The sequence below is a fragment of the Scomber scombrus genome, chromosome 17 (assembly GCF_963691925.1).
Source record: "Scomber scombrus chromosome 17, fScoSco1.1, whole genome shotgun sequence".
NCBI classification, from domain to species: domain Eukaryota; kingdom Metazoa; phylum Chordata; class Actinopteri; order Scombriformes; family Scombridae; genus Scomber; species Scomber scombrus.
Window position 1 is genome coordinate 4,241,574 of NC_084986.1, and position 72,089 is coordinate 4,313,662.

General features: G+C 37.0%; 2 protein-coding genes and 1 long non-coding RNA gene across 5 annotated transcripts; all 3 read left to right on the top strand.

Moving 5' to 3' along the window:
- Positions 1-2,059: 2,059 nt before the first annotated feature.
- Positions 2,060-5,006, top strand: LOC133997758 (protein CEBPZOS-like). Of its 3 annotated transcripts, XM_062437465.1 has the most exons (4): positions 2,060-2,165; positions 3,097-3,214; positions 3,837-3,881; positions 4,222-5,006. In XM_062437465.1, exons 2-4 carry the CDS (start codon positions 3,097-3,099, stop codon positions 4,359-4,361), a joined length of 303 nt encoding a protein of 100 aa, XP_062293449.1. In that variant the 5' UTR covers positions 2,060-2,165; the 3' UTR covers positions 4,362-5,006. The 3 variants fall into 3 exon arrangements, 2 of the variants coding, with proteins under 2 accessions (XP_062293449.1, XP_062293450.1); XR_009927310.1 differs by lacking the exon at positions 4,222-5,006 and having other exon boundaries at positions 3,837-4,205; XM_062437466.1 differs by lacking the exon at positions 2,060-2,165 and having other exon boundaries at positions 2,952-3,214; positions 4,279-5,006.
- Positions 5,007-9,378: 4,372 nt separating this feature from the next.
- LOC133997788 (hepatocyte nuclear factor 3-beta-like) lies at positions 9,379-13,082 on the top strand. Its single transcript, XM_062437496.1, has 2 exons — positions 9,379-9,664; positions 11,196-13,082. Exons 1-2 carry the CDS (start codon positions 9,596-9,598, stop codon positions 12,327-12,329), a joined length of 1,203 nt encoding a protein of 400 aa, XP_062293480.1. The 5' UTR covers positions 9,379-9,595; the 3' UTR covers positions 12,330-13,082.
- A 34,089-nt stretch (positions 13,083-47,171) lies between these two features.
- On the top strand, positions 47,172-47,919 carry LOC133997326 (uncharacterized). The gene is made up of 3 exons (XR_009927292.1): positions 47,172-47,253; positions 47,728-47,814; positions 47,903-47,919. It is a non-coding gene; the product is annotated as an uncharacterized LOC133997326 (long non-coding RNA).
- Positions 47,920-72,089: the final 24,170 nt, after the last annotated feature.

Below are 72,089 nucleotides of genomic sequence, written 5' to 3' on the forward strand. Positions count from 1 at the left end.
AGCTGCCTTTGCGCTGCTTTGAATTGTTGATTTAGTCGTTATTGGTGTGGCCTTCACACCTGGACAAATGAATAAAGCCCAGAAATTGTACACTGAGAAAATACTTCATGTTTATCATTTGCAGCATCTCAACCAGAAAGTATTTCATATTAAAACTTCAAATCTATAAAATACACAAATATTTTGGTTAAATCTTTACATCAGTCTGTAGTAATTTTAACATTTAAAAGTTTTGAGTTGTTGTTTAAAATTGTCCACTGAGTCAGCAGGTTTAATATTTAACAGCAGAGTCGTCCATCGTTTTAGGAAGTTTTGGCTAAAAGCAGCATCCACAAAGGTTTTAATGGTGATATTGAGAAGAGTTTAAAGAGCAGCTGTAGAGGATCTTAGTGGATCTGGAGTGTTGAGACATCTTCTTCCTGTAATTTTTGTGTGTCACTTCCTCTTTCTTACTCTTACTCATTAGGTATTTGGACAGTCACACATTTTTTGTTTGTCAGGCTCTATGCTTCAGCACATTCAGTTTGAAATAAAATAATGGATACTGTATTAAAGCGTTTCATCTTAAATTTGAGCAGCAACTGTAAATGTTTAAATACGTACCGACTGGACTGTATGTAGGCAGTGATCAGCTGTTTGTCTCTGAATTTCTTGCAGCCAAAAACGGGTTTAAGTTAAGGTATTCACTTCTGACAGTGTATTTCTCCCTCATCCACTGTGACTGACAGATACATTTATTGATCAGTAATGTGACGGGCAACCAGAACTTAAGAGGTCAGATGTCAGAGGTCACAGCTGTCTGACAAAGATACTTAGAAACTGGGATGTTCTGTCTCCTCAGTAAACTGAAGCCCCAGAATCAGAAATAAAGACATTTTAATCCATCTGAGTTCAACCATTGTGCTTGTCTGTCTTTCTCTCTACTTCTCACACTCTTAACTCTCAAAATGCAGAAATACACTATCTACTTCCTATAATCAGCAATGTGTCTCCTTCTCCCATTTTTCTCAATTGTTGATTACCAAACTTGTGGCATATTCGGTTCCCTTTTCTTTATAGGCCTATTCAAATGTTTTTGCTTTTTACAAGTAAGCATCTGTGGACAAAGAATTAACCAGTCACCGGCCAAATAAAAGAAACTAAATCTCCATATAGACGGCATAATTAATTGGAGCAAGCCAAGGGGCTTCATCAGTTCTTGCGTGTCTGACTGGCACAGACTGGTCAGACATGTATGAAGCCCAGGGGATATCAGGCGTACCGTCTTCATAGACCTATAAAAAGTCCAGAACATTCACAGACTAACAGCTAGAGGAAAATATTCACATCAGAGAGACGGCATGATGTGCACCCCTCTCCACAAACCAGCAGTGGACCGTTTCGTGACACTGTGGCATACAGAGAAAGTGTAGTACACATCACAGAGAGTCCACCTCTGTTTGAGACCAACTATGACTTGCCTATGACTATGCCTCCTAAATTTGACCAGGAACTTCCTTAGTGGAAACGGGGATAATCACATTATAACGTAATTCATGAATGTTATGTTACCCCACATTTCCTGTTTTTAAAAAAAAAAGAGCTTTCTATATTTTTTGACTCATTGAAAGATATCAAATCTAAAAAGGCACAGTGTCTGTACGAGCATTTGTCTGTTTTTTTCTTCCTCTTAATCAGACCCCAGAAAATTGTAACTGATTGTTTGTTTGTTTTTTCTCCTATGGCTTTGCAGTTTTTGTTTTTGTTTTTTCTGGTGTTATACTGTATACTTTATTGTTTTTGCTCAGTCACAAAGTGCATTTGTGCTGGAAATTGTTCTGCTTGTTAGATTTGTCTTCACTATAAAGTTAAAAACTAAACTAAACAAACAACAACAAAAAAACAACCGAGCTTCCTGAAAGCTGGGATGTGGTATGAGTAGTTAAATCCACTAGATGGCAGTAAGTGCAACATATTGGATGCAAGCTGCCTTTAAACATCAGAGAAGAAGAAGAAGAAGAACAGCGCTTCCGTATAGAGGAAGGAGCTGCATGTTTTCTTTTAGTTCCGGTATTACAACACAAGGACGCTCTGACACAAGATTTCACCTTTAATTTGAGCAACGTCAAGTGTTTGTATTTGTTTATAAGAGACATTAAGTTGTTTTATCTACCGAGAATCTAAAGGTAAGTTTATCTTAAAGGAGGAGTACGTAAAGAGAAGTTATCATTTTATTATTGAAGGATAAAACTGCTGTAGTTCATGTTTATAACGTCTCAAAATGAAGATGCTGCTATGTTAATGGATTTAATTAATATTTAACATTACTTTACTCCAGTGGTGGAAGAAGCAATGTAAAAATACTCCATTGAAAGTCATGCATGAAAAATCCTACTACAGTTAAAGTACGGGCTTGATGTAGTATACAGTATTACAGTAAAAGTACTGCAGTATTATGAGTGATGTAGTATACAGTATTACAGTAAAAGTACTGCAGTATTATGAGCGATGTAGTATGCAGTATTACAGTAAAAGTACTGCAGTATTATGAGTGATGTAGTATGCAGTATTACAGTAAAAGTACTGCAGTATTACGAGTGATGTAGTATGCAGTATTACAGTAAAAGTACTGCAGTATTATGAGTGATGTAGTATGCAGTATTACAGTAAAAGTACTGCAGTATTATGAGTGATGTAGTATGCAGTATTACAGTAAAAGTAGTGGTTTGGTCCTCTGACTGATATATTATTATATATGACATCATTAGATTATTAATACTGAAGCTCACTCTCTTTCTTAAAGCCCAAGATGACATCTTGAAATGTCTTTTTTTTTTGTCCACAACCCAACAATATTCAGTTTACTGTAATAGAGGACTAAAGAAACAGAAAATATTCAGATTTGAGAAGCTGGAACCACATTGTTATTATTAAAAGTGACTCAAAATGATGATTCAGTTATAGATGATAGTTCAGTCTCTGAGCTGCGGTGTTATGCAGTGATGACACTTTCTCAAACAAGTTCAAGCTTCAAGTTGCAAAATTAAATAAGAGGCTATGTGGAAGGAAGGAAAATGTGTATAAAGTTGTGTTTGTATGTGTTGATCTCTCTTACAGATGCCTCCCAAACCTCTGGAGCCTCTGGCCAAGAAACTCATGAAAGGAGTGATCGCATTGGAGCTGCTGGGCGTCTTCGGGGCCTACGCTCTTTTTCACAAGATGAACAACAGTCAAGGTATCGGTTACATTCTGTGAACGAATCATCGGTGTTAAGACTCACGCTGAAGAGCCATCGAATAGTGAATATCATTTACCTTAACTGCAGAGAGTACCGGGGTTTATTTAATTGAAACAGGTGTATATTAGATTACTAATTTCCCTTCTTGCTGGTCCCAGAAATGCTGCTTATATGAATTAAACCCTTTTTGGGCCATTTGGGATCAAAAGAAACAATCAGTCGCTTATTTCCACATCCAGCAGTTACTGATCAACATTATTATTCATTTGGAGTCGTGTTTCTGTCCACCTGCTGAATGTAAGTCCAATATTCACTCTCTTTTAGCTTTGTTTTTGATCTCTACCAACTCCTGAGGGAAATATCTGGCTCTTTAAGCTGCTAAATGTTCCACTATGTTCACCAGCTAGTCTACAGATAACTGTGTCTGTTTGCTGTTTGGGGTTGAGCAGGTAGTGTACAATGACTTTTTACAGCTCTTTTCTTAAAACGACGCTATGAGAGCGCTAAGAGTGAACCAAAACAGTAAAGTTGGAGGAAAGTGAAAAAATGAGCTGAAACTCACTTATATATTTGAGAGAATTTACTCTAAAAAGTCGTATTTCATTTCCTGCTCCTGCAGATTTCAGGAGCACAATGAACAGGAGGCTTCCATCAGTCCTTGAAGGTAAGAGCAGCAGATGAAGATATTCATACTCTATCATAAATATACCAAATCTCTGTCTTTGTGTCGAGATCAGACTGACAGAAGTTAAGAGGAAAAGGTTTCATTAGAGGCGACAATCCAACATGACACTGATTGAACTGAAGATTCACTTGTGCATATTTATATAACCTTCAAAATTTGAAACAGCTCTGCTCTTCACATCAATGATAAAAAATTGAGGGTTAAGTGCAGTTTAAACAGATCTTATTAATATTGATAAATGTGACAGGAAATAAATGATTGGCTCAATACATAATGTACCAAATTGGACTGTGATCTTTGACAAAAAACTTAAATATAGCTTCTCTTCAGATCATGTCAGGGTCTGAAAACGAGTTTCTGCTCTGTTTCCTCCCAGTTTACTACCAGTCCAACGAGTGGGCCGGCGTCTACGGCATCCGAGAGAGAGACCACGAAGCCTGGGCGGCCAAACAGGACTGAAGGTGTCCGTCATTTTACAGTCCACACAAAAACGCACAGCGGCTACTTCTTCTTCTTCTTCCCGAACATCTTGCTCCCAGTCCTGGCCGAACGTCTTCTTGTTAAACGTGGCCTTCTTCTGTCGCAGCCTTGGATCCAGTTGTCACGTTGAGACTCCCACTAGAGCTGCTTCAGGCCTGAAAGGGGACATCATACACTACCTCTGGTCTCAGGAACCGGATACAACATTGTAATCAAAGTCATTTAAAGCTGTTTTAACACCATTTTTATGTGGATGTGTATGTTTAAGGAGTCGCTGTAGTCGTTCCCTTCTCAGCTCAACAACACTGTAAAAGGACGACAAAATCCACAAAAATGTAATTTAATTTAACAAAGAATGTTGTTTAAAGTTGGAATTTTACACATGAAGAGTCTCCTGATGTGATACAGATCAGAAGGCAGTTCATAACTTTAAACACCAGTTTGATCATATAATAAGTAATATTTGTCATATTAAGGATAATATCAGTATTGTGTGTAATTTGAGTCCATCTCTCAGCCCTAATTTATTCATGTAGTGAGTGTTTGAAGCAGATTTTGTCTCTGTGGAGAAGTTATTAAATGTTGCTGGTATCCAGCAAACTCAATAAAAACATTTCTCTCATACATGTATTTTTCTTTTTTTAATGTGATGATCGAGCTTGATGTTGGTTCATGTGTACTCTAGTCACAGCTACAGTAAAATATATAAAATCTAATTCAACCATATTAAAGTCTGTTCATCTACAAGCTGAACATGTAACTAACAGGACAGGACTTAAAAAGATAAAGATGAGTTGATTTTCCTGCTGTAAAGGACTGATCAGCTGATTTTAAGTGAAGCCCCTCTCGGACACACTTCCCTTTATGTTAATCTGAATGTCTCAATAACACAAGTAATACTTGTTCAAATAATAGCATATAGTATTTTTAAATATCATTATTATATATATAATATAAACATTTTTTAAATCTGCTATTTACCCATATTGTATGTGTTAATGGGGTTTTTATTTCAAATCTATTTTTAATGTTGGAAAATATACAGGAAAAAAAAAAACATCTTCAAACTGGTGTATCATTTGTTTTTATAGTAAAACGGATACAGATCCAAGAGTTCTCCAGCTACACACACCTTTACTATGTTGTTTGTATTAACTCAGCTGTAGTTGCAGGATTTCGCCAGCAGGTGTCAGTGTTGTCACAATGCAGCAAAATATAATCAACTCTTGATATCGGGTGAGCAGAGATCATGCAGGAAAAGGAATCAGATTTACCTGAGAAATGTCTTCAGGTAAAAGACAAAGAGTTGAAATAATAATGAGAAGACAGCAAAGATTTTCAATGCACTATTAAATTAATAACTTAAAAAATACATATTATATTAAATATTAAATATTCACAATTATTCATTAAACATCCAGGTAAAAAAAACAAAAACAAGATGGTTTTTTTGTTATTTCTTTTTCACAGAAAAACTTCCATCTCTCCTCTTTTTCATCTCTTCCTCATTTGTGGGTTTGTGGAGATGAATTTTCCATCATGTGGACTCAGTTATTCCCGCAAGTGAGTTAACACCTGCTGTAGGTTCGATTAAACGGAGGGTCTGAGGCCTGCAGGTCTGTTCTGCTCCCTCAGGACTGACAACAGACTTCCAGCTGTGCTTGACTCAAATAGGAGATGCTATTTGCTCAGCTGAGCCACAAACACATCAGGATACAGCAGCAGGAGTAATCTGAGTGAATTTGTGAGAGATAACATCAGTTTTTAACACAAATTTAGCTCAATCCTATATGGACTTATGATTTATGCCTCAAGTTTGTGATAGAACATTTTGAGATTACATACAATCATTCATATGCACATGAGTTAGATCCTTCCATGCATTTATATATTTTAACACCAAGTATCCTGTATATAATGTTGTATTTGTGCTCTTTTTTTGCACTTTTGTTTCATCCTTTATTTTAGTACCTTTTTATATGAGCTACTCTTTCATTACTTGTATAGATTTTAGCACTTTTACTCAAATAGTTGTGTTCTTTCTTCTGCCTGACGGTCTTACTTGACTCATTGAGCAACATTGGACTGCAAAAAAAAAGGGGAAAAAAAGGAAAAGAGGGAAATATTTGAGGTTGTTTGACGTTCACAAAGGGAGGACAAGTTGTGTGTGTGCAGAGAGCATGGTGGTCCCACTCCTCTCGTCCCCTCTACCTCGGCTGTGTGTACCATCCGTCCTGTCGTCCTTTCAGATTCAGCAGCAGGTAAACACACACTGTCAGACCACAAATAGTAACAAGGAAGACCCTGGACAGCCTCCATTCTGCTGGTCTCTATAAGGATTTACCAGCATGCATTTCTTGTTCGCTTATGCACTGGTGTCTATATGAACACTGAAAGAGGTTTCACTTGCTATAATCTTTCCCCCTGATCATTAAAGGATAATTCTGGTTTTCTGTATTTTCTATATTTTTCTTCTTGTCAATAAATCTCATGTTTGGATCCAAACCAGCAATATGAGTGTATCCAAAGCCTGATATATTGTATTCCTCCGTGCCTTATACCTCTGCTGTTGTCCAAAAACAATTAAAGACACATCAATAAGTCACACCTCTGCACTGGGTGACATGTTCCTTCATTATGATGAGTTTGGTCTCTAGAAACGTCTCCGAAGACTAATAACAGTGATCATGTTTTCAGTCTCTGGAGAGTAGTTCTATGTAAAGTGGTTTGCAGCTCCATTTCACGACCTCTTGACTGAAGCTCGTTGAGAAATTTACAATGTAGTACAAAGTCAAGAGGTTTTGATATGTAGCACAAGATGCTAATGAAGCTGTAACTGAACAATGGTCCTGGACATGCTCAGTGGTTACAGAGATCTACTCTCTAGAGACTGAAAACATGATTACTGTTAATAGTCTCTGGAGTCGTCTTTAAACAGACTAACATGACCAACTCAGGGGTGGCCCATGGCATGCTGTGTAGCTGTACTGGTCACCAAATGAGAGGGATATGTTTGTTTGTTTTGTCATTTACTTTTCCCTTTTCCCCTCTGACTTCTGTAGTTTTTTATTTAGTTTGACAGCCACCAAACTAAATGTACCTCAGACACTGCCATTGAATGGTGCTTTGACCCCAACATGCCGTTTTGTCTGGAGGACTAGGAGGACTTTATCTGGCTGGAGGTACTATTGTTGCATTTTTTTTGGAGGGCTGCAATCTAAAATGTTACATATAGAGCACTAACATAGTCAGAGCTGGCCCTTCCCAAACATGTCACCCAGTGCAGCAGTGTGGCTCATTGATGTGTTTTTAACAATATTGCAAACACAGGTCTGTTAGTTCAATTTTGGTTTGTATCTGAATGAGATTCATTGACAAAAGGAGGAGTTTCCAACACACTGTGATGTGGGACAAAGTCCACAGTCCTCATTTTGTGGACATCGCCTCTGTACTGGTCTCTCGTCATTGGTTTCAAATCAGACACAGAGTTGATTTTAAGATTATTGTATTATGAGAATTAGTACCAGTTTATCTTTCTGAACTCCTCATCCTCTCAGATCTGCTGACCAATCACCGCTCTTCATTCTTCCTGTTATAAAATCCAGAGGTGATCAGGCTTTTTATATTATGTATTATTTATTATTACATTATTTCACCTTATGCTATGATTTGTATATTTCTTTATTGTTCATCTTATTGTTATTGGTCTCTTCTTTACTGTTATTGTTTCATCTGTATCTACATTAATTTATCTGTACTATCTGGTTCTAATAAGCCTGCATGTTATTTAAATGATAGTTTTTTATAATGTCTGTGATTGTTTCATTGAATGTGTGTGTGAGCATATATAGTAGCTGTTGTGTGACTGTGACTGAGAACAAAGAACAGTTTTATTGTGGTCCTCCTGTGTTTGTTATCTGTTCTCAGGTTCTTGATCTCAGTGAGATTTCCTGAGTAAATAAAGCTTCACTAAACCAACTAAACCAACTGCTTATTGTCTGCAATGACAATAAAGTTGAGTCTAAATGAATCTGGAGGCTATAAAGAGTAGGAATTTAAAAAACTTTAGAAACAGAGTTACAGAATGCTTTATAGGGGACAAAGAAATGATTTAATGGTTTAATTACTGTGGTTTTATTTTTAGACTGTGTGCTTTTAGATTTTTGCACACAGAGTATTTTTATTATTATTCATATATATATATACATATATTTGTTCAATTTAGTACAACTTTTGGGTGATTTTAGTATTAAGATTTTTTTGTGTTTCTATCTATCTATCTATCTATCTATCTATCTATCTATCTATCTATCTATCTATCTATCTATCTATCTATCTATCTATCTATCTATCTATCTATCTATCTATCTATCCATCCATCCATCCATCTATCTATCTATCTATCTATCTATCTATCTATCTATCTATCTATCTATCTATCTATCTATTAAAATGAAATCCAACAATGTGTGGTGTAGAGAGTAAAATTTAATAAAATATCAAAATTTGACTAAAATAAGATAAAATCTGTAAAAAGAATAACATAAAACATAGTAGAAACATGGTGAGCTATGATTAATTAAAGTTTTTTATAAGGTAAGTTTTAAGTTAAGTAATAATTTAGTAAGAAAAGTATTATTATTATTCTTATAAGCAGGGTGAATGGGATACTATTACTACTAAAACAACAACAACAACAACAACAACAACAACAACAACAACAACAACAACAACAACAACAACAACAACAATAATAATAATATTTCAAACACACACAAAAAATAAACCTTTGGTGTAACGTGAGGTATGAAGTCACCTGAGTGACGTCACGCTGGACAGGTAAAGCCATCGTTCACTGTCACGGTTTCGCGGGTCAGACGGCGGTAGGCCACAGGGCGGGAGTGTCGTGGTGATGTCAGAATATTCAAATCAAGATGTGAGCTCGAGGAGGGTCTGAGGGACGAACCGGATTGGCTACTGGCCCTTCAGTAGCGCGAGCGCAGGTGTCAGCGTCACTCAGTGAGCAGGAACCGTCCCCGCGGTCACAGTCGCTGCTCGCTGCCCGGCAGCTGTGCGCCTGTCCCGGGTCAGAAGCTGTAGGATACACCGGACGGAGACAAGCTGCCAGCTGAGGACCGGCGGGTGTGTGTGTGTGTTTGTTTTTTCCGCGTCGCGTGAAGCTGCTGGACGGTTGTTGAGCTGGAGCGTGCACGATGCTGAGCGCAGTTAAAATGGAGGGACACGAGCATCCAGACTGGAGCAGCTACTACGGAGAGACCGAGGTCCGTGCACGTTACACCGGGAAAAACATCTGCGTGAACTCCGCTGAGTATCAGACAGATTATTAACTCAGTGATTAATGATCGATTAGAGGCAGATAGTTTCTCTGAGTCAGAGAAGATAAACTCTGATAAGAAGCATACATTTACATTTAAGGGTTTTAACATAATGTATTTTTTCTTACAGGCCTAACAGTATTTCACTCATATCCTTCCACGTGTTAAAGAGTTAAATACGTTAAACTAAATATCTCAAGTACCTGAAAAGATTTTTGGATCTATTATTTTACAATTATAATATTAATTGTCGTTAGGCTTTTCGTTTTTTATGATCAGTTTGCATAATTAAAATCGACTGTGGTTAATTTGTAACTTTTGCCCACGTTTCATTTCTGTAGTGAGATTAAAATATATTAGAGGTTCGTTGAGAATAATTTTCGATGTGAATTTTACAGCAACAACGAAAATATCCACAATGAACTCTGAACAAAATTCACCCAATCTGTTTTTTTATTGAAAACTTTCGTTAAAATAAATCTTCAGCTTAAGTTCATTCATTCAATTTTAATTTAAAATAGGCTGTCAATACATATTATTACTCTTTAAATACCGTAGCCTATTTTTTTCGTATTTAATAGTTCAAAATTGACATGAAAACACGCTGAAACTGATGACACCGTATTTAAAATGTAAATTAAAAAAAAAAAATTGTGAAAAAAAAGAAGAAAAAAAAGACTCGGTTTTAATTAACTGCTTTTCTCGAAACAAGTTAGCCTCCATAAAAATGAAATTTCACCATTTTATGTTTGTAAGATTAAATTATTCGACTTTAGTAGACGACAGTGTGTTTTAATGGGCGTCAAATGACTCATAACTGCACGCATTATGCATTTTATTATCATTAGTTAACAATAAAGATATAGGCTATAAGAAGCATCAGTGTTGATCACATCTCCATAATATTACATCATGAATAATAATAATAATAACCCTATTTAATTATAAGATAGGGCCTTATCATTAATCACACTGAAGTCCATTTACATTTCAGGATTTGAAGAAACCCGGACGGATTTTTCTACATCTTTTTTAAAAATTATCCATTATTTTTCAGCAGGATTCAATATTTTCTTTGCCTGGCTTTAAAACAACATTTACAATTATGTATGAAATTATGAGACTACATCTCCTGGAAGTAATTATAATGAAAACTCAAGAAAGTTTAGTTCTGTTGAGTCTTAAATAAATTGTTATTTTTCCATTGAACGAAACGCTCAATTTAGATGAACCTACAAAACCTGTTTAGCCTAAATAACTATAGAATTTAAATTATTCAGCTATTATAGACTAAAGAAGTCATTCATGCTTTCTATGTTGCTTTAGTCCGTATATTCTTACAATCATGACGATCCTGCTTGAATCACCTGTAATCAACTCTAATTATTAATTGTGTTGTTTATAAAACTCTTATTAGTGTTATATAATGTAATATATCTGCATTCATTAACACTTGTTCTGTCTCTCTGTGTCTCAGTGTTACACCGCAGCAGCAAACATGAACTCCGGTCTGACCATGAACTCCGTGAGCAGCTACATGAGCGCGCCTGGCATAACCAGCACCGGCCACATGAACGCACATTCCTATATGAACCCAGTTGGAGTGAGCCAGTCCTCCATGTCCACCGGGGTTTCTCAGAGCCCCGGGGCCGTGCAGGCTGGAGGCGGGATGACTGGCCTGAGCATGAGCCCGATCAGCCAGCCGCCGTACGGGAACGTGCCGGTGATGAGCCCGGTGTACGGACAGGCCTGCAGCATCAGATCCAGAGATCCAAAACCGTACCGGCGGAGCTACACGCACGCCAAGCCGCCGTACTCCTACATCTCCCTGATCACCATGGCCATCCAGCAGTCCGGCTGCAAGATGCTGACGTTAAACGAGATCTACCAGTGGATCATGGACCTGTTCCCGTTTTACCGGCAGAACCAGCAGCGGTGGCAGAACTCCATCAGACACTCGCTGTCTTTTAACGACTGCTTCATCAAGGTTCCCCGATCCGCGGACAAACCGGGGAAAGGCTCCTTCTGGGCCCTGCACCCGGACTCCGGGAACATGTTTGAGAACGGCTGCTACCTCCGGCGGCAGAAGCGCTTCAAGAGCGAGAAGAGTTCCGGTTCAGGTGACAAGGAACCGGGGGCAAAACCGGGCTCGGAGGGCGGCTCGGTCCCCAGCAGTGGATCAGACTCCCCTCACTCCTCTTCCTCCTCAACTTCCCCTCCGACCTCCAGTGCGGATGTAAAAGGAGTCGACTTAAAACCTTGCCGCGCCAGCCCCGTGCGTGTGCCCTCCCCGCTCGCGCACACACAACACCTGTTCTCCCATCATCATCATCATCATCACCCGCTGCTGCTGCACGAGGCCGCCCACCTAAAACCACCGGACCACTACCACCCTCACCCTCACCCTCACCCTCACCACTACTCCTTCAACCACCCGTTCTCCATCAACAACCTGATGTCCGAGCCGCAGCACCACAAGCTGGACCCGGGGGTGCAGTACGGAGGCTACGGCTGCCCGGTGTCCGGTGCGCTGGTGGCGGCCAAAACCGGCCTGGATCCCATGCACACCGACACCAACTACTACCACGGCGTGTACACAAGAGGCCCGTAATGAACTCCTCCTGAAATATACATCTGACTTTTGTACATTTGTAAATGTGAGAAAGTGTTTTGTTGAAGGCCTGAAGGATTTGTCATTAGTGTGTTTGTATACGTGCAACAGATAAACATCTTTATATGAAAAAACTTGATGTTTTTATTTAATTTATTCCAGTTTTTCCTTCCAATTTACCTCACAAAGGTGTGGTTAGCCTTTTAAATACAGATGCATTATTTGGGCAGTAAAAAGTGGTGGAAGAGGTATTGAGATCTTGAATAAAAGTAGAAATAATACATTAACCCTTACATAGGCTATTGTTAATACTCTATAATATCTAGTTACTAACTCTCTAAATTTCTGAAATGTAATTTTCCCTCGTCAAATATCTCATCAGTCATCAATAAATGGGTGATAAATGGTTAATGAAGCTTTCAGAGAGCAGACTGTATTATTTAGGCATTAGAGTTTATTAAAAGCCTATTAAGCATTTCATGGTCTAATAACAGGAGGCCATTAGAGCCATAGTAATTTAAATTTTTGAATGTAGATTTTTGAACATTTTAAATAAATACGGGTCAAATTTAACCTGAAACACTCTGTTTGTACAAAAATGTGTATTGTTGACCATAAAAGTGCATAAAAATGTATTCTTAAAAAATATTTTCTGATTCATAAAATTTCAGCCCCAAAAATGTTTAGGGTGTTTTTATTGCTCTAAAATGTAAAAATGGGTCAGATTTGGGTGGCTGTAAGGGTTACGTAACAGTACAAAAATATTAGCTGAAAATTTTACTTAAATCATTAAAAGTATGTATGCAAATGTACCCAATCTGTTTATTATATACAGTGCATATGAAAAATATTCACTTTTCCAATTTTTCATGTTGTACTGTTTTACAAAAACAGATTTCTAATGAATGACAAACAAGTGAAACCAGATCTCTAAAGTAATCTAAAATCAGTACAAATATGCAAGTAATAGCTAAAAACATGTAGTAGTTATTACTGCAGTGTAGTAATAAGACCAATGCAAAAGTAGCAATAGTACACTAAATAGTCCTTTAACAAGTAAACATGATGCATTCATAGTCATGCTTATGTGAAAATACATAAATATTAATTGCAAAATTACAAATATCAAATACATTCATCTGTTTTACTTCTGGTATCTACATCGGGGGGAAAATAGTGTAGTAGTGGAGTAGAAAATACAACATTTAGCTCTGAAATGTAGTAGAGTGGAAGTATAAGGTATCTTCAAATGAAAAGAATCAAGTCAAGTACAACAAAATAGTAATCAAGTACAGTATTTGAGTAAATAAACTTAGTCATGTTCCACCAGTAAGAAACAAAACACACTGACAGAGAAATGACCCGCCCCAGCATGCACACACAGACCTGCTAATAACATTAGATCCAGTCTTTCAGTAAAGAGGTGACATCAGCACTAAAAGGTTTGATTATCACCTGCAGAGACAGATAAAGCTGTCAGCAGATAACAACAAGAACAATAGACACTGGAAAGGTGAAATGTTCTCCTTTTGCAGCTCATTAACGCCAGACAGAAGTGATGTTCGACAGCAGCAGATAAGACTTCTCAGGTCAGCTGGTCAAGGCCTTTAATACGGGAAGATTTTAGATCCATTACGTTGTGTACAGGTGATGTTAGCTTTAGGGAGTTACAAACAGACTTTACAGCTATGGTGTGAAGCTGCAGCATGGCTTTGAGCTAATGTCAGTACACTAAGACGATGTTTAGCAATTATTAGAGGGCCTGAATTAAGAGATTGAGACTCTTTAAGGCTTTCTGAATGGGAGTCAATTAGCAGCCATAGATGACACTTTAAGGTGCTTGTGCATTGGTTTCAGCCTCAAGATGTTACAGGTGCTGCTTGGTATGTTAAGTATGTTCACTATTTTCAGTTTAGCATGTTAACATTCACCAATTAGCACTAAACAAAAGTACAGTCTAGGCTTTGCTTGTCATTAGTTTTGCAGGTATTTGGTCATAAAACATCAAAATTTAACTCGATGCTGGAGCTAGAGGGACGACCAAAGTTATCACCGTTCATCCTGAAGGGGACATGAATGTCTGCACTAAGTGTAACGGCAATCCACCCAATAGTTGATGAGGCGTTTCACTCAAAACCACAAATTCCAACTTGAGGGTGGCGCTAGAGGAACAGTCAGAGGTTCACCAAAGTTTTTAGGATTAATCCTCTGGGGAACAAGAATGTTTGCACCAAATATTGTGCCGATCAATCCAGCAGATGTTGAGATATTTCACAGGATAACTCCAACTGACCACCTGGGGGGCGCTAAAATCATGAAAGTTCAGCTTCTGGGCACCGTGAACGTTTGTACCATATTTCATGGCTAACCCATCAAATAGTTGTTGAGATATTTCACTAAAAGACAAAAATGTTTGCCTCATGGTGGCGCTACAGGAAAAGACAGAGGATCACCAGAGTTTTGAGGATTCATCTTCCTCGGATGATGACCGGCTGTGCCGAATTTCACAACAACTATTCAATAGCTGATGAGATATTCCAGTGTTGGACATTACCATTTGTGCTGCTACCAAAAAACAATATCTGACGTCTATAATGGGATGAAAACACTTTGGGAACTGGGAAGCTGTATTATTGTCTCCTTTTACCTTAATGTTTCAATCATAGCTTCCGAATTGTGATCTGCAAAGATGATGATGATTTTTGAAAAGATCCACCATTAAATATACAAAAACATAATGTTATTTGTAAAATAGGTGCAGTCTATCGGATAAATAAAGGAAAGATATCATGGGCAACATCCAACTTTTCATTAAAATCACTGTGAGGAGTTAAAGAGGACTTGTAGTGTAGGCCTAACATCAAATACTAAATTAAAAATCTGTTAATAATTTTTGTCTTGGTAAGTAAAAAAACTGATATTTATCTAAAAACCTAAAAATCTTGACAAAATGTTTTAAACATTTGATATATGAAAGGATTGACTCCACTGAATTAAAATATTCACTCCTCAAATCCTCAAATAAATGGATTTAAATATATATATATATTTTTCTAAATGTTATGAAAACATAACAGTTGTGGTTAAATAAGCTTTACTCCTTCAGATGTTGTCCACCCATTTTAATTTCAGACTTCTGTTTATACATGTTGATAATTTAGAGGAAATTTATTTTAATTGACTCTAAAAAAAAAGCTGAAGTAAACTGTGTGCTTCAGTGATCGTCAATCCACCCATAACCAAACACTTGATCCATGACGTGATGTTTATCTGCACTGACAGACCAGCCTGTCCCCACAAGAAAAATGACAGTGTGGGTTTAAAATTCAACTGTAGTTACATTTACGTTTGTGTGTCATAGGTCTGCAAGACTGTAGATAGACCCTTCTTTATTTGAGGAGGAGGAGGTGGGATGAGTGGATGATAGATACGTAGATAGATTGATGGCAAAGACTGGAGCTGTTCCCGTTTAGCTACAGGAGGCCGCAGTTTACTGCTTGTTAAACCGCAATGTGGGACATTTTTCTGTCATGGTGTATACAGTTGCCCTAACCCTAACCCTAACCCTAACCCTAACCCTAAACCCTAACCCTAACCCTAACCCAAAGGTTGTGTAACTTTAAAGAAGTAGGAAAGTGATCAATTTAACCAAAACCAAGATCTTACCCTAAACCTAACCAAGTGTTTTTTGGGCCTAAACCTAACCAGACCTTAACCGCAGCGTCGTCACATTATGAAACACCATTATTCTGTAACAGTGATTTGGAAATCAGCATATTATTGCTCATTCTGGCGTGCAGGTACAATCGACCTAGGTGGGTGTTTAAATATGATGATTTGTTGGACAGATAACAAACTGTCACTGACTGTGGAAGAGATTTACCATTTAAAGGCCGTTCTCTACTAAATTAAGTCATGTATTCAAACCTAAAATGCTCAGTTATAAAAAGGTTGTGAGAGGCCTGTGAGGTACTTATGAATATAGTTATGTGTTTTATGGATGGATGGATAGACTAAGTAGCAGTAGTAATAGTAGCAGTAGTAGGAACAGTAGTCTCTAGAGCTGAACATCTGAACACGAATCAATTGGTAAAAAAATAAAATATAGTGACAATTTTTATAACAGGTTTTTTTTTTTAACAGAGATTCAAATAGGTATATTTTCTTGCTTTTCCACCTTTTCATGACAGTAAATGCAACATCTTTGTTTTTTAAATGAAATGTTTGTTTTCTACTGCCGCCCCAACTACCCAACTAGCAAGGCTATTGACACTAGCACTATATACAGCAGTGTCCAGCTGGTTTAGGAAAAAACTGAACTGTTTAAAGGATTTTTCTTCATATTTGTGACTCAATTTAATAAGAAGCAGTGGGCTGAGGGTTGAAAGCTGCTGACAGGTTGTTTACTCAAACTAAAATCTGGTATGGTTGCACTACTCATGCTATTTTTGAACTAACATGTCACAATTTGTTAGTGATTGTGTAATCTCTGTGACAATTTCAAAGTGAAACATAAGCTTGTTGTATCTAAAAGTGGCTAAAAAATAATAACATTAAAAAAAAATCCCCCAACAATAATAGCACTTACACTTTTTTCTCCATTAAAGGGTTTTTTGGGGGGATTTTCCCTTATCTGAATCAAGGCTCTAAAGACAGGGGATGTTGTACTGCTGTACAAATTGTAAATCCCCCTGAGTCTAATGTGTGATTTGTGATAATGGGCAATACAAATAAAAATGGACTTGACTTGACTATACTGGGTCAAATCAATCCATTAATACTGGGCAAAGATAACCCAGTATACTGCAGCTGTGGTTGTGTTTGTTTTTGTAAACAGTTATTTTCAGTATGTTAAATTCACAGCTGTAGTCAGTTGTTTTGCAATATATAAAACATGTAGTTTATAAAATTGTGCACTGCAACTAATTAAGTAACCCAGAAAACCATACTGCTGTTAACTGTATTTTGAATGCAGGACTTGTACTTGTAATGCTGTATTTTTCCATGACACATCAATCATTTTACTGCAGTAAAGAAGTAATTCCTCCATTGCTGCTAACAGCTTTTTTTTGGTTCAGCAGCCTGAAAGAGAATTTGGTTTTTGCAGGAATTGAAGTTGACCTGTAGAGTCGAGGTCAACCCCACAGCCGCTCAGTCAGACTCCAATCATAAAACATTTTCCTGTTATGAAATATAACTGATGATCGTGATGTTGGAAGAAAGCTGCAGACGGAGAGGCAGCAGTGAAATGACCCCCGGACGGGTTTTCATGAGCTGTCTGAGAGCTTTCAGAGAAAAGAGCGTCTGCAGACATGGCAGGTTGTTCATTAACTTTACACACAGGATCAATGCATGACGTTCAAACAGACACCGGCTCATGTTGAATATTAAACACTTCAACAGAGGTTCAGCTAGAAAAACCTCACTTATATCCAGTCAGGTTTCATTCTTCACAGCAAAGAATTAAAGGCAAACACCAAAACCACACCCAAACATCAACGGAGAACACCAGTGTTCCTTTGAAGTTTAACACATTTAGTTGGACATTCATGCAGCACTGATATAAAAACAGAACATAAGAATCAAACAGAAATTTTCTCGTGTTGTGTTTTCTCTGATGGATTACTCACTGAACATAAATGAGTGGGAGCAAATAGTTTCCTTTGGATTTTTCCTTTTTTATTGTCTACTAGAGTGGAAAATTGCCTTTGGCTCACCAAAACATAAAAGTGGCACAAGAACATGTAAAAAATCGAAAAATGTGGTAACAAGATACCACTGAAATTAAAAACCCTTATAATTTATATTCTGGGGATCCAATATGTATCTTATACTGGCTCTTTATTGCAGCCCTTCAGCTCAGCCTCTGTCTGAAACCGGCTGTTTTGGTCCGTGCAGGCTACGTAAACAAACTATAAAGGCAAGATTTCACTTATTTTTCTTATTCTTTACTTCAAAACTTCTCAAATACATCTGTACATGTTTGGAGCTGAAATCTGATGCGAAAAAGAACAACCTCAGCAACAAAGCCTACAAGACGGACTGTTGTTTGTGGCCATTTGCAAACAGGCTGACATCATTACGAGGAGGAAGTGGAGGTAACTTTGCAAACGAAGAGTTCAGACCAGATTGAAGCCCTGAATTTTGACTTGCAGGTAGCATTTTTTACGTATGTTCACCTCAAGTTTTGGAACAGCAGTATAAAATAACAATAAGAAAATCACAAAAAAGCATAATATCTCACTTTTAAGTATATAATACACTTCAGTACAGAAGTAAAAAGAAAAGAAACAAAATGAAATACCTAAAACTACACATATCTTATCCTGACAGTATACAGGTCAGTCAGCTTCATTTGGGGCTTCCTATTTATTTTGCTGGTAATGCAAACTATTCTTGTCAGATTACTCATAATTAACTGGAGATCTCTGGATATAACCCTTGTCACCTCCAAAATTAACTTAAAATGTTATAATTCTCACGTGAATGCGACATTCAAATCGCAAGAGACAGAGAGACAACTGCTCACCTCATATTCTTACTTCTGGATAAAATAGGAGGAAGCTAATAATTCGTGATGCTACAGTAGCAGCTTTGTGAGGCTGATATTAATGTTAGCAGGTATTATCTTTACCATGTTCACTATCCTAGTTTAGTAGGTCAGGATGCTAACAATTGGCAATTAGAATTAAACAAATGATATAGAGCTAAGGTTGAAGGTTTTGCAGTTACTAGCTCATAAACAAAAGTAGTGGACAAGTTACATTTGTTAACCAGATGTAAGATGAAAAGTCAAAGGATCTTTAAAGTTATTTACTGTTCTTCTACCCGTCTCTTTTGAGACCCCCAACTTTACAGAAGTGCATTGCTGAGTTGTTTTGAGTATGAAAAATGAATTCCATATGAAATCAATTCTTACAAGATTTGAACCAGAGAAGGAGAAAACTATAGGATCTTATGTTTAGGAAGGCTTTTCAGATCCTCCAACACTTTGAAATGCAGTATCACACAACAACAACACGACTTAAATCAAATAAATAAAACTATCATCATCTGCAAGTCTGATTTTCATACGCTGTCATGTAAATAACATGATTTGTAAATGTGCTCCGCCATACTGAGATATTGGTTTTATGGTCCTTTGCCAGCTATACTGGGTTTTCTTGTGTACCTGCTTCTCTCTCTGGAGGAAAGTCACAACTAAAATAATCTTTAGACATAATCCTTAAAAACTGTTCACTTAGAGCGAGCAAAACATCCACGATTTTTCTTTTCTTTTTTGTTTGAAGTTACTCAAAACCATAAATAAAAGGCTGAAAACAGCATTGGACTCTTTCTACGGCCCAATATTTGTACACCTTGTGTAACGAGAAAGCTTTAATAATCTCCGAAAAAACATTTTGTGGAGCATTTGGAGACGGCGGGCCCGCCCCTTTGGCTTAAAGCAATTAATTCAGCTTTCTGACATCAAACTCCTGGCTCAGCTCGACAGCTTGGAGCTCAAATAAAAAAATAAAAAAGGCAAGTTCTCCTGGGAACAGAGTAAAGATGGCAGGCTCCTTTCTCCACTGTTTGCTCAGTGGCTCTGAGAGCAATCTCCCCCACCAGCCTGAATGAAATGCGAGGGCACAAACAATGTGCTGAAGGAGAGAAAGGGCCGGCGGGGAATGAACAGTTTGGAGTATTTGCTCAGTGGAGGAGCCGCCACAAAGGCAGAGCCACTGCGTTCCCATGAATCAAGGCGCCGTCTCTGCCGCCTTTTTGTTGAGGCGGGTCTGCGTCGCCAGCTATTAGACAACACTACATATAACTGGTTTCATGTCATTTAAAGCCTTTTCTCTGTAAAACTGTACTGTCAGGTGACCTGCTCTGGCTTGTTTTATTTGGCTGGATGGCGTGGGCCTACAGACGGTTGGCAGAGTTTAGTGCTGCACGTGGCGCTGCAGTTCATCTTTAAAAAAAGCTAAATATTCAGCCTGATATTCAGCACTCAAAGAGCATGTCTGCACTTCAAATGTGGGAGAATGAAGATGCTATTTAGGCCAATAACTCTGACGTTTAGCCATAGTTGACCGTTGCCCCGCCAATTTTTATCCCCACCCTAAACCCTCAGATCCAGAGCTCTCTGGGTGGCCGGTCTGGAGGTCTGAAAGGCACCAGATTGACGCTTAAGCTCTTTTTCACCTTAAGAAAGCGTCATTGTGAATCTCCATGAATGGCAAACTGCTGTTTATCTAACATGGACCCGTTTTTTCTTTTAAATATCTGTGGTTCAAAGACGTCCCACCACTGTGAGACCACAAATTCCCTGTTTGTTCTCATCACTTCAACATTGGAGCAGGAAACTATTTTTTACACTGAGATCAAAGATGAGAAACACTCATTTAAATCTGCACTTGAAAATATTCTAATATTAAAGTCCAGTGATAATGATTTCAAAGTAACTACAAGAGTGACTCTTGATATGGGTTTAATGTTGAACTGAAATTAAAATTAATTGTTGATAATAAATCAATAAACTTGAAGATTATATTGAATATTTAGTCTCCTGCTAATCTATAATATCTATAAACTCTTAAAATCATCTGGTAGTCGTCTAATAATTGTTCTCAGAGTCCAAACTAAACATATCAAACCAGTATTTAATTACAGGTATCACAGAGCTGGAACAAACTTCAACAGAAGTACTGACTTTAATTACTTTTAAAGCTGCACGAATCAACATGTCTGTATTAATAATGGATCAACTGTGTATAATGTGAAAGTTGTTGCCTGTAGAGAGAGGCCCAGAAATATTTATCACCAGACTGATTGTCGTTCCCTTCAGCTCTGAACTTTCTAGTATCTTTCAGCTCATTGATTTGGATTTTACACTGCACAACTTTCACTTTTTTGGTTCAGTCTCGTCAGCCTTGTTTCCAGAAGCAGCTGTTTTCAGTTAACTAGTTCTCATAATCTCACTGTAGCCTACAGTACCTGGCCTACACTAAACAGCAGAAAAACAGAGTTAGCGACTAGTTGGTGAAACATTTAGCAGCTAAAGATCCAAATATTTCCTCAGGAGTTTGTGAAGGCCAAACGAGCATTAAATAAAGAGTATATATAGAAAATTATAATTATGATTTATATATGGCAGGTGGACACAAATAAATGCTAATGAGTCTGCTGAATAGACTGTTTTAACCCTAACCCTAACACATTAGCCATAACGACTTTATGAAGTGTTTACAACTTGTTCCACTGCCTCCAAATGATCAAATAACATAATTAATGCCATTTTAAATATAAATTAAAACCATTTAAATTGTATCTAAAGCACTTATCATTATCCACCTCTTACTTACATATGCACATTTTGTATTTTTTGCCTGTGTTTATGTTTTAATTTGATTTGTATGTTTATAATATGTGTTTTAATGTTTTGTACAGTGCAATGTTTTTTAATGCATTACAGAAATCACACTAAATTGCAGTTGTGAGTTATGTAAATGAACGTGCCTTAAAAACAAACTATTTTTTAGAGTGTTAGGGTTAGGGTTAGGGTTAGAGTAGGTTAGGGTTAGGGTTGTAGGTAGAGTTGTAGTTAAATGCAGCAAATCCACCATGAAGCCTGAACACTGGTGGCAGAGAAACATGAAAGCTTCTGTTTTCTGACCCGCGGCCTCGTGTCACCCATGAAACCAACACGAAACATTGCGGATACTCGTCACCGATGTTGACGCTGAACAAAGCAGAGCAGAGAGGATGATTAACTGTATTAAAAACCCTGCAGCCTCCAGTTATCTGGCTGCTGCCGCTCACTCCACCAGGCTGATGTAAAGCTGCTGAGCAAACATGGGAGGCTGGAAGTCAGAGACAACACACTGATTCACACCAACCCACAGCATCAACCCTTACTGGAGACCAGGGTTTAATTTAAATTGGAAATGATTCAGAGTAGGACAACTTTAAATTTCTATGTGATGATGACACTAGATGAAAATTCAGGTTATCATCAAAGTTATTATAATTCATCAAGGGGGAAACATGAATGCGTGAGCCAGATTTCATGGCAATCAATCCTTGAATTGTTGAGACATTTCAACAAGGACCAAAAATGTCAATCTGCTGGTGCTGCAAGAAAAAAAGTCAGAGAATCACCAAAATCAGTAAAATTAATCCTCCAGAAATTCTGAATGTTTCTACAAAATTTCATGGCAATCTACAGAGCAGTTGTTGGGATATTTCAATCTGGACCAAAGTAGTGGACCGGCAGCCATGGTGTTTTGGAGCTCCATGTGAAGTTTGGTGTAAATCCACCCTCATGGGTTACAGCCATGTATTTGCATATTGTTCTGGACATTTTTTAGAAGATAATTAGACAATATCTAAACTAGTGCTGTCTTTACTTTTCGGTCAGTATCATCTCTAATAGTAAATCAAAGTGTTATATATCATTAGAACATAGATAACCTAATCCTTGTTGTGCAGTGAGTACACACAAAGACTCAAGTGAAGCCAGAAAGCTTCTGTTCCCATATCACGTGATACATAATGGTAAATCAGCCCTGATGGTCATAAAGGCACTGTTCAAGGTGATTTGGAAAGCTGAAAATCTCATAGTTCAGACAGAAGCAAAAGCTTGCCTATATCATGAACAGTTCTAAAAATGTTTCGTGGAACATGGTCTAGTGTAGCAACAGTATGCTCGGTTCCAGAGGGTTAAAATACACGGACATCACTCCAGATAGGATTTAAATGACAGGAGGAGCAGAGAGTTATCTGAAAAACAGTTGGTCATTGCAGCTGTAATGATTACTGTGGTGGGTGGAAAATTATGCTTATACACGCTTCGGAAAGGATTAGAATGAGCAGGGCAGGTAATGTTAAAATCATAGTAAAATGAGTCATTTGTAAAGGGTTGTGACACGATAGCTGCCTGCTGTAATGAATCAAATGGCACTGTGGTAGATAGCATCCAGCGGTTTAACAGTGGTGGCATCAGCATGAGCATACAGCATATCTCCATAATCCAATGTGGACAGCATAATGTGTTTTCGACTTTACAAAGAGGAATCAGCTACCAATGAGAAATGTTCGATGCTCGAGTGTTATAAAATGTGCAGAATTGTAAATAATAATACTTTGAAAATAACACTTTTGTAGCACACCAATTAATTAATGTCACACTAAAAAAGCTGGGAGTGACTAACCAGTTTTCTAGCAGCTAAAGGCACATGTGTGACATTTATTTAGGCAGGTGACATTGGTGTTCATTGAGTTTTCCCTCATCTTGCTGTTTCTGATTGCTGTCCGTCTAAATGTCCATCACCACATGACCTCACCTCGACCTCCAGCAGCACACATCTCCGTCTCAGACACACATCCTTTAAATAAACCAAATAAAAAACAGTTCCCTCCCTTTAAGCCGAGACACGTCTGCTGGTTTTCACCCTGTCAGCAGTGTTTTTCTCAAAGTTTGTTCCGGAAATCAATCGAGGGCCCTGAGTGCAAATATGCGGAAGATGGTCGTCAGCATGTGGAGGTTTACTCAGTGTACACATGCTCTGACAGCAGCAGGAGGGAGGTGAGGAGACAAACAGAGCAACACAGACTCAGAATTTGGTCAAATTAACATAAAATTTAAAGACACAGCCTTTGTGTTGAAGACCTGGGGTGAAAAAAATGTAGGTTAAGTTACACCTCAAATCACAAAATGTCCTCCCAGCTCACTGTTAATGTTTGAAAACTGAAGTGCCAAAGAAAAGCAATTTAATGCAAAGGTATCTTTCATTGTAGAGTTTTCATTGTAGACTAATACATTTTGTTCATATTTCTGAAAAAAAGGCATTTACTATAGTGTATATGCAGGGTCTTACAAACACAATCACCTCATAAATCATATACGAAGTCTTTGAAATATTTTTGCATTACTCACATCAGCTTGTTGTCTTTTTGTCCTGCGGGTGACACCAGAGATAAGATTGTGTTATTGCCTAAATCCAAAAGGTTTTAATATCTTTTCAGTGGCTATTTTAGGACATTTCAGACTCAGCTTGTTGAGCTTAGCTCTATATCATTAAACTGGGCTAAACTTTTTAGTCTAAGCTTGACTTTTAGCGGTTTTCCATGGTCACTGTGTAGCCCACTAAATGAAAAAACTGATGTGCTCTTTTCAGAATATCAGGTGCCAGTCCAAAAAAATCAAAGTAAACAAATGGAGATGTCAGTACTCACAAATCACTGTATATCATAACTTTAATGGTGCACAGTAGCACAAGCAGACATACATCAGCTCTAGGCTTTCCTCAGTGTTGCTGTCACAATTGTGAGTGGACACATCAGCCAGGAATCTGCAGGTGATTAAAACCAGCTGAAACAAATCATCTCAATAGGCATCAGCTGTGCACCATTAAAGTTATGATATACTTTAGCTACACGGTGCATTTGTCACTAAGGTTAGCAGGCCTTTGTTTTGGTGCTACAGTTAAATAAAAGTTGGTTTAGACAGACATGATATGTCTGGTAGTAATTTCTGTCTTAAAGGGAACATATTCTGCACATTTCCAGGTCTATATTTATATTCTGGGGCTCTATTTGAATATCTTTGCATCATTTACAGTTAAACAACTCCTTATTTATCTTATACTGGTCTTTTATGCAGCCCCTCAGTTCAGTCTCTGTCTGAAACAGGCCGTTTTAGCTCCTGTCTCTTTAAGTCCCGCCTCCAGATGAGCTCACTCCTTTCTGATTGGACAGCTTCAGATAGTTGGATTTCACAACTTTTTCTAATTCTTTACTCAAAATGTTCTCAAACACATTCGTACATGTACCATGTTTAACATGTGACAAGATAACAGTATAAATAACAGACAACTAGAAAAAGCATGATTGAATCTATCAATCATTTTTTGTAAAGTTTGTTGAGACACTCTTTTGTGAAAATACCCCATAAGTATATGCTGATTTGATTATGGACACATTCAGCCCTCTCAGGTCAACAGATCAGTTTTAAATGTTAAAAATCAGTAATGCTACCAGGAGAAACAGCCACAGTCAGCTGGTAGATAAAGAGCTGCTTGTTTTTGCAAACCAACACTCCTCCAACATGACATCAAGATAAATAACGCCTCAATGTTACCGGTTGTGCAGTGTCAGCATGTCTTGAAAGGTTAAAGTTGCTTGTAGCTCAGTTTGACTACAACACCCTCACCACTATCACAAAAGTGCCAACATGTTGTCACCCTCAGCTGCCTTTAAGCTCAGTTTTCAGCTGAAGGGAATATTAACATGCCTTCAACTGGCAAGTAACGTTTAGCCTCTTAGCTCGTTAACATTGGTGTGCGACATTTAGCAGGTAAGCTTGTTAGCAGGCTAATGTGAGCATGTTCACCATGAGTAATCTGGTGAATGTACACTAAGATGGAAGTGACATAAAAATGGAGGATGACCACACACTAAGCACCAGTGATTTTTGTTTTATCACCTCGTTGAGAGTACTTTACCATGAAATAATTTTACATTGTTTATATTTAAAATATTTTATCATTGCTTTTGGCACGTTAGCATTTATATTCAGCTAAGGCAGAACAGGGAATTTGTTCCTTAGTTTAAGAGGTGTTTTGTTATGAACTTCAGTGGAGGCTGTGGCTGTGGCTCAGGAGGTAGAGCGGTCGTCCTCCAATTGGAAGATTGGCGGTTCGATTCCCGGCTCCTCCAGTCTACATGTCAATGTGTCCTTGGGCAAGACACTTAACCCCTAGTTGCTCCCGTTGCTGTGCCAACGGTGTATGAATGCGAGTGAATGGTTAGATTCCTCCTGATGTGCAGGTTGGCACCCTGCGTGGTAGCTGCCTGCCATCAGTGTATGAATGTGTGTGAATGTGGTGAATGAGTTGTAGTGTAAAGCGCTTTGAGTGGTCGAAAAGACTAGAAAGGCGCTATATAAGTACAGTCCATTAACAAGTGAAACGTTTGACCTACTGTACAGGTGTCACTAATCTTTATCTTTTACTCTTGTAACTTGTACATCATTGGAGACCTCTGCCCAGACAGCAGATGGTTTTAGCCACAGTATGTCTGGAACAATATGTTTTGCAATATGTTTTGCACATTGTCCCTGTTAAATACACAATAAACAAATCAATAAAAGTCAGAGAATCATCAACCTCATATGGGTTCAGCAAAATTTCATCGCAATCTGTCTAATATATTATTTCAATATGAACCAAAATGGTGGACCAACACAGCTCAAGTAAAAATGTTGGTGCAAAAATATGTGATTACGTTGATTCTTAAATTAATCAGATTGATAAAGACAAATAAAAAATAAATTCTGGTTATTGTAGCATAACATGGTGTGTGTCGCAAGTAGAGATTAAAGTCGAAAACATACGTTTCTTATATGTAATATACTCTATGTGTAATACGTAGGTAATATATGTAATCATGTCACATTAAGAATATTTATTTTACTCATGGAAACACAAACCAGTTTTGGAATATTTGCTCCATATTTGACAATACTGAGATGCAAATACAAATATATTTGTCAGGCTGATGTATGAGGTGTTAAAAGGCCGTTTGATTTTATTTCTTACACGGTTTGTACAGAACGAGTGCATGCGAAGCTGTGAGGACATCCCTCATATGTATGCATGTGTGTGTGTATGTGTGGTAAACGCTGCTTGTCCAAACACAGCCTCACTCGCTAAGCTCTGACCTCGAGCAGCTCGGCATGCAGCCTTCCCATTATTCTTGGTCAGAAAAAGGTCATTATTATTCATAACGTGCTGATTGCTTTCTTAAGCAAACGGAGAAGCTCAGCGAGGCGGCGAATCCGAAGAAACGTGTCGCACCTCGCCGCAGAGATATGCCTTTGTTTATGAGAATTAACCACATCTGGTCTTTATTTTACCTTCAAACGTCCTCATAAGTTACGTTTTTTATGAGAAAATCCATTGAATATCTACCTATGTATCCAGTACTTTATGATGTTTTTAATTTTTTTACGCACCATTTTATCAAATGGGAATATTCTAGGTCTCTTCTGATTCATTTTGAACCCATTTCACCAAACTTTTAATATATTTGAATTGATATCTTTAGGAGCTGAACTAGAATTTAAAATAAAGGGTTTGACATAAAGGGTTTGACAAGGCTTATCCATTACTCATGCTCCCAATTTCTGTTTTCTGAGAATTTTTGTGTCCTAACTAACCTGAACGCCTTCCTAAATCAAAACAATTGGACATCGTTTGATCAATTCAATGTTGGACGAACTGCTTTGAAGGTAAGCAGGCACCAATATTTGAATTTATCTTTATCCATCTCAATCAATCAATCTTTATTTGTATAGTGCCAAATCACAACAAAGTAATCTAAAGGCACTTTACACATAGAGCAGGTCTAAACCGCACTCTTCAAGTTTAATTTTAAAGAGAGCCAACATTCCCACATGAGCAAGCACTTGGCGACAGTGGCAAGAAAAAACTCCATTTTAATGTGAAGAAACCTCAGGCAGAACCAGGTTCAAAGTGGGCGGCCATCTGCTTCGACCGGTTGGGGTAAAGAGGAGAGAGAGGAAGGATCTCTATGTATTTATACACTTGGAAAGAAGAAAGTTACATTTACAGTAATTTATGCTGCTTTTCGATAATTTGATCATAAAACCTTTGACAATCAGAGGATCGAGCACAGTTTTTCAGATTTTTCTGCTTGTGACCCCCTTAAACAAAGAAAAATTGTCTTGGGACGCCTCACCAATGGTTGCATCGGTGGTGGCCCGCCAGTATGTGGACAAAGCTTAAATCACCAAGCTTAATAAATGATTCCTAATATTTGTGATGAGCAAACAAATTAGACTTTGGGTGTTTACTACATTTAGATTTTACCTCAAGTAAAAGTTAAGTTATACATTGTGAAATTTGCATCCTCTTTCTTAATGGACACAAACTAAGTCAACTTCCTCCTGATACTGCCTAGCTTATCGTAAGAGAAGCAAACACTTTTAGTCACTCTGTTCCACTCTTTGAAGTATTAAATTAGGTATAATATTATATTGACCTTTGTCCACTTTTAATAAATCCTAAACAGGAAATAAACTCCTCCCACTCATGCCAAGGAAGTCAGCCACAGAAAATCAGCGACGAAGAAACAATCAACTGTGTCTGCCCCCTACTGTACAATTTACAAGTGCAATTATTTTGAAAATGCAGATTACACTAAAAACTCAATAAAAAGAAGGGAAAAAATGTCTGTTTCTGCAGCGGTTCTTGGCATTCAGTTTATTGCGAGCAGATTCCAACAGTTTGAGCAGAGAAAGGTGGTAGATAGCTACGATTAACTCTAAACAAGCTGTCAAAGTAGACAATAAATAAAAACAGTATTTGCATGAAACTTTTCCGCCATTGTTGTTACTGTTGATGTGTTTCTTCTTCTTCCTTCTCCGATTAAATGCTGCACCACTGCCATCATGTTTTAAAAAGCTAAGCTAAGCTAACACGACAAGGCCATGTCAGCATATAGCATATAATAAATATGGTTTGTCTATTCTTGCTTTATTCCTACATTAAAATGTTTTTTACTCATCAAATTGCTTTTATTTGTTCTCTTTCACATTATTATGCTATGATTTGTGTATTTTTGCTGCCTTGTGAAGCACTGGGTAACTTGAAAAGTGCTCTTTAAATAAAGTTTATTTTTATAATGATGATGTAAATTGTCACTTTTCATCTTCCGTACTGCATATTTGCATTGCTGTAACTTCAGAACTATTGTTTTAAATATTAATCTGAAAAGCAGAATATGATATATGTGTTTTGTGTTGTGAAAAAACCCCCAGGAATGTTAAATTGAAATACTTTTAATCTTGTCCTCGTCATCAAGGTTGTCTTTTTTACTTGGAAGATCCTTATGATTGGCGAGAGAAGACAGAATTAAATAAGACAAAAGTGACATTGAATAAAGAATGTCTATGGTATATGTTTAATTTAGACATTTACTCTTCAAACGTTACTCATAAAACCATATTAAATTTTTCTCAGTGAATGCACTCTCAAGCGAATGTGCAACAGCCAACATGACAAAGAGCTCAATTTACATACAAAGACCTTCTCACTCATGCTAAAATCCCTGCTGCCATGTTCTGACCTCCACTTAACATCCACAAGCAGGGCCATTCAATGTAAAGCAAACAGTGGAGTGATAAACACATCTGTGCTGTATGTTATCAGCAAATTAGCAGCTCTTTGTGGTAGCAAACACTGAGTGAGCTTTCAATACTTCCTAACAAAGAATCTGAGAGCTGAGAGGACAAACCTGCATCCTCTGGGGTTAAATATTAAATAAATCCATTAGCTTGTGTCTTTAAAAAGCTGAAAACACCTTTTGCTTTGCACCAAATTCCCAAATGTACACATTAATTGCAAAATCTTTTTTTTTAGGACAGGACTCCAAATGCTGCTTTGTAACCTATAATTGAACATTCTTAACATAATAAAACAAAAAATAATTCTTATTTAAACGGAGTCTGGTTGTAGGTGGTTTTCATCCTGGTTCTTAAAACAATATTATTCAAGAACAAATAAATGTTGAATGACATGACATTTACCACAAGAACAAATTATGGCAGAGCTCAGTCAGTAAACACTAACATAATCTGTTTGTGGGGGATCAATAACGATGTTTCCTGAAGAGTTGTTGGAAATGGTTTTGACCACCAGCTGTCCACTGCAGTGAATAAATCTTATCTGATTTCAAAAGTTTTAGAACCAACACAGTCTAAAGAAACGGTCATAGACAAACTCCCCTTATGCAAACAAAAAATGAGCAAAGTCTGACTGGAGGCTGGCAATCGGCTGACTGGCTGATCTCAGGAGTTCACTGAGAAAATATATAATACAAGCATCTTCTCAGGTTCAAAAATCACTGCATTCAAAATGATCAGTGGAGAAGAAATCCATCCAGCTGTCTCTGTTAATGACAGGAAACCGCTGCTTTTTTTCAGAATGTCCCCAAAGATGTTTATAATTATAGCAGGTGATGTGTGAGTGAGACTCCAGATGATGCAATTAGATAAGTTGACTGTCTGGTAGTCTGTGATGAGTTTGTTTTGGGAGTCACTTTCTGCACATCTTCAGTCTTAATGGAGGCTTGAAGACAATTACTGTGTAATGATGGAAATCCTAAATTGTGATAATGATTACTATCTGATTAATATCATATTTTATGGATATAAGCTAGAAGTGACAGTAAGTCTCATTAAGGAAGCTAGAGTGATGAAACAAGAGTCTGAACTGTGTAAGATTCGTAGTCAGACACCAGACCAAAAATGGCGCCCATTCAGTCAGTCAGTCAGTCAGTCAGTCAGTCAATGTGCCGAATAATATGTGGTCAAATGGCCAAATGGCTGTACATTTGCCGCTGTGCATTTTGGATTATAAGGAAAACTAATTCACATGGTATGATGTGCAGACTGCATCTAACATTTGGAACAGGTCATTACAGCTCAAATATGAACTTTTCATCCCACATTAGAACGAATGTTTTAAAATCTCGAATAAAAAGTGACAGCCATAGCGCACATGCCAATATGAGTTTCTAGCTTCCTTGTTTGCTTCCTCATAATGTGGCCCACCAAATATGGGCAGTAATGTTTCTCTGCAGGCCCCATCCACAGGTTCCTTTCAGCCCGTAGACTTTACATTATGGTGAAGTCACACATTTTAAAATGACTTTTCTCTGCTCAAGAAAAGTTTTACAAATGTAAAACATCGATGAATGAAAAATTCATAACATAAAGAATCATAATGTACTCTCTTTGCAGTTCGAAGTGTCCTGTCAACAGTTTTACAGATATCTCTTTTACAGTGGTGGTCTATGGAGAAAAGGATTTTTTTTAGCTGCAATGCCCGCGAATGACCACTGGGGGAAAAAACATCGGCTGATAGGGCTGAGCAGCAGCGCCCTACCCAACTCTTTTAATACATCCATAAGCATTAGTTAGCTTTAGATAGCGTGCGCTTAGCTGCAGCAGTTTGGACTGAAGCCTTCCTGCTGTTTGCTGAAGTGACACAAAATGTGAGAGACGAAGAAAAGTGGATTTGCAGATGAGCGGCGGCTCACTGAGCCACAACAAACAGTCTGTTTATCTGCTGCTGCTGGAAAACATTCAGAGCACACACACACACGTGCACCTACACACTCATTCACTTCAGAGGACATTACATTGACTTACATTCATTTTCTGGAGCCAAATATTGTTAGTTGTCTTAATTCTTTTGTTTAATACGTTTTTAATACTTTGATTTGATTGTTAGAATATAAAAAGGGGTAGGACTGGAAAAGTTCTTGATTTCATCCTACACCCTTTTTGAACATGAACAGTTATTATTTTTATTTTTGTTTGTTTGCTGTTATTTGCTTAGTTTCCCTAAACCAAGTCTTCACCCTCAGATTAACTGTATAGATTTATGTCCCTACAACATGAGTAATATCTGGTACACACAGACTCAATCAGCATTTTTTTTTTTACCCTTTATCCTGGTGTATTCACATAATGATTACTTTGACGTATAGATGACTCACATTTGATCATAACTGTAAATATTAAACATCAGCCTGTTTTCTTGCTGATGTAAACAAACAACATTTTTTTGATTTAGTTGTTGTCTACAGTTAATCCCTGTTTGTATAATAATAACAATACATCTCTCTCTTGTTCTTTCCAACAAAGAATCAACAAAGACTACAAATATTGTCTTTGCTCTGTTATCGTTAGAGCACAATAAGGTAATTAATATCACATAAAAACACATGAGAAAGAAAAAGAGATTAACTATTGTCGTTAAAGACATAAGAACTGCATCCCATAAAATAAAAGTTTACAGCTACCAGATTTCTGGTTTACTATGAATTTATATTGATTTTTAAAATGTTTGTCCTCATGTTGCTTTCAGTTTTCACCAGAAATGTCTTCCTGCTATAATCATATTTATTCCTCCTCTACAGTTTTTGTGGATACGGAAAATTAAACATATAAACTCATGCAATGCTTTCTTCTAAATCAACACGTCATTCTGTGAAAAAAAAACATTTTCTGATCGGGAACCATTAAAGATATAATATGTGTCCATGTGAGAGATTCAACAGTAGAGAAATGTTTTTTTTATTTTTAACCGGGAAGAAACAGCTGACTGATGAGAAGACTGTTGGCGACATCTGCAGGTCAGTCTCTAGTAACACAGCTTCACTGCACTGACAGTATATTTATAAGATATTCAAATATCAGTCATGTTACTTTACTGCATTACAGGAGAGTATCGCTGTGTTTTTTTTACTCTCTTGAGGATTTCTCCATATTTAGAGATTAATATAAACAGCCAATCACACGTTGTCTTTTCTTTATTTTTTAAAGCATATTTACAGGATGTGTGGAATATTTTCAACGTGTCTTGACATGATTTCTAAATACACAAAGGTTAAAGTCCTGGATATATTTTAAAGTCTTTTTATTTATTTTTGATAAACAAAAATTTGTTCTTGTTTTCAATCCTTATTAGCATTAAATGTCTTAAAAAGTCTAATGATGTAAAGCTCTAAAAAGTGTCTACAGTTTTAAAAAAAAATCGGTTGTGTTTCTATTGATTATATTGAAAAATTCAGAATATTTAATGATTTGTCATTACAGTATCCAATAAGGTGAAGGGTCATTCTTTATACTGATATATATTGTCTCATCTCAAAACATTTACAGTGGGCTGGGAAATTAGTACTTTTTAGTTACAATTTTTATTTACTTTTGATACTTTAAAAATGTGTATATGTAATGAGTAAAAGTACAAATGTGTTAGGTTTAGAGTTAAAAAGGAGTATTTTTTAAATATTGTTGTAATTCTAGATTAAAAGGTCTCCGTACTTCCTCCACCGCTGCCTGTAACCACCTACCAAGCAGTGATGTCACAAGGTCCTGATGTATACGTGTGCATCACTTCAGCAAGGTGAGAGGTTAAAATAGTAGAGGTGGATTTTCACGGGGTGTTAAGTTGCTCTTTAATGAGAAAAAAACGAACACACACGTTTGGTGAAAAATCCTTAATATAAAGCATGTGGTGCCTTTAATAATCAGCAGAAGAAGAACTATCTCCTGATATGATACATGTTTCCTCTTTGACAACGCCTCCTTAAAGGACATCTTAAAGTGGTTTAATTCTTTCCTCTGCAGTTTTTAAATGTCTGGTAAAGAGTTGGTAGTGTTTAGGAAGGGGAATGCCAAAAAGAAAAGAGGAAGTACAGATGAGGAGTCACAGCTTAAGATTTCCTCTCATCTCATTCTGTATTCAGCAGCACACAGCTCTGTCTGCCTTCCAAATGGGAATCTGGGAGAAAAATCCCGTTAAGTCGGTAACCCTGAGAAGTGTTCGTGGGTGAGACGGCTTGTTATGACGACCAGCTGCTGTGTCAGACTTCCAAATGAGTCTTAATGTTCAAAAGCCTGAGAGTCATTTTCTGCCAGAGGGAGTAAATCTTCTGTAAAGCTGTCAGCCTCTGCTCTGCTCTCCATGCTAAGCCACCGTGACCATATGTGCAATACCCCAAAACTAAATATAATGGAGGGTGACATCAGGAGCCATCAGTGCTCACCTGAGTCACCTGCAAAACTTTGTTTAGGCTCTTTGGGCTGGAATGAAAATGTCCACAAGTCAGGTTCAAGCTGCCCCCAACAACAAGCTGCTCCTAAATACAAATATCTAGTTTTAAATACAGCAGTGGAAAGGAAGTGTTGAGTGGGTGGAGACCCAATCCAATCCAACCCTCTTCCTCTGAATGAGGAAATGTGATGTAACTATAGGGCGTAACTGCAGGGGACCTCATTATTTTTCTTGGGAGGTCAGTTGATAAAGTCCTGTGTTAGACTCATAACAGCCTATCATGATCATATGAATCATGATGCCAGCTGGAATACAAACCTCCACAGGTCAGTTAAGGTCAGTGTCTGCACACAGAGGATATATGGGCCATCCAGTTTCAGGTCCAGAACATTCCACTCTGTTACTGTATTTGTGTACTTTTGAGTCACTACATTAAATAGCGCCGGACAGAAGGTGCAGTTCATTGTGCGCTCGGCACGAAGTGCAGCCAAAGAAAACATACAGTGGGTGGCGTCGCTTCGTGTTTCTCAGGCGAAGATGTTTGTGTAGATGACTGGACCATGCAGTCTGGTTCTGGTTGAGTACGAATCGAGAATTTTCCTTGCAGGCTGCCATGATGTTTCATACTGTATAACACCTCCATCAGGTCAAAATTAAAATGGTCCAGTACTCTGATTTTAAAGCAACTATGTACTATTTAAACTGATAAAAAATACATTGTGTGTAATGCTAATTAATGAATATTAACATGTTAACACAGCGGTGTGAACAGAACCGGGTCCCGCACATGCTCAGTAGCGTCTGCCTATACAGAGCTACTGGAGACGAGGTTATTAGTGATGACTGATTCATGTACACACTTGTGGGACAAACACAGACTAATAAGCACACCAGTTACCATCAGAAACATACTGCTGGGGTATCAGTGGTGATTTTCAGAGATGAAAGTGATAGAATGGAATAAATAACTAATGTATATTTCACATCATAAAGTGTGGGTGTGTAGCAGCATGAGTTGACATTGTCCTCAGTTCTTTATCTTATTTAAAGTGCAGATTGCTTTAGGGAAAAAACTGTCTCTGAATCTGGGGTCCCAGTCATGGCTGACCTGTAGCACTGACCAGAGGGCAACAGTTCAAAGGAGTGGTGACCTGATTAGGTGGAGTCTTTGATGATGGTGGTGGCTCTGCTGAGGTAGTGCGACGTGGCAATGTCGCCCAGAGAGGGCAGTGGGCAGCCTGTGATTTTCTCTGCAGTCTTCATCACTCTTTTCAGTTTGCTTTTTTTAAATTTCAGTTTAGTTTTTAGTGAGTTTAACAAGTGATTAAATAGTTTGAGTTTAGTTTTTATTTTGTGGAATTGACTAGTTTTAGTTAAGTTTTTATTTAGTTTTAGTCTTTCAGGTATTAGGAGGAAAGCCTTGATTTGTTGAAGCGGAAAAGGATGAAATAATGCCAACACTCAGGTAAGGTTTGCTGTGTTTTTGGCTGTGAGCTTATGTAAGCTTCTCTGTTAGAGCTTCCAAGGTGGACTTTCACATGGGATTTTTCCCTTTTAGCTGTATCCAACATATGTTCCCATCACTCTTCATCGCCACACTTGTATCTACTGCGGGGTCTAAATATTACCATATTGGGCTGTGTATTGTTTTCTGCGAGGAACTTCTTCTTCTTTATAGAAAATCGTAACATGCACGTCAAGCATGCATCCGCTCTGCTGCCACCTACTGGAAAAAGCCGGTTATCTCAAGAAGTCAAACTGAACAGAACACTAAACATCGAGAGAATAAATGAAAACTAAGCTGATTTTGTCTGCAATTCAGTTTAGTTTTAGTTATTTTTGCACTGTTCTTTGTAGTTTTTATTTAGTTTTCGTTTTTTTATTTCATTTAACTCATTTACTTTTTCACTGATTGTTTTAGTTTTAGTTAACTAAACAGCTTGCTTTCTGTGTTGTACCTCCTGAGCACTCTCAGGAAGTGCAGTCTTTGCTGTGCCCTTTTGGTGGTTGCAGAGAGCATAGAGCTGCTGCACTTGCTCACGCTGCCTTCTAGCATACCCCATAGGAATGGCCTGTCACTGTGAGCCTTGTGGTTTTGGTGTTAATTAGATCATTGTTAGAAGGTTAAACCTGCAGACCTCTGCTACTGTTTCTCACACATTGTCATCCAAAACCCCCCCTTCAGTTCTCAGAAAAACTGACCTCACAGTTATAATGAGAAACGTACAGGTTCATGATCGGCCATCTCTCAGTATCACCATGTTGCATCATGAGCATGAAGAGTCAAAGTTTGACTCTTCATCTGCCTGTTAATGTATTCTGTCAGACATCATCATGAATCCTGTGATTGTAAAACAAGATTTAATCTAATTCTGTTTTAAAGAATGAACATACTTCTGATTCATTATCAGTTACTTTGCTTTATAATCAGTTGCATAGAACCGTTATTTATTTGGGCAGCATGGTGGCTCTGTACTTTCTGTTCGGAGTCTGCATGTTCTCCCCATGTTGTCGGAGTCTGTGTGATGCTCCAGTTTCCTCTCACCATCAAAAATATGTATGTTAGGGTTAATACTCCTGTCAGTAAAAGAGAAAAAGAGCTGTAGTTGATCCTCGATCGCTGCACTGTGGCTGCCACTGCTCCTAGTGTGTGAGTATAGGATGGGTCAAATGCAGAGGATCAATATTCTCACAGGGATCAATAAAGTATTTTATCTTCTTCTTCTTAACCAGGAGGATGTGTCTGCCCCACAGCAGGTTAGTGTGCCATTTGTACCAACTTACATCCATGTTTTCACATTTTAAAAGCATTACATGATGAGATCATGCTCATAAACATGACGTACTTCGAAATACAGCAGTGGAAAGGAAGTGGTCTTGACAATATTAAGCTCCACCGACAAAAAGATGTTGACTTGTAGGTGAGAAAAAAACAAACTGAAGCCACAAAGAGGAGGAGACACTATACTTATGACAGGAGGTTGATTGCCTATTTCTCAGTATGAAGCACTAACAAGGACATTTTGAGAGCTAAGAGTGTGAGAAGAAGACAAAGAGAAAGACAGAGAAGCACGATGGTTGAACTCAAATGGATTAAAATGTTTTTATTTCTGATTCTGGGTCTTCAGTTTACAGGTAAGATACAAACATTTGCACAGTGGTACTTTTAAAAAATAACGTCACATATGCTATTTGTTTGTAACATCCAGACTACAGTGATATTCTTATTTCAGTTTATTTATCACATTTCTCTCTTAAATTCTCAACAGCAGTAACTGGACTAAATCTCCTCGACATAACTGTCAGAGATGGAGATGAAGCCACTTTGTCCTGTGAAAATGTGATGACTGGTCAGAATAAATGTGACAGTACTTCCTGGATCTTAAGGCATTCAAGACACACAACAGCAGTAGTGCTGATTGAACTTGGGCAGATAAAAAATACTGGAGCTAAATCAGGCAGACTGAGTGTTACAGCGAACTGTTCTCTGGTTATAAAGAAGGTCACAGTTGATGATGTTGGTCGTTACAGCTGCAGACAGTACGACAGATCAGGACGAAAACGAGTTAAAGACTCTGTGGTTTATCAGTCTGTTGTTAGCAGTGAGTATTTACATCATGATGTTTTCAGCTCAAACTGTCTTGTTAGAACAATATACTGAAACATTACAATAATCATGATTACAGTGATGAAGTTAATTTTACTCTTGTTGTCTTTCTCTCACAATATCTCCATGTTCACCAGTGACTGAACATAAGGACACTGATAAGGTGAAGTTAAACTGCTCTGTGTCGACATCTGATGGGTGTACACACACAGTGCAGTGGGTGTATGAGGGTAATGATCACGATGTGAACACTCAGCACATGAAGGAGTCACAGTCTTCTTGTTCTGCTACTGTGGAGTTTACAACTTCTCATCTTGCTGAGACATCAAAATATTTAGAGTCATTCAAGTGTAGAGTGACAAATGAAAACAGTGGAGAAGTGCAGCTGTTTACCGTCAGCCCTCCGTCTTCAGGTGAGAAATCTGTTGTGTTTAGTTTCTCTTTTTTGTATGTAGATTATAATTATGTGATATTTTCTAATCATAATTTGTTGGGTTTTTAAAATTTGATTTCTCCACTCGAGGAATAGACATCACATGCTTTTAAATAGCTTTTCTCTGCTTGAGAAAAGTTTTACAAATATAAAACCTCCGTGGATCAAAACTTCATAATAGAAAAAGTCCTAATTAAAGTGTCCTGTCGACAGTTTCATTGACATCTCTTTTATAATTATGGTTGATGGGGAAAATGCTTTCCGGGGTGCAGGGGGATTTTTTTGCTGCAATACAACATGTGGCCACTGGGAAACATTGACTAACAGGCTGAGTGGTGGCACTCTATCCAGCTCTTATAATACAACCAATGGGGGGAAAAAGAGTTATTTCCGGGATATATTTCTATAAAAAGCTTTTTGTGCAGAAAGGGATTTAGTAATTCAAGATATCTTTGATGAAGTCACAACCAGGCAGTTTATTGAGCTACGGGATAGTTGTGCTAGTGTTGAGTTTAAGTTCAAATCTTAGTTCAAAGTGTTTTTTCTGTTTAAGCATGTATCTAATATTGTTTGCAATGTATTTCTGAGTTCAGTTTGCCTTGTTGTGGTACAAAAGTTTCAAAAGGCAAATTGAGCAGAGGTGGAGTATTCTCTTTGTCTGGTAAGTTGTTAAAGTTTGACCTGCCTGTTACTGTGAGCCTTTTGTGGCCTTGGTGTTAATTACATCATTGTTACCTGCAGACCTCTGCTGCCATTGCACCCACGTTCTTCTTAAAGCACTTCCCCTTCAGTTCTTAGAAAAACTAACCTACAAGATATAATGTGAAACTAACAAGTCTCAGACCACAAACACAGCCATCTTTTCCAGCTGCTGTAGCATCACCTTTCTGTATCATGTTTTTAGCTCAAACTGTTTTGTTAGAACAATATACTGAAACTTTACAATCATTATGATTGCAGTGATGAAGTTAGTTTTACTCTTGTTGTCTTTCTCTCAAAATATCTCCATCTTCACCAGTGACTGAACATAAGGACAATGATAAGGTGATGTTAAGCTGCTCTGTGTCGACATATGCACCATGTCCACACACAGTGCAGTGGGTGTATGAGGGTAATGATCAGGATGTGAACACTCAGCACATGAAGGAGTCACAGCCTTCTTGTTTTGCCTCTGTGGAGTTTACAACTTCTTTTTAAAGTATTCTGAGTTGTTGAAGTGTAGAGTGACAAATATTTACAATGGAAATGTGCAGCAGTTTACATTCAGCCCTCTGTCTTTCGGTGAGAAATCAGCCTTAATTATTTTCTTATTTGTTATGTGTAGATGATAATTACATATTTTTACAACAGTTTTTGAAAAAAGAAAAATAGAATAGAGCTGAACACAACAGTATCTACATAAGAAAACAACACACAAGCAACTTTTTTTTGTTTTAGTTCATCTCTGTCTCTGGTTCTTTTTTCATATGTCCAGGTAAGGACCCTACAATAGCTGCAACAACAAAATCAACAACAGTAACAACAGACAGCCCGTATTTGTCTGTGAAAAGCACACAGACAAATACGAACCAAACACCACCTACAATCACTGATACTCCAACAAATCCAGGTAGAGATTCAACAACTTGCATCTCTCTCGCTCTCTCAGGATTTTGAAAAGAAACTGAACACACTCATAGTTTTTCCAGCCCAATTTAGATGAAACCATTCCCACTCATATACAGTATGACGAAAGGCTCGAGTTAATGCACCTTCCCTAAATGCATTGCGTCTGTTCATACTGCGCTGAACCAGAGATGAGCCACAGCTGCTGTGTTTGCTCTGGGGACCGTTAATATGTCACTTTATTAAGTTTTTAACATTTTTTCAGGCTAGAAAGTAACTATGTACATTATTAATATGTGGTCAGTTTATCCAAATAACGCTTGTTTGTAAATCTGCTTCAATGCACTGATAAATGCAACATTTGTCAACATTGACAAATGTTTTAATGTTTTAATTCTCTTTCCAGGCTGGTTGAGGTTCCTCATCGTGTCTGTGGGTTTAACTGCACTCATAATAATCGTTGTGTCAGTCAACATCTGGACAAGAACTAAAGGTGAGAACATTCACACAACATTTATAAACAAGTTTTGATGAATCTGGATTTTTACTGATGAAACTAAACTTGACTCTTTTTTTGTGTTTTCAGGGAACAATACACAGATCAGTGACAATGCTGTGAGTTTTAAAACTGAATATTAAAAATGCTTACTGTATGTTTGTGGTAGTTCACTATTTACTGTTATTCTGTAAAGAGAATAAGAATAGTCAAGTGAACATTTATTTATATAGCACATTTAAAACAACCTCAGTAAACCACAGTGCTGTATAAGCTGAAGACACAAGATAAAATAAAAGAACGTGACATGAGTATGATGAACTATAAAAACACAACTATAAAAGCACAATAGATAAAAGCAAGTATATTTACACAATCAAATTCAGGATGTCAAGCTCAACTAGGATTAAAAGCCAATGTAAAGATGGGTCTGAGCAGTTCTGATAGTACTGTTCCACAAGTTTTGAGCAGCCACCGCAAAGGCTCTGTCACCTCTGGTTTTGAGCCTTGACCTAGGAGCATGCAGAAGCATCTGTTTGTTTGACCTCAGTGCTGTGACTGGAGAATGATGATGCAACAACTCAGATAAGTAGGGTGGTGCCAGTCTGCTAAGAGCTTTAAAAACAAGTAATAAAATGTTGAACTGGATCCTGGAGTTGACAGGAAGCCAGTGAAGAGAGGCCAGAATAAACAGTGTGAATGTATTACTCTGAAACAAAGGTAATGTATTTGTTCCATTATATCTCACAAGCTCAGGTGTGTTGTGTTGTTCCTCACAGGTGCATGATGATGAAGATGGATATGAATATATGGTGAAGTATGAAAACGATGGAGAACCTTCTGTTTCCTTCAGATGCCACTGATCAACAACTTTCACTCAAACATCAACTCAGCAGAGAAAATAACATTTCATCAGATTTCGACAAAAGAGGAGTTTAGACAAAAAATATCATTTTGTGTTGTGGTGGGTTACCAGCAAGTGATTCTTTTTTAAAAATCCTGTTAGGGTTTGCTTTTTAGGGAACAGCTTTGTTTCTGTTTCATCATTATTTGTACATAAAATCTTTTTTTATTAACTTTCTTTGTTATTTGTTTTTAATATGTTGTAGATGTCATTTTTAATGTTATGTTAATGCTATTTTTTTAAATTGACATTTGACGCTTTGGTAATATTGTTCTTGTGACATTCATGCCAATAAAGTGAATGTGAAAAAAAAAAATGTATTGTGACTTAACTGAGTTCCGCTCTGTGTTTCCTAGCTGAGCAGCAGTGGACAGATAATACCATAAAAATAGAAACAAAAAGGCTGTATCTTTGGAAGATTCCCTCTGAGACTGCTGAACCCTCATATTTACATTAGATCAACTTTGCAATCCCTTTTTTGTTCCAAATGAGGATTTCCCTGACTATTGTTTGTAGACAGACTGAAAAAAATGCGAACCTATCCTTTAAACTGTCTCACATCAAACTCTATAATGCTGTTGTAATAATTAAGTATTTCTGATAGCTGTTTCTAAAGAGGCTTTATTGCACATTACATAAATATAAATCCCTTTTGTAAGATAGAGAATATGTTCTGTCAGCTGGTAACTACAAATCTAAGCAGACACAAAAAGGACATGGTGTTCCTCAAGGGTCCATTCTGGGGCCCCTCCCTATCAATCTCTACATGCTCCAATTAGTTCAAAACACATAAACAATTAATATTTTACCAACAGTACCTTTCATGTACCCTGCTTTGCCAGGCCTACTTCTGGTAAATGTCCGCTCACTTCCTCACAAGATGGACCAGTGTTGTTTTTGACAACCATCTTAGATTTAGTCTTAGTCTTAGTCTTTTGGACTAAAATGCTTATTAGTTTTAGTCACTTCTATATGTGATAGTTTTAGTCCAGTTTTAGTCGACGAAAACTCAAAAGGGTTTTAGTCTAGTTTTAGTCAAAAAAGAAAAGAAAAAATAAGTATAGTATTTTAACAAATTAATTTAGGTCAATAAGTATTGGAGATTGCTGTTGGGCAGTGTCACACATAAGTTGTGAAAATAGCAGATCTATAAGTTCAACACATTGTAAGCTTGCAGATCTGCTATTTTCACAAATAATAACAATAATAAAGGAATGGTTTTAGACATATAAGGTTTCCACCCAACGGCAAATTTCTGATCTAAGGATTGTGTATTAAAAATATATAAAAAATATCCCTGTGGCGAGCCTTAAGGTGCCGCTTAAGGTTGGTCGTATTTTTTCCGCCTACTTTGTGGCCACATTTGTCGGTTTTATTATCTGCTGGGTTATATTTAAAATACACCCATATGTCGTCTCTACGTTTGCGACCACCGAGCCCCTGTGTTGAAACTGCCGCCGCCATCATGGTCCATTGTCTGATGAGTAACAACAGTGTGACGTGTTGAGCATGTTGTGCGCTGCACGCCAGGTGGTGGGCGTGACCAAACAAGGATAGAATGCAGCAGCCATAGACTGTAGGCAGCAGCAGATACTTTTTAGGTTTTAATTGACACACACAATAAGGAGAAATGTCATGCATTTTAAATGTCTGACAGATCACCCACTAACATTTTCGTCCATTCTCGTCTCGTCAACGAAAACTCACACACGTCTCGTCATGTTTTCGTCATCAGAGAGCTATGTTTATCTCGTCGTCTCATTATCGTCATGAAAAAAAGTGGCGTCAACGAAATGATTTCGTCATCGTCATCGTTGACGAAAACAACACTGAGATGGATAAAGTAAGGCTGTGGCTCACACAGAAATTACTGAAGGACAATATAAGCTGTGGGTGAAGATAAGCTGCTCGCTTATCTTCAGAGACATGGCTCAGTGAACTGGATCCTGACCAGGCAATGGAACGAGCAGGTTAGTTTCTATGCTGTGCAGACAGAACTAAGGACACCAATAAGCGAAAGGGTGGCAGGCTCTGCATTTATATTAACAATGACTGGAGGATGTCTACAACCCACCTCGCTTTAAGAAAGCTGTCAACATCTGTCATAGAGCTTCTCCCATCTGCCAGATGCTACAAGGCCTTTCCCACCCGCACCTCCAGGTTGAGGAACAGCTTCATTCCCAGGGCCATATCTGCTATGAGAGCTGAAAAGTGCACCCTAAAGGCCAGACCTTAAGGACACACCACTGGTTGGTGCAGTTGGGACTGTTTGTGGACAGATCACCATCCATATCAAAACACTAAAAATATGGTTATGCTGTAGTAACACAACATGAAACACTGAAAGCAGAACTACTACACACACACTTTTTGCACAAGCAGTGGAATTGAAAGCATTAAAAAGACAATTTCCCTTTGGCAGAGGGGTAATATGTAGTACTTGGTATGCTTTTGGGGTGGTCAATGATTTTGGGACATTGTGGAAAAAATAGACAGTTTTCAACTGTATCAGGGACTCTTGTTGCACGTCACAAACTGGTAGTTGATTTGTCGGACGCTGTACTGTTTCCCGAACAGTTGGTAATATGCAAATGCGAGGCATACAGAAATAACACAGACTCTGTCTCAACAGGAAATGCAAGAGCAGATGTAACTGTGCAGCATACTTAATTACTTCCTCTTTACAGTTGCTGAGCACAGACACAACTAAACATACAGCTGAATCTAAAGGTTTACACAGTAGAGCAACACCAACAGGAAACGAGAATGGTAATTGATAGGTCCAAATGATCTTTTTCTCTTTCTATATTTACAAATGTTGACACACATGTCAAAAGGGGGGAAACGCTGTCGAACTCAATTTTTCTAAAAGATGTCTAATCTGTGCAAAAACAATAGCACTGTAGCAAAGGTGTTGATAAGATAATAATTTCCAGGTTTGGAATACCAGACAAAATAAGCTCAGATAATGGGTCACATTTTGTGAACTGCCTGATAGAAAACCTGGCTAAGGGATGAAAGGCAGACTAGGATGGGTATATCCTCCCCAAACATAAGGGATGGTGAAAAGAGCCAACAGCAGTTTGAAAGCAATTTTACTAATTACATACACCCCTTATGAACCAAATCTTCATCTGAGGTCTTCTGGTTAAGACCTCTTGACTGTTCCCAGATGAAGGTTGATAAAAGGGGGGGCAGAGCCTTTGCTGTTAAGGCCCCCTGACTCTGGAACACCTTGCAAGAGGAATTTAGGAGTACCACTTCAGTTTCAACATTCAAGTCTCTTCTTAAAACACATTTGTAAAGAGAAGCTTTTCCTGCCCTCGAGTTATAGCCTGCAATTATTTATTTTATAACTTGGACCCAAAGTAATTTTATTTCTTGTTGCTTGTTTTTTTTTTGTACCATTAATCTTCCTGTGTTCCTATGCTTTGTAAAGCACTTTGTAAGAACTGTTTTGAAAGCTGCTATACAAATAAAGTTATTATTATATGAGCTATGGTCTCTTTCTCTCTCTCTCTCTCTCTCTCTCTCTCTGATTGCACTTTATTCAGGGATTGTTTACTGTTACTGTTACTACCTTATATTGCACATTTTGAACTGGACTAGTATTTATTTATTTATCAAGGCTACTATTGTAAGTTTACTGATGGCACCGCACATCAATCTGTGGCTCTGTTTATTTAGATTGTTTTAGATTGTCTCCATTTTGAACTGTTTAGATTGTTTCCAGTTTGTTTGCATTGGCAAGTACACTGGTCACTAACCTCACTGTTGTGTCTTTCTCTCTCTGAATAGTCACCTATATTCTTTACTGACTGTCCTTTTACAGCATCATTTATGACAGTTAATTCCATTGTACTTGCACAATGAAAATTAATAGATCTAATCTAATTCAATCTAACACGATAAGGTCTAGTATCCAAACACAACTGGTACAACTGGAAATACAGTAGGGGAAAGAAAGTGTGTTGTAATCTTGGTGGTGAGTGGGTGCATCCAGCCCCATTTAACTCTAACAATACCCAATCCTGTATGTATTTACTCTTGGCTGCTTATAATGTGAGATATTTTATAGATTTACAAAATTATATAAGATATTGGAGATCAAAATGCAAAAATGTTCAAAAAGAAAACAAGCTAATGTAGTCTGCCCACAAAAGGTTATTTGCAAGTGAAAAAAATGGACTGAAGCCACAAAGAGGAGGAGACACTTCGCTCATGACAGGAAGAGGATAGTCTATTTCTCAGAATGAAGAACTAATAAGGACATTTAGAGATCCGAGAGTGTGAGAAGAAGACAGAGAGAAGGACAGAGAAGTACGATGGTTGAACTCAGATGGATTAAAATGTTTTTGTTTCTGATTCTGGGGCTTCAGTTTACAGGTAAGATACAAAAATCTGCATTATTACCAATAGTACTTTATAAAAATAACTTTCACTTTAGTGGGACAGTCACATATTCTGTTTGTTTGTAACATTCACACTACAGTCATATTCTTATTTCAGGTAGTTTATCACATTTCTCTCTCAAATTCTCAACAGCAGTTACTGGACAAACTTCCCTCTACATCACTGTCAGAGATGGACATAAAGTCACTTTGTCCTGTGAAAATGTGATGACTGATCAGGATAAATGTGACAGTACTACCTGGCTCTTCAGTGGTTTAAAAAACACAGAGGCAATAAAGCTGATTAAACTTGGGCAGATTGGTGAAAATGCCAAAGCTAAATCAGACAGACTGAGTGTTACAGCGAAGTGTTATCTGGTTATAAAGAATGTCACAGTTGAGGATGTTGGTCGTTACACCTGCAGACGGTTCGACAGATCAGGACGACAACAATATCAAGACTCTGTGGTTGATCTGTCTGTTGTTAGCAGTGAGTATTTACATCATAATGTTTTCAAACTGTCTTGTTAGAATAAAACTAAACACTACAATAATTATGATTACAGTGATGAAGTTAATTTTACTCTTGTTGTCTTTCTCTCACAATATCTCCATCTTCACCAGTGACTGAACATAATGACACTGATAAGGTGAAATTAAACTGCTCTGTGTCGACATATGGAAAGTGTCGACAATCCTTGGATTGGGTGTATGAGAGTAATGACCTGAATGGAAACGCTAAGAACATGAAGGTGTCGTGGTCTTCTTGCTTTGCTGGTTTGAATTTTATAACTTCTCATCCTGCTGAGACGTCAAACTATTCTGAGTTATTCAAGTGTAAAGTGAGAGATATCAGTGGAAAAGTATATATGTTTAACTTCAGCCCTTCGTCTCCAGGTGAGAAATCTGCAATATTCATTTTCTATTTTTTGTGTGTAAATGATAATTATGGGGTATTGTCTAACTGCAGTTTTTTCACAGTTTGTTGGATTTTTTGGGATTTAATTTGTCCAGGTGTATGGAGCCAGAACAGCGATAGTTAAATTTTGCATCGAAAACAAAACCTGAACTGAAAGAAGCATTGTAGTTGAAACATGTAAACACACAAAAAAGTTTTATTGGCACTGAAAAAAGCTAAACTCAAAACTAAAACATGGGCATTGCAATTATTATAATCTTATTTCATTTCGATATTTTTGCATCAGAATGTTTTTTAATGTCAATCTGAATTATGCATTGTCATCTGGGGAGAAAATGATCTGATGAACTGATCTGTGCTGATTTAATGCTGGCTCTTATGTCTCTGCAGCACTTTGATATATAATATAATTCCTATTAGAAGATAAATGTTGGTCTCACAGATTAAATCTAACAATTATGGCTGCCACAATGGTTTGGTGAAAACCAATAATTGGAAAGCAAAAACTTACAGAGTAACAAAAATCTGCTATTGAAAAAAGACAAAGAAAAAATATGAAGATTGAAATTTAAAAAAACACAAAGAATATCAAAATAAAATAAGATTTTAATTTGATGGACATATTTTATTTTTCAGTGCTAATACACCTTTTTCCAGTACAAGTGTATTAAAGCTTTTTTGAGTTCAGGATTTATTTTTAATGTCAATGTTTTTTTCTGTCTTCATACGGGTTAGGATGAAAAACAGCTGAAAATCCAAAACATCAACAGCAACAGGAGTAAATGAAAAACATAAAAAGAGCCAGTTTATATCTCTGTTTGTCTCTTGTTCTTTTTCATTTGTCCAGATGAGGACACTGAAACAACTTTAACACCAATAACATCAAAGGAAAAGATGAACCAAAATATAACCACAAACCCACCTTCAACAAAACTAAGAGGTAGTGATTTAAAATAGTGTATCTCTCTTTCCTCCTTTGAAATATATAGTATGAATGTAAGAATGACTCTTGGCTGTGGGTCGAGATATTCTCTTATCAGTTAATCTCAGTCAGTGTTTTCACACACGTCTGAGTCTCAAACCTTGTTGTTGCTCACTGTACTCTCTCTTTCTGTCTCTCAGCCATTGATTTTAAAAGTATAAAAATATAGACAAGATATATTTCTAAATGTCATTTGGAGATTAGTTTTTTTGGTGCTTCATCTCTGTAACAACAGACACTCAGCACCACAGTTCACAGTTCAGTTCATATATTGAACTATATTGTACTAATATTGTGATGAAGCACTGATAAATGCAACATTTTTCAGGTTGTAAAAATCACACGTGCTGTATAAACTGTATTTCTCTCATATTTTAACTACAGGAGTTTGAACAGTGACAAATGTTTTTAATGTTTTAATTCTCTTTCCAGGCTGGTTGAGGTTCCTCATCGTGTCTGTGGGTTTAACTGCACTCATAATAATCGTTGTGTCAGTCAACATCTGGACGAGAACTAAAGGTGAGAACATTCACACAACATTTATGAACACGTTTTGATGAATCTGGATTTTTACTGATGAAACTAAACTCTTTTTTTGTGTTTTCAGGGAAGAAAACACAGATCTGTGACAATGCTGTGAGTTTTAAAACTGAATATTCAAATGCTTACTGTATGTTTGTGGTAGTTCACTATTTACTTGATTCTGTAAAGAGAATAAGAATAAACAGTGCTGACTGTATAACTCTGAAACAGAGTTCATTAATTTGTTAGTTGTGTTGTTCCTCACAGGTGCATGATGATGAAGATGGAGATGAAGCTACGGTGATGTATGAAAACGTTGGAGAACCTTCTGCTTCTATCAGACTCCACTGATCAACAACTTTCACTCCAACATCAACTCAGCAGAGTAAATAACATTTCATCAGATTTTATATTAGAAGTTTAGACAAAAATGATGAGTGATTCTTGTTTTTTTTAAAGTTCAACTATATTTTTAACTGTTGCTGATTGTTTTTACATGTTTTAGCTTAGTTACAGTTTCATCATTATTTGTACAAAAAAAGTCATTTTTCAGTAACTTTTGGATTGTTTTTAACATGTTTGCTGACAGTGAGATGTGTTATAAACTGTGTAGAATAGACTTAACTGAGCATGAAGCTCTGATAGAGTCAGTAGCTGTGTTGTCTTTATTGTAACTGAAGGTCCAAACACACTGAAAGCATTTTAAAGTACACCTGTTGTATTAAATGGCTGAACGTGCACCAAAAGTCTAATGAGGTGCGTTTATCTGCCTTGAAGCCCAGCAATAAATCCAACCTTGATTTGGATTGGGAGTGTCAAATGAGGATGCAGCAATCAAAGCTGCTTTTTAGTACACAATAAAAACAACAGCAGGAAATCTGAAGCCTGCAGTACTCCATAGGAGCATTATCATTTTCAGTGAGTTTGGGCCTTGATATTATTCTACTGACCATTTTGTCCTTTTTTTCCCCTTGCTGAGCTGCAATGGAAACAAAAAGGCTGTAACTTTGGGAGATTTCCACTTGATTGACCTTAAATTCAGAAAAACTGTAAATATATTGTTGTACATAATGATGATTTTGTTCCCCATTTCTGACATTGGAAGCCTTTTAGAAAGATCTGTGACATTTAAAATGTCACAGATCTTAATATACTATAATTGTAAAAATACAAGTAACATTATTTTATTATTATTAACATCAAACATTCATTCTATCACAGCCAAATCATCTATCTTTGTCCCAGCTCTTCCTCTCCCTTCCTCTTCTGTTTTCTATCTTTGTTTTACCTGTTTTTTGTAGCCAGGGGCTCACAGGATCTGCCTGTGTTTGTGCAAATAAATATTTTTTAAATTGTCGTCTGCTTGCCTCTGATTTACTGTAACACCACACATTAGAAAAACAAATGCCGCCACCAGGTGGTGCTGTAGAGCCAGTAAGAAACGAGTTGTGAAAGTGTCGAGAGAAGAAGAAAACTCCGTTCAGTGTTTTAAACAGCATGACAGTAGTAGCTAGTTTATTTAATTAACATATACGTCTGTATGTCTATAGTTTATTTAACAGCTGAGTATTTATATTTCTATTTATTTAACAGCTGAGATTTCTTACCAGTCACACGTTTTGCAGGATATTTCCCTTCATAAAGAGCATATCCTCTCTGTGAAACCCAGAGGTTGTCTGCTTCCGGGTCCCTCCCGAAGCTGTTCCCAACATCTCTTGCCCTCACAGGGGGCCCTCCCTATTCATATATATTGCCATCTAGTGGTGCTAACAAGTATCACGACCTTCTCCCACCTGGCTACACACACATAAATATAAATCCATTTTGTAAAATAGAAAATATGTTCTGTCAGCTGGTAACTACAAATCTGAGCAAACACAAAACTGATGTAGTGATCCATTCTGGAGCCTCTTCTGATCAATCTCTACACGCTCCCATTAGTTCAAAACATGCAAACAATTTAACATTTTACCAAGAATACTTTACAATATGAATACAAATACTTTACAATATTGAACAAATGTGATGAAGCAAACATTTTTGAGCTTGATGTAATTTGTTGGATGGAATAAAATATAACAACATGGCTGATTTTGACCTTTTCTGGGTTTAACGGTCCAAATATTTTATACCTGAAGTCACATGTTGTTGAATTATTCAGTTGTATTACTTCAGTCACTGATTATTTCATATGTTTCTGTAGTTTTAATCCTTGTTAACTTCCAGCTTTCATGGACAACTGTTGCACTGCTGATCATTGCTATTACTGATACAAGTGTTAATAAACTTACTAAACAGAGAACTTAACTGAATTACATGTCTCCTAGCGGCATCAGAGAGTCAATCACTGGAGGCTGAAAGGCTCTTTTTCACCTATCATAATATATAATAGCACAATAGTATGTAGAGTACATAGAGTGCTGTACTGCAAAGGGAGTGTCTACAGGAACAGCCACTAGATGGCTTAACTGCTTATAAGATATTTTATAGATTTATAAGATTATATAAGATACTGCAGAATGTAAAAGGAAAGATTGTTCAAGAGAAGAAAAGACAGGCTGATATGCTCCGCCTACAAAAACTTGTGAAAAATAGACTGAGGCCACAAAGAGGATGAGACACCTGGTCATTACAGGAACTAGATACTGCACTTTATTTTGAGTGCTAAGAGTGTGACAAGAAGACGTAGAGAAAGACAGAGAAGTACGATGGTTGAACTCAGATGGATTAAAATGTCTTTATTTCTGATTCTGGGGCTTCAATTTACAGGTAAGATACAAAAAAACGGCATTGTTACCAATAGTACTTTATTGAATAACCTTAATTTTACTGAGACAATGAAATATGCTGTTTATTTTTAACATTCACACCACAGTTATATTCTTATTTCAGTTCATTTATCAAATTTCTCTCTCAAATTCTCAACAGCAGTAACTGAACAAACCTTCCTCTACATCACTGTCAGAGATGGAGATGAATCCACTTTGCCCTGTAAAAATGTGATAACTGATCAGCATAAATGTGACAATGCTACCTGGTTCTATGGCAATTTAAGCAGCAAAGCAACAGTAGAGCTGATTAGACTTCGGGAGATTGGTGAAAGAGCCAAAGCTAAATCAGACAGACTGAGTGTTGCAGCGGACTGTTCTCTGGTTATAAAGAAGGTCACAGTTGAGGATGTTGGTCGTTACGGCTGCCAACAGTTTGACACATCAAGACAACAATATAAAGACTCTGCAGTTGAACTGTCTGTTGTTAGCAGTGAGTATTTACATCATAACGTTTTCAGCTCAAATTGTCTTGTTAGAACTGAAACATTACAATAATTATGATTACAGCGATTAAGTTAATTTTACTCTTTTTTTCTTTTTCTCACAATATCTCCATCTTCACCAGTGACTGAACATAAGGACACTGATGAGGTGAAGTTAAACTGCTTTGTTTTGACATATGATGAGTGTAGACACACAGTGAAGTGGGTGTTTGAGGGTAATGATCAGGATGTGAACACTCAGCACATGAAGGAGTCACAGTCTTCTTGTTCTGCTACTGTGGAGTTTACAACTTCCCATCTTGCTGAGCTGTCAAAGTATTCTGAGTTATTCAAGTGTAGAGTGACAGATGAAAGAACTGGAAAAGTGCAGCTGTTTACCTTCATCCCTCCATCTTCAGGTGAGTAATCTACTTAATTTATTTTTTTTGTCCAGATGAGAATTATGGGGTATTTTCTCATCACAGTTTGTTTGTCAAGGTGAGGAGACTAAAACAGCTCCAATGTCAAAATCCACAAAAACATCAGAATTAACAACTACATCAACACCAAAAACAAAATCAACAATGGGAACAAGCACAGGGGCAACCACTGATACTCCAACAAAAAAACAAGGTATAGACTCAACAACTTGTATCTCTTTCTCTCTTTTGATCAGGATTTTGAACAGAACTCAACTCTGCAGTCAACATGTTTTTAATAATTTCAGATTTTCCAGTTTGGGCAACGTTCATCATTGTGGCTGTGGGTTTAGCATCACTCATAATAATTGTTGTGGTGCTCATCAGATGGAAGAAAACTGAACGTGAGTACACTGACAGATGAAACTTTCATAAACCAGATGTTTGCATTTTCACTGTGAAAGTTAAAGTCGACTTTTTTTGTCTTTTCAGGGAACAAAACACAGAAGGATGAAAACACTGTGAGTTCAAAAGCTGATTAATCACATTTTTAAAGAGTTATAACTTTTCAAAGAAAGTCAGTGTTTTTGATATACTGATTTATTTATCTTATACTGGCTCTTTATGCAGCCCCTCTGTCTGAAACAGGCTGTTTTAGATCCTGTCTCTTTAAGGCTCCTGACATGCACACTCTGTTCTGATTGGTCAGCTTCAGGAAACTGCCTTTACATAAACAAACTATAATAGTCGCATTTAATTTAATTTTCTTATTCCTTATTCTACATGTCAGCTTCTCAAATACATCTGTACACATGTACAGATTCACAGCCAACATTATAACAGTATATACTTGATTTTGTATTGTATTTATGTATTTGTTCTCCAGATATGATTGATTCATGCATTTGAGTCTAATTTCCTTATAAATGTAATAAAATCACATTAAAAGAGTGAGTCATCAGAATCCAGATGTTACTGAGCAGCCATCATGTTGTCTTAACTGTAGGTTGATCCTGAAGAAGGTGTTTCCTACGCCTCCATCACCTTCACTAAGAAGACCAACAGTAAAGACCGGGTAAGCTGAGTGTTTGGTTGTTACTTAATACAATTTCAGGTGTTTTCAGGAAGGAAAGAAAATAATGTTTATTTTATCGTAAATGCTCTTAAAATAACATTTCAGGTCGCCCAGCTACTGGTGATGTTGAGTTTTGCTTTTTCATGTCATAATGTGCAATTTAATTTATGTGTGATTGTGTTTCCCAGGTTCGTGGTGATGATGAAGGTGATGCAGTGACCTACAGCACTGTCAATGCTTCCTCCTCTTCTGCTGGAGCCTCCACTGATCCCAGCAACCTCTACGCTACTGTCAACAAACCCAATAAATAAAAGACAACAGTGTTCATATCATTACATTTAATTCATAACTGATTAGTTAAAGCTTCATGATGAAAAAAAAACTGTTGCCAGAATCCCAGCCAATTACATTTTTACTTTATAATAGAAAACTATATTCCTGTGGTTAATTTGTCTCTGCAGTTTACACTTTTTAGTGGAATATATATTTATCCTAATTATCAGTTATTTGTAGTGTGACATTTTAATATTTTTCAGTTTTATAATGATTCACTGTTTTATATGTTTTTTTCAAGTTTTTTCCTATTTTATGACTTATTTTCTGATCAGTAAACACTTGGATGCATTGTAAGAGCTGAATACTAGACCAAAAAAGTGGCGCCCTTTCAGTCCAATATGAATTGCTCGGCTGGCTCTAGCCCCACCTACAAATTCCTGTTTGGCCTATAGACCAGTGGCGGCCGGTCAATGCGGGGCGCTGGGGCGCCGCCCCCATCAAATATCTGGCCAAAATCTACTTAAACATATTAAACATAAATGAATTAGAAAATGCTAAATAATTATGAAATAAATAGTATTTGTTAGCAAGATGGTCCTGTTAGCCTCTAAGCACCTGTCATCATTCATTATAAATCGATTCCAAATGGTATTTTATTAATTTCTATATGTACTTCCTGTATGTGGGGCGCCGGACTAATGGAAGTCAATGCAAGCCCTCAAACTTTTGACAAGCACATGACCTGAGGCTGCTCTCTCATTGGCCTGCGTCACGTTTCCCACGGGGCGCAGCTCAGTGCGCCCCGGACACGCCCACTTTTATTGGCAGCGAATTGTTGTTGTTTCATGTTTTTTAATCTACTGTGATTGGACAGTTCCGGCTGTCATTCACGCCTTCCCGTCAGCTGCTGTCACCCAAACTCCTGCTGACGGTAGGTTCAGGAGATGACGTTAAAGTGGAGCCGCGGAAATTAAAGAAGATTATTTTGTAATTTCTCTACAAAAACCTAATTTCACAAGACTTTAACTAGAAGAGAGAAAGAGGATAAAGCAGCAGCAGGTGATGGAGGAGCTGAGAGTTTCTCCTGCTGCTGTTATGATAAACGGAGCTGGCTAGCTGGATGCAGTGTGAGTTATTCCTTGTATTGCTTAATCTGTTTGCTGTTTCAAAGTGTCAGCACCGAAGCGTTGTGGACAATGACAGGGGAACGAGACCTAAAACATCTCTCTGAAAAAAATCAAACAGAAAGCTGCAGCCATCGAGACAATAGCATGGAGCTAAGTTGTTTTTAGCAGACTTAGCATTGCTGAGCTCTTTCTGCAGCTGTTTCACCACATCTGGCCACATGTAGACCTCCGCTATGCCAAGCTCCAGAAGAGGAACATAGATTCAATCAGTGGCTGCATCCAGCAGCTCCAACAGGACATATAAAAGATCAGGTAGTAGCTGCATTGCTGTTATTAATATTGTAAAGTGTTAAAAAAAATACTTTATAAAAGACATATCTATGAAGTGTAAAAAACTAAAATGCATAAATGCAGGATAAGAAATGATGAAAGTAATTTTGACTATTACAGTTGATTTGGGTACATTTCATTATTAAAATAAGTTAAATAAATTATGCCTAATCACAGCAGTGTATAGTGCTTAATGCGCCATCTATTGTCATCTTTAGGTATTGCAACAACTAACAGATTACAGTGAAATCAGGACTGAAGACACAATAACTAAAATATAGGTGGTGTCTCTTTTTAAGCATATTACGTTATTAGTAACTCTGCTTTAACTGATGGTATATTTAGGTGATGTGAGTGAAATGGGCATTTTATCATGTCTGGTTATAATTTTTTATTCCTCTCTCTGTGGGTCTGAGATACTATACTGGGACAAACAAGGGGACATTATAGTGTGTTGTGTTGTTTTTAGATTAGTTTTTCTTTCTTATTTATATTTTTTTGCTGCGGTATGGAGTGGTGCTATGGCTTATTTGACACTAACCCTAGGACCACCAACCATCAAACTGCGCCTCCCCAAACATTTTTGTCACCAGCCGCCACTGCTATAGACTTTACATTGTGATGACATCACAGGTTTTTAGATAATTTTTCTTGGCTTGAGGAAAGTTTTACAGATATAAAGCCACCTTGGATCAACAATTCATGATAGAAAGATCTAGAAATGACCTTGTTTGCATCTTGAGGTGTCCTTTCAACAGTCTTATGGACGTCTCTTTTCCAATGGTATTGTATGATGGTAGCCCAAAATGCTTTTTGGGCCACAAAGGGATTTTCACTGCAATACCACGAGTGACCACTATGAAAAATAGGCTGCAAGGTTTAGCGGCAGAGCCCTATTCAGCTCTTATGCTACATCCAGTCTGGGTAAACATCAATAATTTCCAGGATGTATTGCTGTGAAAAGCTTTTTATCCAGAAAGGGATGTACTAAATTGAGATATCCTTAATGAACTCACTCCCACACTCTTTATGAGCTCAGTCATAGTTGTGCCAGTGTTGCTTGGCAGCCTTGAAAGTCTTTCTTAACCCTTTTTTTCTATTGAAGCATATATCAGATATTGTTCAGATTATTATAATTTAGATCTCTGTTCAGTGTCAGTGTTGTGACACTCCTCAAGTTTTGGCATGGCCCTTTAGGTTTATGTCTTGCTTTGGGCTGCTGTGTTTGTTTCCCTTCAGGGTCAAGTAGGCAGAAACTGTATTTTAGTGTAGCTGGGTGATCCATTTAGGATCAGCCATCTCCACTCCTTGTCTCTCACTTCATGGCTGGTTCTCTCCTTTGCACCTCACATTTTCCTTTGTTTGTTTTTGTTGCACATTTTTCAGTTTACAACATACAAAAGTACACATACACTCATCCACTCACCAACACAACTGATCAAATGATTTACCATTTCATACATTTTATTAATGTATATTGTTGCCATGTCTTAAAAATAAATATATTTGACTGATTTGTCAGTACAACCTTGTGTATTTCCCTTCATTTGTCATGGCCTAAGAGCCGCGTCATAATTGTCAAAAGGGAAACCGAGAAGAGGTGAGATGTGATCATGTGACATCCTTTACTTGGACTGAATAATACTGTTACCCTTGAGAGTCATATATTAAAGATCTGAATCAGTGGCAAATACAAGAAATCCAAAGAGCTTGTAGATCTAGTAAAAAAGTAACATTTTTAGTTTGGTGCATTATTTTAGAGTTAAAGATTAAAGCACATGCACATATATCACACTCTTTTAGTTTCTGTTTGTTATGTGTGTAAGGCCACTGAGCATGTGCAGGAACACATCTCTGTTTACTGTGCATTGCTAGAATATCACAACCTCATGACATGTAAAGAGCTTTAGTATAAAGTGAAGAAGTTATGATATGCAACACAACAAGCAAAGCTCTGTAAACAGAACCGTGTTCCTGCACATGCTCAGTGGCCTCTGTCTCACACATTGCCTTACTCTCAGGAGACTGGAGACAAAATCAAAATAACCACTAAGTAGGTTATAATTGATGACTGATTCATGTACAAGCACAAACCAGCAAGCATAAGTTACCCCAGAAACATACTGTTGGGGTCTCAGTGGTGATTTTCAGAGATGAAATTATTCTTTTTGTCTGGTGCCTGGATGAACTTTGGCCTGTAACTGTGAGCCTCGTGTGGTTTTGGTATTTGTCCCATATCAGAGCTCTGCTGCTGTTGTACCCACATTCTCACCAAAACACTTCCCCTGTGCTCTCAGAATAACTGACCAAGATATGATCAGAAACTAACAGGTCTCAGACCACTATCACACCATCTCATCTGTGTTCTTTCCCAGCTGCTGCAGCATCACGTCATCACCACGTTGCACCACAAGTATCAAGAGTCAATGTTTGACTCTTCACCTGAATGTTTATGTGTACATGGCCTCAAACATCAGCATGAAATCTGTCACAACAGAATCTTAATTCTGTTTGAACACATACTTTAAACAACTTTTTTCCTTATTATTAATGTTATGTGATATGTTCTTAACCAATGTTGGGTATAAGAAGCTCTCTGATTGGCTATCACCTAACATTCAGTAGTATGACATGCATGTGAGCCTCAGTTTTAAGGTGGTTCGTGCAGCAAAGTTAGAAAGCTGACTGCAACATGATGGGACCGCCCAAAAATTCAAATAATGTTGGTCTCCAGTAAAGAAGTTGACATAACCAATATTAACTTAATACTGGGGAGAAAATTGACAGAAAATGTTATTTTTAGGGGGAAATGATTTGTTTTGAAATGCAAATATTGCTCCTGTGCATAATATGAGAAAAAACAATATTTTTACTTTTCAAAACTTTTAATTGAAGAGGTCGTGGTTAAAAAAAGTGATATACTTTGTAACACAGCAGTGGAAAGGAAGTGTGTTGTGGACTTGGTGGTGGGTGACTGGACACATTCACACTAAACTTCTACAATATCTAATCCTATATGTATTAACTCATAGCTGTTTATAATGTAAGATATTTTATAGATTTATAAGATTACATAAGATACTGCAGATGTGAACGCCAGCTTGCTCATAAAATCCGGACACGTACAAAGAGAAGAGAACAAAAGCTGTTATGCTCCGCCTACAAACCTTGTTAACTTACAAGTGAAAAAAAAATAGACTGAAGCCACAAAGAGGAGGAGACACTTTACTCAGGATAGGAAGTAGATAGTCTATTTCTGCATTTCGAGAGCTGATAGCATGAGAAGAAGACAGAAAGACTGAGAAGTGCAATGGTTGAACTCAAGAGGATACAAATGTCTTTATTTCTGATTCTGGGGCTTCAATTTACAGGTAGGATACAAAAAACGGCATTGCTACCAATAGTAATTTATTGAATAACCTTAATTTTACTGAGACAATGAAATATGCTGTTTATTTTTAACATTCACACCACAGTTATATTCTTATTTCAGTTTATTTATCACATTTCTCTCTCAATTTCTCAACAGCAGTAACTGAACAAACATCCCCATACATCACTGTCAGAGATGGAGATGAAGCCACTTTGTCCTGTGAAAATATGATGACTGATCATGATAAATGTAACAGTACTACCTGGATCTTCAATGGTTCAAGAAGCACAGCAGTAACAGCACTGATTGCATTTGGACAGATTGGTAAAAAAGCCAAAGCTAAATCAGACAGACTGAGTGTTACAGCGGACTGTTCTCTGGTTATAAAGAAGGTCACAGTTGAGGAAGTTGGTTATTACACCTGCAGACAGTTCGACAGATCAGGACAACAACAAGGTCGAGGCTCTGTGGTTGAACTGTCTGTTGTTAGAAGTGAGTATTTAGATCATAATGTTTTCAGATCAAACTGTCTTGTTAGAACAATATACTGAAACATTACAATAATTATTATTACAGTGATGAAGTTAATTTTACTCTTGTTGTCTTTCTCTCACAATATCTCCATCTTCACCAGTGACTGAACATAAGGACACTGATAAGGTGAAGTTAAGCTGCTCTGTGTCGACATATGGATGGTGTACACACACAGTGAAGTGGGTGTATGAGGGTAATGATCAGGATGTGAACACTCAGCACATGAAGAAGTCCCAGTCTACTTGTTTTGCCTCTGTGGAGTTTACAACTTCTCATCTTGCTGAAACGTATTCTGAGTTATTCAAGTGTAAATTGAGAGATAAAAACACTGGAAAAGTGCAGATGTTTACCTTCAGCCCTCCATATTCAGGTCAGAAATCAGCATTATTTATTTTTCTAATCTTTGTGTGTAGATTATAGTTATGGGGTATTTTCTAACTGCAGTTTTTTCACAGTTTGTAGTTGTTTTTGGGATTTCATTTGTGCAGGTGTATTGAGCCAGAACAGCAATAGTTAAATTATGGCAAAAGAAGCAGTGTCATTGAAACACTTGAATTGGAATTTGGCGCTGAAAACAGTTCAACTGAAACATAAAACACAGACATTAAAATTATTATAATCTTACATCTTATTTCATTTTGATATTTTTTATTTATGATTTTTTAAAATGTCAGTCAGTCTGAGCCCTGTGTCGTCATCTGGGGAGAAAATGATTTTATGAATTGATCCGGTGCAGCTCTTTGGTGATTTAATGCTGGCTCTAATGTCTCTGCAGCATTTTGATATATGATATCATTCCTATTAGAAGATAAATGTTGAAAAAAGACACAAAGCAACAATTTGAAGAGTGACATTAAAAAATCACAATACAAAAAATATCAAAATAAAATAAGATAATAAGATTGTAGAATTGAAGAATTTAATGGATATGTTTTATTTTAAGTCTATTTAAGTCAATTAAAGCTTTTTTTGTTTATTTTTAATGTCAAATTTTATTTTTGATGCCAAAATTGAACTGTTGCTGTTCTGTCTTCATACAGGTGAGGATGAAAAACAGCTGAAAACCAAAACGTCTGTCTCTTCTTTTTTTCATATGTCCAGATAAGGACACTGCAACCACCAATACTCCAACTAAACAACAAGGTAGAGACATAACATCTTGTATCTCTCTTTCCTCCTTTGAAATATAAAGTATGAATATAAGACTGACTCTTGGCTGTGGGTGGAGAAATTCTCTTATTCAGTTAATCTCAGTCAGTGTGTTCACACACGTCTGAGTCTTAAACTTTGTTGTTGATCACTGTCTCTCAGCCTTGATGTTAAAAGGACAAAAAATATAGAAGAGATATATTTTTAAATGTCATTTCCAGATTTGTATTTTTGCTTCCTCTCTGTAACAACAGACACTCAGCACCAAAGTTCACAGTTCAGTTTAAATATTGAACTATATTGTACTAATATTTTAATGAAACTCTGATAAATGCAACATTTTTCAGGTTGTAAAAATCACACGTGCTGTATAAACTGTATTTCTCTCATATTTTAACTGCAGGAGTTTGAACAGTGACAAATGTTTTTAATGTTTTAATTCTCTTTCCAGGCTGGTTGAGGTTCCTCATCGTGTCTGTGGGTTTAACTGCACTCATAATAATCGTTGTGTCAGTCAACATCTGGACGAGAATTAAAGGTGAGAACATTCACACAACATTTATGAACAAGTTTGAATTAATCTTGATAAGTAAAATAAGCTTCTCTTTTTTGTGTTTTCAGGGAACAAAACACAGATCAGTGACAATGCTGTGAGTTTTAAAACTGAATAATCAAATGCTTACTGTATGTTTGTGGTAGTTCACTATTTACTTGATTTTGTAAAGAGAATAGGAATAAACAGTGCTGACTGTATTACTCTGAAACAAAGGTCATTTATTTGTTCCATTATATCTCAGAAGCTCAGGTGTGTTGTGTTGTTCCTCACAGGTGCATGATGATGAAGATGGAGCTACGGTGAACTATGAAAACGTTGGAGAACCTTCTGCTTCTATCAGACTCCACTGATCAACAACTTTAACTCCAACATCAACCATGCAGAGTAAAAACCATTTAATCATATTTTATATGAAAAGCTTAGACACAAAAGATGATTTTGTGTTGTGGTGGGTTTAGGTGAGTGATTCTTGTTTTTAAAAAAAAGTTAAAAAACTGTTGCTGATTGCTTTTACATGTTTTAGCTTTGTTGTGTCATCATTATTTGTACAAAAAAGTCATTTTTCAGTAACTTTTGGATTGTTTTTAACATGTTTGTTGACAGTGAAATGTGTTATAAACTGTGTAGAATAGACTTAACTGAGCTTGAAGCTCTGATAGAGTCAGTAGCTGTGTTGTCTTTATTGTAACTGAAGGTCCAAACACAGTGAAAGCATTTTAAAGTACACCTGTTGTTTTAAATGGCTGAACGTTCACCAAAAGTCTAATGAGGTGCGTAAATCTGCCTTGAAGCCCAGCAACAAATCCAACCTTGATTTGGATTTGAAGTGTCAAATGAGGCGGCAGCAATCAAAGCTGTTTTTTAGTACACAATAAAAACAACAGAAGGAAATCTGAAGCCTGCAGTGCTCCATAGGAGCATTATCATTTTCAGTGAGTTTGGGCCTTGATATTATTCTACTGACCATTTGGTCCTTTTTACCCCGTTGCTGAGCTGCAGTGAAAACAACAAGAGGCTGTAACTTTGGGAGATTTTAATAAACTGCTGAAACCTTAAATTCAGAAAAACTATAAATATATTTTTGTACAGAATGATGATTTTGTTCCCCATTTCTGACATTGGAAGCCTGTTAGAAAGACATCTTTGATTACAGTGAGCAAAACCTATGTGATTATATAAGTGCATGAATATTGTTTAATGACAGACTTGAAAACTGTGAAACTATCCTTTAAACTGCCCTACTTTAAATTATGTATTGCCATTGTATTGATCTGTATTTATCTCTGGTACCTGTTCCTAAATAGACTTGTACACATGTAGCCTGGCGAAATTAAACTGGTACAGGACACAGAACTATCTTTTGGGGTTATTTATTCTGAACATAATTTTGTGTTTTGTTGTTCAGATGTAAAATAAAATAAAAACTTTAAAACAAAAATGCATGAGGCTTTCTGCTGTGAATGTAGCTCTTGTAGATAATACAAACTCCAGACTCTTCTACTCACTGTCACACTTGAACCTATCTAACATGGTTACAGTTCAAAAATAACTAACAGGCTATTTTAAAAGAGGGCACAAATAAGCATAGTGGCTCCTCCCTACAACACAGAGAGCCCAAACATTCACAGTTAACAATCACTTTCACAGGTATTGAACTTTTACAAGAAATGTGTAAATGTGTAATGTACAGGGTGCACCAAGACAGTTAGTAATGGCAAGTGGAAAACAACATTTAAACATGTGAAACACTTTTACAAAGGTTGAGACAAATGTACATGTTGGAAAACAATTTTACATAACATAAAACAAAATTATATTAGCAAAACACTTTTACCAGTGCCAAAACAAATTTACAAATGACACAATCGTCAGGAAAGGGAAAGTACCAAATACCAGACATGACCTGGAAGTGATAAAGTGAGCAGCTACAGTCTGTACCAGTACACCAGTATTTACTCAGCTGTTAAATAAACTATAGACGTATGTACGTGGTATATGTGTCTATGAAATAAACTAGCTGCTACTGTCATGCTGTGTACAACACTGAACGAGTTTACTTCTTCTCTGGACACCTTCACAACTCGTTTCTCACTGACGCTACAGCACCACCTGGTGGCGGAATCTATACAACACTTAACTCATGAATAAGACAACAATGCAAATTAAAGCATTAAATGAACTAAATTACACACAAAAACCCGACAAGTTTACCTTAGAGAAGCACAGTTTCTGTGTTCGACATTAACTGTTGTCAGCTGTCCCATAGTATATGAAAAATGTATGTTTTCTTATGTAATAAAACAATTTTTTGTCAGGGTTAAAGAAAACCTACTATGATCTCTGTCTTTACATCACTTAACTCATGAATAAGATAACTGCAATGCAAATTAATCCATTAAATGAACTAAATTACAAACAAAAAAGGACAAACTTAATTGTGGTTTGCTTGCCTCTGATTTACTGTAACACCACACATTAGAAACACAAGCAGTGTATATGAAATTATTCCAGAGTGAAGTTTTTTTTTACTTAACATACAAGTAAAGCTTCTCTTAAATAAACTTGTCAGGTTTTTTGTGTGTAATTTAGTTCATTTAATGGTTTAATTTACATTGCAGTTGGTTCATTCATGAATTAAGTGTTGTATAAATTCCGCCACCAGGTGGTGCTGTAGAGACAGTAAGAAACGAGTTGTGAAAGTGTCAAGAGAAGAAGAAAACTCCGTTCAGCGTTGTACACGATATGACAGTAGCAGCTAGTTTATTTCATAGACATCTTATTTCTTACCAACAGTCACACGTTTTGCAGGATATTTCCCTACAAAAACAGCATATCTCTCTCCTAAACATGCACGATCATGTTGCTGTGACAACAAGAGGTTGTCAGCTACAGGCTCCCTCCCACAGCCGTTCCCAACATCCCTTGCCCTCACAGGGAGCCCTCCCAATTCAGATAGTGCCATCTAGTGGTGTTAACTAGGGTTAACAAGTATCATGACCTTTTCCCACACACATAAATATAAATCCCTTAAATATTTGTGACTTGTATTTGTCTTGTTGTAGTCTGATATTCAGTTTGTTGTTGATTGTTTGAGCTATAAGGAGAGGCAGGTGATTGCTAGCAGTGAGCTGTCAGCATTTTTTTTTATCTTTGTCTGAAGAATATTAGTGATTATTCAGTTGTGTTACTTCATTCACGGATTATTTCACATGTTTCTGTAGTTTTAATCCTTGTTAACTTCCAGCTTTCAATGGAAACTGTTGCACTGCTGATCTTTGCTATTACTGAAACAAGTGTTAATACACTTACTACACTGATTTACATGTCTCCCATCTGCATCTGAGAGTAAATCACAAGAGTTTGAAAGGCTCTTTTTCACCAACTATAATATATAATAGCACAGTAGCAATATGTAGAGTGCTGTACTTCAAAGGGACAGAGTGTCTACAGGAGCAACCACTAGATGGCAGCTCAAGCTGGATTTTATGGGGTGTAGTTATAACATTGGGTTTGTTGGGCATTAGAGCAGTGCAATCTGTGAACATAGATACAGTACTCATTATCTTGGAGTGATAAAGTCATTTTCAACTCAGCTGAAACAAGCATCTCTTTGTCTTGTGCCTTCATAAAGCGTGGCCTGTCTGTTCCTGTGAGCCTTCGTTTTGGGCTGGTTCCTGCAGCAAAGTTAGAAAGCTAACTGTAACAATGTTTGTTTAATTATTGTCTGTCCCACAAACTCACTTTTAAAAAGCATTACATGATGAGGTATTGGTTAAAAACCTGATATACTTTGAAACACAGCAGTGGAAAGGAAGTGTGTTATGGTCTTGGTGGTGGGTGGACACATTCACACTTAGCTTGCAATATATAATGCTATATGTATTAACTATTAGCTGCTTTTAATGTATAGATGTATAAGATTATATAAGATACTGCAGATGTGAACGCCAGCATGGTTATAAAATGCAAAAATGTTGAGAGATGAAAAGCTGAAATGCTCCGCCTACAAAAACTTACAAGTGAGAAAAGTAAACTGAAGCCACAAAGAGGAGGTAACACCTTATTCATAATAGGAAGTAGATATTCTATTTCTCAGAATGACGCACTATTAACGACATTTTGAGAGCTGAGAGTGTGAATCCAAGACAGAGAGAAAGACAGAGAAGCACGATGGTTGAACTCAGATGGATTAAAATGTTTCTATTTCTGATTCTGGGGCTTCAGTTTACCGGTAAGATACACAAATCTACATTATTACCAATAGTACTTTATTTAATAGTCTTCATTTACTGAGACAGTCAAATATACTTTTATATTGTTTTTAACATTCACCCTACAGTCATATTCTTATTTCAGTTCATTTATCACATTTCTCTCTCAAATTCTCAACAGCAGTAACTGGACAAACTTTCCTCTCCATCACTGTCAGAGATGGAGATGAAGCCACTTTGTCCTGTGAAAATGTGATGACTGATCAGTATAAATGTGACAGTACTAGCTGGATCTTCAGTTGTTCAAGAATCACAGCAGCAGTAGAGCTGATTAAACTTGGGCAGATTGGTGAAAATGCCAAAGCTAAATCAGACAGACTGAGTGTTACAGCGGACTGTTCTCTGGTTATAAAGAAGGTCACAGTTGAGGATTTTGGTCATTACACCTGCAGACAGTACGACAGATCAGGACGACAACAAGGTCGAGGCTCTGTGGTTGATCTGTCTGTTGTTAGCAGTGAGTATTTACATCATAATGTTTTCAGCTCAAACTGTCTTGTTAGAACAATATACTGAAACATTACAATAATTATGATTACAGTGATGAAGTTCATTATGCTGTTGTTGTCTTTCTCTCACAATATCTCCATCTTCACCAGTGACTGAACATAAGGAAACTGATAAGGTGAAGTTAAGCTGCTCTGTGTCGACATATGGACGGTGTTCACACACAGTGCAGTGGGTGTATAAGGGTAATGATCAGGATGTGAACACTCAGCACATGAAGGAGTCACAGTCTTCTTGTTCTGCTACTGTGGAGTTTTCAACTTCGCATCTTACTGAGCCGTCAAAGTATTCTGAGTTATTCAAGTGTAGAGTGACAGATAAAAACACTGGACAAGTGCAGCTGTTTACCTTCAGCCCTCCATCTTCAGGTGAGAAAAATCTGCTTCATTTAGTTTCTAACTTTTTTGTGTCTAGATGAGAATTATGGGGTATTTTCTCATCGCAGTTTGTTGGGTTTTTTAGATTTAATTTATCCAGCTGAAGATGTAACAACAGAAATAAAATCCAAAACATCAAAAACTAAATGGAAAAAGCAAATAGAGCCAAACGCAACAGCATCTGCATGAAAATACAACATGAAAACTAGTTATTTGTCTTTCAGTTCATCTGTCTATCTGTCTCTTTTTTTTAAACATATTTCAGGTGAGGACAAAATAAGAGCTGCAACAACAAAGTCAACAAAAACATCAAAATCAACAACAACAACAACAACAATGGGCAAAAGCACAGAGGCAAAGATGAACCAAACACTTCTTACAAAACAACAAGGTAGAGACTTATTAACTTGTATCTCTTTTGATCAGGATTTTGAACAGAACTGAACTGTGCAGTCATAATGTTTTTAATATTTCAGGTTTTCCAGATTGGGTAACGGCCATTGTGGTTGTGGGTTTATTATTACTCATAATAATTATTGTGGTACTCATCAAAACTATGTGAGTACACTGACAGATAAAAGTTTCATAAACCAGATTTTTTTGATAAACCGGTATTTTTATTTACTGTAGAAGTTAAAGTCGACTCTTTTGTCTTTTCAGGGATCAAAACACAGAGGGATGAAAACATTGTAAGTTCAAAAGCTGATTAATCAATTTTTTTTAACAGTTATAACTTTTCATCAAAAGCCAGTGTTTTAGATATTCTGTTTTAAAGAGAAAATCTATATTTTATTATGGGATTTTACTGGAATATTGCTTATTTTATACTGGCCCCTCAGTTCAGCCTCTGTTTAGAACAGGCCATTTTAGCTCCTGTCTCTTTAAGACCCGCCTCCTGAGATGCACACTTTGTTCCAATTGGTCAACTTCGGAGGCTACATAAACAAACTATAATAGTTGGATTTCACTTATTTTTCTAATTCCTTATTCGATATGTCATATATTCAAATACATCTATACATGTTTGCGCTGAAATCTGGAGTATTTCTATATGCATTCATGTCATGTTTTGGAACTATGATTGTGTTTAACATACATCCAACACTATAACAGTATATACTAGATTTTATGTGTTAATTCTCCAAAATATGATATGATGCATTTTGAGTCTAATTTCCTTGTTTGAGAGAGAATAATATAACATTAAAAAAGTGAGTCATTATAAAACCAAATTACTGAGCTGTACTTCATTGTGTCCCAGGTTTGTGGTGATGGTGATGATGAAGGTGATGCAGTGATCTAACTGTGAAAGCTTCCTCCTCTTCTGCCGGAGCCTCCATTGATCACAGTAACCTCTACGCTGTCATCTAACCCAAAAAAATAAGAGACCACAGTGTTCATATCATTACATTTCATATATGGTTTGTCAAAGTTCCTCAAAGTTAAGTAGGCAGAAACTGTATTTTAGTGCAGCTGGGTGCACCTTGTCTATCAAAACTGCATTTATGATCAGCCATCTCCACTCATTGTCTATATCTTCATGGCTGGCTCTCTACTTTCCACCTCACATTTTCCTTTGTTTGTTTTTGTGGCACATCTTTTAAGTTTACAACAAAGAAAACTACACATACATCCATTCACTCACTAACACCACTGATCTACTGATTTACCATTTCATACATTTAATTAATATATTTTGTTGCAATTTCTTAAAAATAAATATATTTGACTGATTTCTCAGTACAACCTTGTGTATTTCCCTTCATTTGTCATGGCCTAAGAGCCACGTCATAACTGTCAAAAGGCAAACCGAGCAGAGGTGAGATGTGATCATGTGACATCCTTTACTTGGACTGAATAAATAGTGTTACCCTTGAGAGTCATATATTAAAGATCTGAATGAGTGGAAAATGTAAGAAATCCAAAGAGCTTGTAGATCTTGTAGAGATTATCATTTTTAATTTGGTGCATTATTTTAGTTAGAGAGTTAAAGAATAAAGCATGTGCACATCACACACTTTTAGTTTCTGTTTGTTATATGAGTAAGCCCACTGAACACGTGCAGAAACACAGCTTAGTTTACTGTGCATTGCTAGAATATCACAACCTCATGACATGTAAAAAGCTTTATTATAAAGTAAATAAATTGTGATATGCAGCACAACAAGCAAAGCTCTGTAAACAGAACCGTGTTCCTGCACATGCTCAGTGGCGTCTGTCTTACACACTGCCTTACTCTCTGGAGACTGAAGACAAAATCTAAATAACCACTGAGTAGGTTATAAATTATGACTGATTCACATACAAGCACAAACCAGCAAGCACACTAGTTATCACTAGAAACATATATTTGGGTTTTCATTGATGATTTTCAGAGATGAAAGTATTCTCTTTGTTTGATGCCTTGATAAAGTTTGGCCTGTCTGACACTGTGAGCCTCATGCGGTTTTGGTCTTTGTCTCATATCAGAGCTCTGCTGCTGTTGTTTGCACATTCTCACTAAAACACTTCACCTTCAGCTCTCAGAATAACTGACCTCAAGGATATAAGCTGAAACTAACAGGTTTTAGACCACTAACACACCATCTCATGTGTTCTTTCACAGCTACTGCAGTATCACCACGTTGCAGCATGAGTAAACATGTACAAATATAAAACCTCCATGGATTAAAAATTCATAAAAGGGTCTTTATTGACCTTGTTTGCAGCTTGAGGTGTCCTGTGAGCAGTTTTATGGACATTCCTTCCACAATGATGGTCTATGGGGAAAATTATTTTAGAGTTGTGGGAGGATTTTTTTGCTGCAATACTGCGAGTGACCACTGGGGAAATGGCTGCAAGGTTGAGTGGAGTTGAGCCAGTCAGCTCTTATAATATATACATGAGTAAACATCAGTAATTTCCAGCATGTATTGCTGTAAATACCTTTTGTCCAGAAAGGGATGTAAGTTAAAATATCCTTAATGAACTCACTCGCAGACCCTTTATTGAGCTCACTGATGGTTGTGCAGGTGTTGAGTGAAAGCCTTGAAAATTATTATTATTTTCTGCTATCTTATTTCTTATCATTTTTTTCTCTTTAAGTGGATATTGTTCAGATTACCATAATTTAAGTCTGTGTTCAGTTTGCCTTGTTATGGTAAAGAAATGTTGTGACACTCTTCTGGTTTGCCATGGACCTCTGAGGTTTATGTCTTGCTTTGGGCTGCTGTGTTTGTTTCCCTTCAAGTTAAAGTAGGCAAAAACTGTATTTTAGTGCATCTGGACAGTCCATCAAGAATGCATTTAGTATCAGCCATCTCTACTCCTTGTCTCTCATTTCATGGCTGGCTCTCTCCTTTGCACCTCACATTTTCTTGTTTCTTCATTTTTTAGTTTACAAAATACAAAACTAAACATTCACCCATCCACTCACCAACACCACTGATCTATTCATTTACCATTTCATACATTTGATCAATATATTTTGTTGCCATGTCTTAAAATAAACATATTTGACAGATTTTTCAGTACAACTTTGTGTATTTCCCTAAATTTGTTATGGCCTAAGAGCCACGTCATAACTGTCAAAAGGCAAACCGAGCAGAGCTGAGATGTGAGCATGTGACATCCTTTACTTGGACTGAATAAACACAAGCTCGACAAATTTTGGTCTCTAATAGAGAAGTGGACATAACTAATATTATATCTTAATACTAAGACGTTGTGGTTATAAACATGAAATACTTTGAAACACAGCAGTGTAAAGGAAGTGTGTTGTGGTCTTCGTGGTGGATGGACACATTCAAACTTAACTTCTGCAATTTCTTATTCTATATGTAGCATATTAACCTTTGGTAGTTTATAATTTAAGATATTTTATACATTTATAAGATTATATAAGATACTCCTGATGTGAGTGCCAGCTTGCTCATAAAATGCATGTTCAAAGAGAAGAGAACAAAAGCTGATATGTGATGCATACAAAAACTTGACTAACATGTTAGAAAAATTACAGCCACAATGAGGAGGAGACACTTACTCATACTCGTAATAGGAAGTAGAAAGTGTATTTCTCAGATTGACGCACTAATAAGGACATTTTGAGAGTTAATAGCGTGAGAACAAGACAGAGAGAAAGACAGAGAAGCACAATGGATTTTTTGCTGCAATACTGCAAGTGCCCACTGGGGAAAACATCTGCAAGGCTGAGTGGTGGCAGCCAGTCAGCTCTTATAATACATCCATGAGTAAACATCAGTTATTTCCAGCATATATTGCTGTAAAAAACCTTTGTCCAGAAAGGGATGTAAGATAAAATATACTTAATGAACTCACTCCCACAACCTTTATTGAGCTCACTGATGGTTGTGTAGGTGTTGAGTGAAAGTCTTGAAAAACTTTAATTTTACTGCTATCTTATTTCTTATCATGTTTTTCTCTTTAAGCGGATATTGTTCAGATTTCATAATTTATGTCTGTATTCAGTTTGCCGTGTTATGGTAAAAAAAAAAAAGTTGTGACACTCTTCTGGTTTGCCATGGACCTCTGAGGTTTATGTCTTGCTTTGGGCTGCTGTGTTTGTTTCCCTTCAAGTTAAAGTAGGCAAAAACTGTATTTTAGTGCATCTGGACAGTCCATCAAGAATTCATTCATTCATTCATTTCATGGCTGACTCTTTCCTTTGCACCTCACATTTTCTTCTGTTTCTTCATTTTTTAGTTTAGAACATACAAAAGTACACATTCACCCATCCACTCACCAACACCACTGATCTACTGATTTACCATTTCATACATTTGTTTAATATATGTTGTTGCCATGTCTTAAAAATAAGTATATTTGACAGATTTCTCAGTACAACCTTGTGTATTTCCCTTCATTTGTCATGGCCTAAGAGCCACGTCATAACTGTCAAAATGCAAACTGAGCAGAGGTGAGATGTGATCATGTGACATCCTTTACTTGGACTGAATAAACACAAAATCTTGGTCTCTAGTAGAGAAGTGGACATAACTAATATTAAACAACACTGGGGAGAAAAATGACAGAAAATGTCATTTTTAAGGGAAATATTTTCTCCTAAAATGCAAATACTGCTCCTGTATACAATATGCGAGTAAACAATGGTTTCACTTTTCAAAAGCATTAAAGTACTTTGACACACAGCAGTGGAAAGGAAGTGTGTTTTGGTCTTGGTGGTGTGTGGACACATTCACACTTAACTTCTGCAATTTCTAATTCTATATGTAGCCTATTAACTTCTGGAAGTTTATAAATTAAGATATTTTATAGATTTATGAGATTATTTAAGATTTTGCTGATGTGAGTGCCAGCTTGCTCATAAAATGCACGTTCAAAGAGAAGAGAACAAAAGCTGATATGCGACGCATACAAAAACTAGAAACATGTTAGAAAAATTACAGCCACAAAGAGGAGGAGACACTTACTCATACTCATAATAGGAAGTAGAAAGTCTATTTCTCAGAATGACACACTAATAAGGACATTTTGAGAGCAAAGAGTGTGAGAACAAGACAGAGAGAAAGACAGAGAAGCATGATGGTTGAACTCAGATGGATTAACATTTCTTTATTTCTGATTCTGGGGCTTCAGTTTACAGGTAAGATATAAAAAATTGCATTATTACCAATAGTACTTTATTAAATAACTGTTCATTTACTGAGACATTAAAATAAGTTGTTTATTTTTAACATTCACCCTACAGTCATATTCTTATTTCAGTTCATTTATCACATTTCTCTCTCAAATTCTTAACAGCAGTAACTGGACAAACTTTCCTCTACATCGCTGTCAGAGATGGAGATGAAGCCTCTTTGTCCTGTGAGAATGTGATGACTGATCAGGATAAATTTGGCAGTACTGGCTGGCTCTTCACTCGTTCAAGAAACACAACAGTAGTAGAGCTGATTAAACTTGGCCAGATAAAAAATGCCAAAGCTAAATCAGACAGACTGAGTGTTACGGCGGACTGTTCTCTGGTTATAAAGAAGGTCACAGTTGAGGATGTTGGTCATTACATCTGCAGACAGTACGACAGATCAGGACAATATAAAGACTCTGTGGTTGATCTGTCTGTTGTTAGCAGTGAGTATTAAAATCATAATGTTTTCAGCTCAAACTGTCTTGTTAGAACAATATACTGAAACATTACAATAATTATGATTACAGTGATGAAGTTAATTTTACTCTTGTTGTCTTTCTCTCACAATATCTCCATCTTCACCAGTGACTGAACGTAAGGACACTGATGAGGTGAAGTTAAGCTGCTCTGTGTCGATATATGATGTGTGCAGATACACAGTGCAGTGGGTGTATGAGGGTAATGATCAGGATGTGAACACTCAGCACATGAAGGAGTCACAGTCTTCTTGTTCTGCTACTGTGGAGTTTACAACTTCTCATCTTGCTGAGACGTCAAAATATTCTGAGTTATTCAAGTGTAACTTGACAGATAAAATCAATGGGAAAGTGCAGCTGTTTACCTTCAACCCTCCATCTTCAGGTGAGAAATCTGCTGTGATTGAAATTTGGGATTTTTTTGTCATAACAATTTGTTGGGAATTTTTAGATTTAATTTGACCAGTTGAGGATGTTACAATGGAAACAAAACCCAAAACAACAAACAAAGTAATTATTTTGTCTTCCAGTTCATCTCTCTGTCTGTCTCTTATTCTTTACCCTACAGGAGATGCAACAACTACATCAAAACTAGGTAGAGACTTAACTTGCATCTCTTCCTCTGTTCTGATCAGGATTTTGAACAGAACTGAACTCTGCAGTCAAAATGTTTTTAATATTTTCAGATTTTCCAGTTTGGGCAACGTTCATCATTGGGGCTGTTTGTTTAGCATCACTCTTAATAACTGTTTTCGTGCTCATCAGATGCAAGATAACTATACGTGAGTACACTGACAGATGAAACTTTCATAAACCAGATGTTTTGATAAACCTGTATTTTTATTTACTGTGAAAGCTAAAGTCGACTCTTTTGCCTTTTTAAGGGAACAAAACCCAGAAGAATG

Bases quoted from the DNA above. Each gene is read 5' to 3' on its own strand.
- LOC133997788 (XM_062437496.1), top strand. From the start codon at position 9,596: ATGCTGAGCGCAGTTAAAATGGAGGGACACGAGCATCCAGACTGGAGC. The intron at 9,665-11,195 runs GTCCGTGCACGT...TCTGTGTCTCAG, and splicing joins GCTACTACGGAGAGACCGAG to TGTTACACCGCAGCAGCAAA.
- LOC133997758 (XM_062437465.1), top strand. From the start codon at position 3,097: ATGCCTCCCAAACCTCTGGAGCCTCTGGCCAAGAAACTCATGAAAGGA. The intron at 3,215-3,836 runs GTATCGGTTACA...CTGCTCCTGCAG, and splicing joins CAAGATGAACAACAGTCAAG to ATTTCAGGAGCACAATGAAC. The intron at 3,882-4,221 runs GTAAGAGCAGCA...ACTTAAATATAG, and splicing joins GCTTCCATCAGTCCTTGAAG to CTTCTCTTCAGATCATGTCA.